The sequence below is a fragment of the Lachnellula hyalina genome (assembly GCF_007821495.1).
Source record: "Lachnellula hyalina strain CBS 185.66 chromosome Unknown contig00143, whole genome shotgun sequence".
Lineage (NCBI taxonomy): Eukaryota > Fungi > Ascomycota > Leotiomycetes > Helotiales > Lachnaceae > Lachnellula > Lachnellula hyalina.
In genome coordinates, this window is record NW_022157257.1 from 3,064 (window position 1) to 72,266 (window position 69,203).

Consider the following 69,203-nt stretch of genomic DNA (forward strand, 5'->3'; position numbering starts at 1 on the left):
CAGATGCATGATCAACCACGGTTGTAGTTCCAACATCCAGGCACTCTAAAGCACCGCCCAGCTCTCCCCAGAAAATATCTTTCGGGCTGTGCACAGAAGCGGCAAAGTTTCCTATAGGCTGGTTAAATTACTGCTCTTCATATCAATAGAGTGTTGCTCACCAGGACCAAAATATTCGACCAACGTGTGATTCGCATGACGTCCCTTGAGCAGGGTCTGCCAAACGTGGTGATGTGTATCTATGAAGCCGGGAGATATAATTTTGTCGGTACAATCGACAACCTGAGTCCCCGGAAAAGGACTTAAGCCGGATTCGATCTTCTTGATAAGATTTCCTTCAATCAGGAGATCTGCTTTGGCGGCATGCACGTGATCGTGTTTATCATGAGTTAAGACTGTGCCGCCTTGAAGGAGGATTGAAGCTACCATATTGAGAGAAGTTGAAATGTATAATAAAAGTGATGTCAGATATCTGGTTGCAGATTCAATTCAACTGGATGGTCTTCTACATATATATAACCCCGCTTCGGGTCCAATGATAATATCAGACACGAGTTAAGACCGAAAGGCCGAAAGAAAAAGACACAACTATTAACTAGCCCATAGAACGAACCATGGTGGTCATGATACCAGGCACAAATGCGAGCCTGTTATGGATGGCCGAACCCCCTATCGTACTTGCAGCTAATAAGCTAAAGGCATGTGAAAAGCCAAGAGAAGGTATTTGAATATAGTAAGGAAACCGGCCGAACAGCACTTGCTTCAACAGTTCTCACCGGCATTTAGAGTTAACTCCTCTCACTGTTATATAGAACTCGGGGGATGACAAGTCGTAATATTGCACCGGTTAAAGCGGGGAAGCTCCACAGGTGGACCTACCAGAATATTTCCGGAGTAAACTCATATTTGATAGTAGTGATACTTCTCAATTGCTTGAAATAGATGGCGTAGAATATGAGTATACTTGACCTTTTCGGAGGTTGCGAATGAAGTGAAGTGAAGGTGAGAGAATGTTTCACAACCCCGGATTTTATTCGGCCAAGTCCCCACGTCATAAACGTTACCTCCCCTCCTCACCACCCACCACAACATTTATTCACCTCCCAAACCCAAGCTTCTCAACGATGGCCTCCTGTTTTCACCCTTTAGTCCCTTGATATTGCATAACAACAATGGCCTCTATAGCTGCAAAAGATAACGAATCACCTACCCAACCTCAATCCAAAACCCACATAAATACGCTTACTCGCCGACCCCTCCTCATCCACCTCAACGCCGACACAACCTGGCTGCTATCACTCCCAATACCTCCTTCTCAACCCAGCATACGTCTCTATAACCACATCCTCATCGATCCCTGGCTGCGCGGCGGACAATCAGATGTTGCGAGGTTCTTCAGCCGGCAATGGCATGCCACGCCCAGCGCATGTCAGTCCATCGACGATATAGAGAGCATCATACAAGCCATTGAAGCAGCAGCTGCAGAGGACCCACCAGGACTTGTTGATGGAGAGTTGCTATCTACAAGGCAGGATTCCCATGCCCTGGACAAGAGTATGGATTCTATCGATGCAGTGATTGTGAGCCATGAGTTCACGGATCATATGCACAAAGACACATTGATGGAGATACCTCCCCAGGTACCCATCTTCGCGAGCACGAAAGCTGCCGATATAATAAGGAGCTGGAAGCGTTTTCATACAGTGTTGGAGATACCCCGTTTCGAGGGAGACTGGCGGAAGTCGTCGGTCAGCCCATTGCCAGAGTGGTTGGGCATTTCAAGAGTCGCGTATGCTGGGGCCGATATGCTATATTACCATTCAGCGGTTATGATTGCATTTTCAAGCGGCGGTCAAGAGGGGGAAGCTGTGATCTATACCCCGCATGGCATATCGCCGGACGATGTGACTCCTGTTGCGGAAGCGAAACCAAAGCTTCGGACGTTGGCGTTGTTGCATGGTTTGCAGGATATCAAGTTGGGAGCACAGCTGAATATGGGAGCGCATAATGGGTTGAAGGTTCAGAGGTTGCTGCGGGCGGGACATTGGATTGGGACGCATGATGAGGTTAAAAATGGGGGTGGGATAGTGAGTTGGTTCTTGAATCGGAAGATGATATCGCTGCAAGAGGCGATCGAGAGAGACAAGATTGAGAGAGAGGCTGACGGAAGAGGTAGTAAAGGGACCAAATTTGTTAGTCTTGCTGACCTAAGGTCTAGGGAGGTGGAGAACGGACAGCTTGTGATATTAGAATAATCACTACCTAGGTTAAGCTATCTTTAGTGGACCTTCTTCTATTTGATACGGTTTTATCTCCGCAGCAGTCTTAGCGCCACCTCGCGGTTGGCCATCGCACTTAGACATCTTTCTGGATGACCTCAAATCCAACATACAACTTCGTCTTCAGTTGCAACCGCGCCACACCAAGCGCGTCTTTCTTCCATTGCCTCGGCCTCCACCTCTGCCAGCAGCGGCGGCGCCGTCTATCGGGGATATGGCGACCCAGCTAGCTCTCCTTACACAACTGGATTTGACGCAATCGAAGATTGGATATAAGAGCATTTCATTCTCTACAATATTAATCCATGGTATCGATGAAGTAGTAACACCCCTATTTCACCTCACTATTATATCTCTGTGTCATGGTGTTCTCCTGCAGCTGCTTCTCGAATTGCATAGTCATCTCACAAACATCCTTCAAATGCTTGTAATTGATTTTCCCATTTCCCTTCTTCTTTCTAGTATCGTTGCGTGCCGAAGCCAATGCTCCCGAGACGATATTCCGGATCTGTCTTCCATTCAAGCCGTACTGGTAGCCGTAGTTGTTGATGAAGTCGTCAATCTTCTCACGGTCATCAATCAAGTGCGGCTCTAGCTGGTCCAAGGAAAATGAGAAGATCTTGCACATCTGTGCCTCTGTTAAATCGGTATACCGAATGGCCAAATGGATACGCGAGATGACGGCCACATCGATGGATTTGATTCGATTGGTTGTGAGGATGATTCCTTTGTAATATTCCAATACTCGAAGCATGACAGAAACAAGGGCGTTCCTCCCAGCGCTCGAAGACGTACCGCGTGTCTCGAGGAACACATCAGCTTCGTCCACCAGCAGGATAGCTTCCCATTTGCTGGCGAGGCTGAACAGCTTCTCCAGGTTCCGTTCTGCGCGAGATGCGTTTAGACCAATCTCTGCCATGCTTACAATAAAGAGTGGGCGTCCGGTAAACGTGGCGATTGTCTCTGCCGTGAGACTCTTGCCAACACCAGGTGGGCCATGAAGGAGGAGGACTAGTCCTTTCCCCTTTCCTACAATATCATTAACTCGCGGCTCTTGCCCGAGCTGGGCACTGGTTTCGTGTGAATCAACCAAGGCCTCTATCATATCCTTGTATTTCGGCTCGAGCTGTAAATCCTCAGTGAGTGGTTTGGGATTTTCCCTTTGGCTTGTTGCGTTTTATCCACGGCAAACTGTCCCCACAGTTTCTCCTTGGTCGCATATCCGAGAATCCTGGGTGGAAATAGTTGATGGGTGTCGTCTTTCAAAGCTTTCAACAAGTCGAACTTTATTGGAGATCCATCTGATTCTCGGTGGTCTTCGTTTATGAAATGTTCCTCCCACTCGCCAAGTACGTGACTTCCACTACCTGTTTAGCTATCAGATGGTGTCTACAGCAACGTTATCTTCGACAACTTACCATATTGTAGGAATGCAGCAGCGTCGCAGATAAAGTTCCCGTCAATCTATTACTGTCAGCCTTTTCCGGACTCCAGTCGAAATACATACTGGGACGACTTTCGGGCTGAATTTGTCTTTGCCCAGTAATTTCTCCTCGTCGGTCCGGTTTGCCCCGGCACCGCCTTCGTTGTCCTGCTTGATACATTAGTATCCAAACACCTAGCCCAATGGTTGCAACCTACTTCATCCTCGTCAGAAGCTATCTTTTTTCTCCGATCGCCGTAATCATCCCCCTTGTAAGTAAACATTTGCGCAGCTCCAGGCTTAGCTAAAAGGGCTCTGACATAGTTCTCACTGCGCTCCTTGACCTTTGCGCATATTTCCTCTTTATTAGGATCAAATTCAAGTGGATAGTACACCAATTCGTTGATGGGCTTGGTCCCTCGAAACCTTTCAAATTTCAATGGATAGTAAACTCGAATCATCTTCTTCCCATTCCAGTCCCAGCACCAAGCCCACATGTCCAAGGTAGATTTGACCGGATTTGAGAACGGAATGGGCGAGTTCAACACTTCCAAAATCTGGGGCGTGTTGAAGCACGGCCTGCTTGTTTATCATTTCCTCGGCCCCCAAGTGACCAGGCTGAATAGGGTAGGTGTTCCGAAAAGAATATTAATAGAGACGAGAAGTTAAATTTTGGTGGCTGCCCAATTTAGGCTATTATAGCTCATGGTGTGCCATTCTGGGCGCACGAGGTAGTAGTATGTCAGCAGTGCTTACATCTTGCACGGTTTCCAATCTTGTCTCATTGCCTACCTCCATTCCAGCACGATGCGTATAACTGGAGCGAAAGCTTTCATAGTTTGCATAGCAAAGTATGCTTGCTTCTTTTTCATAGCCGCAGTTCGTTGTGGACAATCTTGAACTATAACCATCGGAATAAATTGTCTTTGTGATGGATGTGCAGCGACCTGTCTGGTTTAGAGAGAATGAGGCTAAAGGAGTAAAGAGGTAAGTGATAACCGAATGAGATCTGCTTAGGCTACCTTAGCCTACCTACTGTCATGAAACAGGCACTGGAGTGGTAACGAGATGGTTGTTTGGGGGCGATCGCGAGGGATGAGATATCGAGAACGGGTTCTTCGGCGCGGGTTTTGGGTTTTGCTTTGGGTTTGGAGGATTTTCAGTCGAGCTTTGCTATTTCAGGAGTAGAGCCCCATTCCGTTTGAGATGGTGTGGTAGAAGGTAGAGTGAAAGGACGCGACAGTCTTTCGATTGTGTATGATTGTCTGTCTTTTGGATGCTAGCAGGATTTTGTAATCAGGCTCTGTGTCGGAAGAGATGATTTTCAATCTGCTTCGATTTCTTCTGCTGACCAGAGGGGCCCCTTCTTTTGCTTCAATAATGTCTGTGGTTTTCGCCGCATGATCGACCAGAAGTTGCTCATAGCCATTCTCGTGCTATCAAAGTGCTCTAGCTTTGCTTGCTTATTAGTAGGATGATTGTCGAACGTTTTGGTGAAACGAAGAGGTAACTGCGAGGCTGCATGATCCCCCGGTACTCTATATTCCTCCTCCAAGACCCTCTCGATTTGGTGCCGAAAGATACTTGGGCGTCCCAACTTCCTGATTTCTTCTGGTGAGAGAGATTCGAGTCCTTCGAGAAGCTTCGGCGTTGGCCTATGGAGATGCACGAGAGAGTACAGCTCGTGAAGTGCGGCATAGTCACTGTATCGATCGTAAAGCTCTGGGTACGTCGCGCAGCATCCTTGGGTGTGGTGTTTGGTAAGTGATCTTCGAGGAAAGTCCATCTGAAAATCATGTCATAGCTTGGAGCTTTCTTGCAACCGAAGTCTTCTGGTAATATGTGGAGGATGTAGAATAGGGGATCTTGCCGCATAAGGTTTCTACTATACCCTCGATTGACACCTAAAAGCCTGGTAGTTAGCATTTTTGAGAAACGGATTTCCGGATTCGACTACACAAACAGAAGAAACCCCGAAATGAAAGCCTGAGAATAAAACCCCAGCCTACTTGGTCAGGATCCGAATGATCGAATTTGAAATAATCTTTGAAGCCCGGCCGCCATGCCAAAAGTCCGGGTAATGGCCTTGCCCAGTTCCGTAGTTGGAATTCTAGTACAAGCTCAAGCTCCTGAAGGACTTCTTCATACTTTTGTGGCAATTGTTGTCCAGGATAAATGTTGTCTCGGAATCGAGTTTGAATGACTCTTAAGTTCTCGATGGCCTCGACAATCCATGACCAAGACCAATATGATCAAATGTCAGTGTATAAGCGGGACTGGGGTGATAATTGACCACGGCGTCAAGAGCATTGTCTACGTGGTCTTAATAACAAGTACCATAATACAAAATCTTGTGTTGCTTCAACTTGGTTTCCAATATTCAATAACAGGCCGAGGGTAGTTGCTGGAGTTGACCAATGGCATCAAAACAACCGCGTATTAGGTTGGCACTTGTTGTTAGCCGACCACTGATATCCCGAAAACTGTGAGACAACCAACATTTAGCTGGCCGACTAACGAATTCAATAATTTGTTCCGGTCTGGCCATTTAGGTCAGCGATTCGCGTTGGTTGTGTTGATTCTTAATCCAATATCACTATTTGCGGTGCGTTATGCCCGGACAGACAAAACTAGACCGTACAGGTTGCTGTGACTTCAGATGAGTCTTCTATCACGGCACCATTTACGTACTGAGTTTCGGATTGGGTTTTGAGGGGTGTAAGATAAGGACACCCGGCCTAAGGAGAAAGGGAGAGGGAGAAACAGTTGGTATTTTTGGCGCCGAGTTTAAAACTGTTGCTAACGATTTTTGGCTTATAGATACCTGACGAGCATTTTGCATATTGTTTGCGACTCTCTAATCTGTTCAAAATCATTAGGGACTTAAGACTGAGCAGCAAGAATTTGATACTGGTAAAAACTACAGGTTAGGCCAAGTCCATATCAAGTGTAAATAGCAAGTGATCGATGTTGGTTCTACCTGGCCTAGTCAAGCCTCCTTGAGATAACCGCCCAATCCAACAGCTCATTATGGTTTTGAGACAATCTGAATTGTTGGAAGCCCAAACTAAATCCTCTCAAAGCCGCTGACCGTTTAGTCTCGTTTCAGAAGGCAGTCACTCCTCTAGAACCATTAGTTCTAGCCACCTACTACAAGACTCATAACATGCTATGGGTCTTATACACTGGTCCTATGCACCCAGCGACTCGCTCACATCAATAGCAGCGCTTATTTCTTGTTAAACGAGGCCTTGAATTTAGTATAAAGAGAGGTGTCAAGTCCTTCGATTTCAACGCATCTCCAGCAACATCCGACACTTTCTTACTGTCCAGTACACTTCTACTATCCTTCTATTCATTCCATCAAGATTTTCCCAACTTCACCGATACTCAACCTCAACCTTGTCGGGCTTTCCAGTTGTACCCTCCCTGACGCCAAATTCTCCAATACAATATAATAATCCCTGGGCTTCTCTTTCGCTTCGAAATACGCACGAAACGCTACGTCCTGTCTACAACATTCTTATTATCCCAGCTAGACTGCAACGGACGATATTTTGGTTCACCTATCTATTCTATCTGATACTAAGTTACGCTACTACGATATCCACACCACCAAAATGCCTGGAATGCCAGAACACTGCACTGAATGTGGGGAACCCAGATCCAAAGAGCATACAAGCAAGGAGGTTGTGGAATCCTGTTACTGTAGAAGGGTGTGCACCGGATGTGGGGGTAGCGGTGGAAATGTTTATGACCGCAGAGGGGGTTGTCTTTCTTGTGATGGAAGCGGCTGGATCACCACTCGAAATTGCAGGTATTGCCATGGCACAGGTCGTGTGACTAGAACGGTACTTTGTGGTGGTGATCGGTATGGTAATGCTCATTTCTACCGTCTCCGATAGGGGGTTTGTATGTGCATGCTGAAGTACCATTGCGGTTTAAAGCAGAAATGATGGATATTGTTGGTCTCTGGGACGCGGCTGGCCGCAAAGTTTGATTTGTCGTAGCTTCCAATTTGTTTTGTTTGGTTTTAGGAGTTTAATGTTCGTAGCTCTGTAGCGCATTATCATACTACTTACCCTCGTTATTGAGACATATTCCTGCCCTTGGGGCAATTTCCATCTATATGAAAACTTGAACGTACTTTATATGTATCGATTATGCACATTGTTTCTGTCAACGAGGGCTGGTATAGTTAGCAAGCTATTTGTGGTTTGTTGTATGAGTTATATTGTCTTGCCTGTCTAGCTAGGAAAGCTACGTACAGGCCTTGTATGCTGGATGCCTAGTTGCGTGGCGCTAAGCTAGTGTGACTGCCATATGACTTATATATCCAGACAAAATTGCAACATCAAAAAAACAGGGCTGATGAAGAAATCCGAGACCACGGCCATTGGCCGTTTTCTTCTAGGGACTCGTAGGGAGCAACCGAGAATTCAACGCCAACCTCAGCAAATGACTGCAGAAAAGTATCGATGAAGACCTGAATATCTCGTTGATAGTCATCCCCTATCGAAGGATATTCCGTACTTCTACTGAAGAAGCTCGAAAAGTAAGGAGACGTTAGTCTAACGGCTTTAAGCTTGGATAAAACCGTGTAGGATACAAGATGAAGATGCTGCATAACTTTTATCAGAAAGTCGAGCGGACTAGATTCATCAGGAAAGTCGGGATAAAATCTTTCCCATTCAGAAGTACCCCAATAGTCAACTAAATGCAAGCTGATTAGAGAAGGTGGGAGCAGTGACTCGACATCCAGTGGGAAAGGGTTGGTTTGGCCAAACAACCAAAGAGTTTCGGTTGTAAGGTGATTCAACGCTGTCATCTGACCTAGAGTTGGGAATAAGAGAGATGGAAAGTCGGACCGTTCCCATGAACATCCTGGTGTCGTGGTCAGATGTAAAACTTCGAGGGTCCTTTTAAGTTTCGAGAGTCCTGTGCAGATATCCCTGTCCGTTTGCCAAGATCTGTCTGGCGATAGATTATTTGATCCATTACCCCATTCGGCATAAAAACGTCTGAGATTGGGAAATGCAGACCCAATAACGGGCAAGCTCGACTGTGGATAACAGGCGCGACGAAGAATCAACTCCTTTGCATTTCTGTGGACCAACTCCGGTTTCACTTGATCTGATATGTAGCGATCGGCAAGCATTAATCTCCAGTGGTTCATTCCCTTGATTTCGATACGTTCGAGACGCGGGCAGAACTCAAGGACCAGCCGAAGAACCAGCGTAGGAGGATTAATTTGCGTATTTTGCTCCGAATGAGCCTCAAATGTAATCGTTCGAAGTGATTGGAGGGCGCGAACTGATGAGGTTGGAAGATCAATGGTATCAATTGACTCATGTTCCCCATACATCCATTGAGCGGGAGCTAGCAATCTTTCAATGCCGAACAGTTCTGGACATTCAGGATACCACCCACCCGCAAGCACTCCAGGAGAGACACAGCCAAGAATGGTAAAGAGAGATTCAAGCTGCAAAGTCATTCCTAGAATCGCTCCAAATATTTGGAAATGCCGAAAGGTCAGGGGATTGCTAGGATCAAGATTCAAACGACGAATAATAGCTACGTCGTCAGCAAAAGCTGGCGGCCAATCAATTCCACTCCAACACTGTGAGGCTACTCGATCCATCTCTTCGTCCTCAATTGCTTCGCCTAGTTGCGTTTCACTTTGCACAAGAGCTCCCAGGCCAGACAGAACGCCCACCCACACCAAGGAGGACACCAGCGGTCGTAGATGCCGTGCGCTTAATAGGGTGCGGAACAAGCAAAGTAGGTCTTTTCGACTTCTCAAAACAACAACTTTGTAGAGAAAGCTTGTTGCTATAGCGTTGAAATTGCGAGAAACTTGACAGAGGTTGGAAAGGGCAGAGCGCGACTCGAGAAAAGCACGATCCAGTTGCGGTGCGTCGCCCCATGATTCAAGACTCGTGACTCTAACCCCAGCGGTTGGCAATAGAAAGTTCATAATTTTCAGTTGCAGTTCCCGAGGAAGTAGAAGTGGACTTGCTGTAGGACGGCTGGCGCCGTGGATCGAGGTACTGGTCGCCATATTTAATGTGGTTCGAATTCAGGATGTCGACTTGCAAAGAGATCCTCGAGTACCCCTTGGCAGTCTCTGAAAGCGCTCTCTGGAGAAGCAATTCATTCGATACTGCCTAAAGTAATCAAGAACTCAAGGAGTCAAGGAGCCAAAAGCAGTGAAAAGAAAGGTGAGAAAGTGAAAATCAGACGTTGCGAAAAGGCGGGGTTTGTTGGAATTTTAAGCGAGCCAATGGAACAACTACATCTAAAGTTGGCCAAAAGTATCTGATAGTAGCATAAAGGCATCTAGTTTTTTGTCTCTCTTTAATATTAAATAATAAGCAATGAAATTAAAAGCTGCAGCGTATGCTTTAGTAGAATTGCAATCATATAGATGTCTAGCGTCTTAGAATAATACGGCGACTAAAGGCTTAATATCATAGAGTAAATATAAAGTATATATAGAGTAATATTGAGACCCAGGTTGTCCAGTCTCAACAGACCATCGAACAGCTTGAAGCACAGGCAACCAGCTCTAACGAGAAATTGAAAAAGCTCCAGGATCATGCCAAGAGAATGGAAGATACAAATGACTGGCTACGAATGACATTGGAGGACCAGAATAAGAAGTTTGAGAGATACAAAAAAAGACGTCGAGCGTACGTACAGGATCCACCATAATCAATGCTACTTTGTATTAATCAGCTAACTCTTCCACAGCAAGATCACAACAAGAAGATGAGCAACAACTGAAAAGGCTACAAGAAAACCTTTATGTAAGTCTCAGGCTTCCTTTCATCCCCAATCAAATATTCACATACGCTCCAAAAGGTAAGGTTCCCATCCGCAGAAACAAACGTCGAGAAGACCAAACACCATCTCATACAAGTCTTCCCAAACTACCACGCTATACACCCCACCTGCCGGAAACAGCTTATATGCAAATGAGCCGCAACCTTCTCCAAAAAGTTCCATCCTATCAAGACTGGATCTCGTCCACCGAATCAAGCCTGCTCTTTCTCAGCGGTCGGACCGCAATTGAAGGCCGTCACTATCGTGGTTGGCGCTACTGCTGGCTCTCACCTGCCTCCATCTACATCGCTGAAGACCTCGCCTGCTCGCAAGACAATAACCACATCATCGCCTTCTTCTCCTGCCACACCGAACTCGAAAGTAGGACTATATCCACAAACCACATCATCTCGTCCATCGTCCTCCAGATCCTGCAGCGATACCCGCACGTCCTGCGCGAAAAAGCAGTGCAATTTCATAGCGCAGCCCTGAGCGGCGCAATGATGGAGCTGCTTAGCGAGGTTCTCACGTTTGTAAAAGAGCTCGGAACGACATATATCGTGCTCGATAGGCTAGACCAGTGCGAAGGAAAGTTTAATGTGCTGATGTATAAGTTTGTGCGCTTGGTGGGGGACTCGGGCTGTGATGTCAAGATTGCGGTTATTGCGGAGACGTCCATTGGTGGTGGGGAGTGGCATCCAGAGTATCTGCCCGAGGGTGAGTATAGACTGGATAATGTATTTAAGCGCCAAGCTTGGAATCAGGCGAGGTTGACGACTTTGGAGATGAATAGGGGACAGAGCTTTGACGTGGACCAGTGAAAGCTCAACGTTGACACTGATCGAGGAGACGACATAAGGTTAAGAATACTAGGGTATATAAAAGATTTCTCAAAGCTGGAGTCTGAGCTAAGCACCCAGATATACATATTCAAACATCGAAGTATTACATGAGCCAAACTCTTAATACTTGATTCGAACTGCTAGCAGGACCAACACTAGGGTTCGTCTTTACGGCCCCGGATTTCGGGCCCAGTATGCAGTCGCTACCCCTGGCCTACACTTGGCAACACTCCGTAGTAAGGGTGGGTCAAAAACAGGCTACAAAAAATCTAGGAAAGATACACAAGCAATATGGCTGCTAAAATACAAGGATATCTAATCAAAGAGAACAATCTGAAGTAAATCTAGGATTCTCTCAATTTCCGAAGTATCGATCTAAGGAAACCCCCAAGCAATTTTAGGGAATGGACTAGAATTGGAAACAGAAACCTACATAATCATTACCTAGCCGAAGACATACAATCAGATTTTATAAGAATAGCCGCTGTCCGAGACTTTATACAGTACGAATAAAACAGCAAAGTCTAAGTCGTAGTATAGAATAAAGTTGTCTATAGTTACTTGATACGGTAAAACCCCTTGCTACCAGCATCTTAAACTTTTGCAAAAAGGCCAAGATTTGATAAGTATGTAAACTACTTGCAAATTTCCCTCTCAAATAACGTAAATCAAAGGCAAAGGTCCTCGAACACTAACCATGCATTGAGATACGCCACATACTCATCTCCATCTACTCTCCACCAACCCCGCTGCTCGAAAACACATTTTCAAGCCAATCATAAAAAAGATGATTAGCAAACGAGAAAGCCCCTACGTGGCAATGCGGATTCGCAGCATCCTCAGCCGTCAACACAAGATGCGTAGCCCTATCTCCCAATGCCGCGGCCACCAATGCCGGCTGACCTTGGAAGAAGATATCATCTGTCGCCTCGCCCACCAGAACCGGGCACTCGACACGGTCTACCACGCCTTCCAAGGTCATCAGCTTGGTCATCTTGATGAACTCCGTCATACTTCCAGTGGCGAAGCTCCATAGGCCATGCTCAATCGCCCAACGCATTGTTGTTGGGAGCTTGTCGCTCGCGAGAAAATCGTTCATCAAGCTATCGACCTCGCTGCTGTTCCCAGCAGTGTAGGCAGCTCGCACAGCGGGGGGGAGCATGTTAAGGATAGCTGGGGAGAAGTCATAGACTCCGTCAATAGCTAGGGTGGCAGCGAGGCGGTGCTCGAAAGCAGCGGCACGCACGCAGAGATAGCCGCCTAACGACCATCCGATCAGGGCTAGGTGTGTCGAGTCGACATCGGGCCGGGCAACGAGATGATCAACGACAGGTGACACGACTTTCTCCCACGCATGCGTGAAACCTACATTTTGATGTCGGCGTACTGAGCCCTGGCCTGGTCCTTCGTATGTCATGACATTGTAACCGCGCTCGAGAGCCGCGAAGCCAAACGCGTGGAATACCTCTTCCTGGCCGCTGTCGTAACCGGTGCTGACGATGATGGTGGGTCTAGGTTTGGGCGTGGCTTCAGGTGAACCGGCGCGGTAGAAAATCGTGGGAATGTCGAATCCATCGCCCTTGAGAAGGAGGCGCTCTCCGGGAATAGGGAGTAATGCGATAGCTTTGTCAAAGTTGACCAACTGCTCATCCCATATTCCATTAATGCGTGGGTCATTGGGAGAACCGTCGAGGTAGAAGCCTGCGTTACGGAAATAGGCCGCAGCCCGGAAGTAGGCATCGCGAGCCGAGATGGGATTCTTGGTGGCATCAATTGCATTTGCCTGGCTACTGACACGGACGGCAAGCGTGTGGAAGACATCGTAGAAATTCTCCAAGTTTCCTGGCTCAATCAAAGAAGCAGCCCGAAGCACTTCGCCAATATCAGCGCCAGAATAGCGGGTATGTGATAGAGTGCGAAGGATCTCATAGTTGAAGCTTTCATCCGAGCTTAGTTGAATAGTATAGGCCATCTTGAGTCTTTGAGTAGGGTAGATATGTTGACTTTTGTAGAGGTAAAAGACAGTGGCTTGGGAGATCAACATGACTGTAGCTGCGACGTATATTTATACAAAAAGGGCGATGGGTACCAGAATAATATTGCTCGACATACGAAGGGCAGGCGAGTAATGATGCCAAATTCGGACAGTTCCTAAACCTACAACGGCGGCCTGATCCTCTTTCCTCGAGACGCGGGGTGTGGGGCGAGTAATGTTCCCATATTCGATTAGCTCTGAAACCCCTTGATGACATTAACATGGGCTTTACGGCCTTACTGTACAGTAATCTGTTCGCATAGTGCTAATGCTGACAAACGCCAAAATCCCTCCCATACGCGAAAGAAACTTGGCCAATACGCAAGCCGAAGTCGACAGCGTATCATGCTTCCTGAATAAAATAAGAGAAGGAAGATCGGCGATTTCCCCCTCTATTCCCCAACTTCTTGCATCCATTCAGTACTGTGCTTCCGTAACCCTTAATAGGAGAGAATTTGTTACCTGGAACAAACATCATAAACCATCGCGTAACCATGGTCGAAATCCCAGGAGGATCCAAGGGTTGCCACACGTGCTTGGTGCGGCGAAAAGCAGTCAGTCCATCAAGCAATCTCAATCATATTTTTATAGAAGGTTAAACAACGTGTGCTAGTGCGGTCGTCAGCGTCCCGTCTGCGCCCAATGCCAGAGGCTTGGCCACAAATGTGCATGGTACAAACCCCAGAAAACATTCGTCAACACCACAGCCGGCACGGCTCTCGGCGGTAGGCATAAGCAGAATCATTTGCCGTTACAAGTATCTGCCATTCATGAACCGTTTTCTCGCGAGTCCTTCCACCTGTCGACGATTCAGACCCATTGTCTTGATCATTTCTGCGGTCTCTATCTGCCAAGAGGCCACCCCAGTTCGATCGAGATTCCTCTTTGCTCCACGGCAAGTTGGATGACAATAGCCCGCGCTGCGGCAGCAGGCGGTGATCATGATTCCATAAAGCTCGCCGTGTTATCAAACTCACTCTGCATGTTTGGCGTCCAACATGGAGATGCGACCATGCTTGGAGAAGGGCGCAAGCTTTACGGCCGGGCTCTGCTGCAGTTGGTGAAAGGGTTACGGAATATGGGCGAGAAAAGCAGGCCGAGTCTCATTCTGAATGCCAGACTACTCAGCCTCTTTGAGGTATGCGAGACCTTGAGCGTTTCTATTTAACGCTACTCATGCTGACGTGCACTCAGATTTTCTTTGGGCAAAAGGACCTTGAGCAGGGGCAAGCATGGACCGATCATAACAGCGGCGAGCGGACCCTTGTACTTGGTGGAGATCCCAAAATGTATTGCAAAGGCGAAGCCCATCAGGTGTTTAGCGATGGCCGTCTTCATCTTGTAAGACTCACTGATAATATCCATCCACAATAATTCTCACAATATGCCTAGACTGCTCCATATGTCTACACTCGAAAGGCGTCAGTGTTTGCGGAGCCAGAATGGAAAACATTGCCGTGGCTTGAAATATCCAAGACGCCGAAGGACACGTTAGTGGACGTGTACGTCGAGATCCCTGGGCTGTTTGAAACCTCTGATAAGATCCGGGAAGACTTCGAGGAACATAGCAGAGGGAAGTTGATTGACCACTTTGTCTCTAGGTGTTGGCAAATCAGATACGAGCTTGAACGCTGGTATACCACAACAGGATCAGGTATCGAGTCTCTCATTCGAAGAATAATGGGCAAGGGATATAGAACGGCCTCCGTTGAGCATATGGCCAGTGCGCAACTACTCGTGTTATATTGGTGTTGCATCCTCCATTACAGTCAGCTCCGACAGGAAGTCTTCGAATCGGAAAATTTGGACATGCAGGTGCAAATACCGGCAGCAGAAGACGCACAAACCACATGCGGAAACATCTTGAGAGTAATGGTGCTATTCCTCAATCCTTGCTCAGGCTGGTTTGGAATCAACATTGCGGCTCTCCCGATGGTGGCTGTTTTCAATCATATTCAAGGACTTGGGCCTCTTGGTGCCACATGCAAAGAGAAAGATATACTATGCAAACTGCTCCAAACACCAAAAGGGAAGGTCTTATCTGAGTTTGTTCACAGTATGAGGAGGGTCACCTAGCCTGTAAGGATCCCGTTTAGTGGTCTATGATGATATCGTTCATTGGTTTACCCATCAGCCAAGGAGCTTTTCTCGGGGACCTCGTCGCTAACGACTGGTGCGAAGCCTCGAGCAAAAATACACAAGGAACCTTGAAAATATAGGTAGAACGGGGGGGGGGGGTTGAAGAATGAGTTATGAAAGTATAGTGGTAACATGTTTCGGACGCATGGCATGAACTATCAAAACAAACCCCAAAGCTTCAAGTTAGCTACCACGACTGTGCAGGATTCTTAAGATCGAGATTTATCGGAGCTAGAAACTTTCTTTCCCAAAAACAGGATAAAGTAGAAAGACTATATCGAAAGGTAGAGAAAAACAATGAAGATGAGAGGGAAATGGGGACTTCAGTCTTGGCATGGATTCCTGGGGAACTACCCCTCTAAAAGCAAAATCACAAGCTCAGGAGAGACGTGGAGCTCAAGATGCATGATATCCGCATTCAAATCCCATATCCAATCCATACCCTAAATCATCTGCATATGAAATTAGACCTTTCATATCCCCTAAGTGCCCACAGAAGATAATGCCAAAAATACCCCCAACCCCGCTATCCAAAGCTGCAGTAAACCCCGCCTGACACCATAAAACAAAGGCCAAACCTAACGCCACGCTGTGTCAAATACGCCGGATCTGAACCTCCCAGAGGTGCGATCTATATGAAACCCTCCTAGTGTTGCGCCGAATATGAAGTGCCATATGCAGGTCGTAAAAGTGTAGAGGTTTAGGGTGTAAAGGCATATCGTAGGTGAAGAGTATTGAAGGGCTCGACTTTAAGGTGATTTCCTTTCCCGCGGTAGGCGCGTGTAGGCAGATCGAGGGGCTTGGAGGTGAAGTCAATTGCAGGGAATAATTCCCCTCCCTCCTCATCGCTTCATCCGTAAGAGCCGTGTCCGCAACCACATCATAAATTTGGTCCACGCACTGTGTGTCTTATGCTTAGGGCTCTCCTTCTTCTGCCCCCTCGACGGCGGAATACCTGGGCCTTCACCCTCCGCAAAGAATGGCGCGTTCTGACTAGGAACGTTATTGTAGTCCTGCGCAAATAACCCCGCAGTCTTTTCGTTATTCTTCGTAAGATCGGATTTTGATCGTTTTGCTCGCGTGCCAAGCTCACTGGCAGACGATCTACGGTGACTTCTTTCCAGCTGTCGCGCCTCCCTCTGATTCTTCTTCTCCAATTGCTTTATCTCCTCTCGCGCCGCCTTCTCCTCCTTGGCCTGTTCCCTGGCCTCGAACTTCCGGCGAGCCTCTTGTATCGACTCTGATCTGCCGCGGGTCTCAACCTCGCTCCTGCTGCGTATTCGAAACCCCGTGTCCATTGATTGTCGCAGGGATGATGGTGACATAGTATCAACGGGGGAGATGATGTCTGGGTTGGAATCGTGTAGACTGGCGTGGGATGTAGCTAAAGCCAGACGTGAGGTAGAGGGCTTAGTTTGTATCCGCAACGTTGGTAGGGTTGTTGGAGACGCCGATCCTGCTAAATGGGTAGACCGATCTGAGGCTCGGCGGAGTGTGTACTGTCGTGGATCGTCATCCTCATTCAATTGTGGGCTGTGAGGAGGCTCGCCCTCGCGCAGTGAATTCTGATAGGAGGCAGCGAGGGGTGGCGTGTAGGGACGCGGCGTCTGCTGGAAAGGATGCACAAACGATCCGGCACGCTGACCGCTGCCTGTTGTTGCGGTAGAGAATTGCGACGTGCCAGAAGTGGAACGGTTATGATATGCCCTTCGTCCTCCTGCTGTGTGGTTGAAAACAACATCGTGCGATGAGCGGGAGGCCTGCCCATATTCATAGACGCCACCAACTCCAACTCCACCAATGCCCCCTCCATAGCCATAACCATCTTGCTCTGCAGCAGGCCGGTCGAGATCCAAGGAGTCCTTCTCGCTTTGCGTCAGCTTGCGCAGTATGGGCTTGACTTTGGTGCGCGTTTTGGACGTGGTTTGCCCATTGTAGCTGGACATGGTTGTACCACGAACGTAGGTCACCGCTTTTTTATATACTTGGCATACTTCGCGATGCGGGACGAGAGGGAGCTCGGATTAATCGGCCACCGCTGCGACAAGGAGATAGACGGTGTAGCATCAAAGTCGAGAATGGCTGCGACGATGTGCGAGAAAGAGAATTGAATGTCTGGCTCTTGCTTGCGGAAGTGGATGGATGGATGGATGGATTGATTGCTGACGGCTGGCGTGAGGAGGATCCGGTTCGTATCTTGGTTACGGGTTTAATGAGGCAGGTGAGATGTAGTGGATATGGATGTGGAGGTGGAGGTGGAGGTGGATGCGGATGGGACGAAGGATCCAGGTGAGGATTGCGTTGCGTAGAGGAGATAAGAATAACAATCAGCCTTAGTTACTCGTACTGTACTGCACTCAGCTCAGCTCAGCATGCCGCGGGGCGCAGGCGCAGGTGCAGATAGGAACGAGCGGTGCAATAATAATGGAATTCGCAACACCATTGGCACCAATATGATTTGCATTCCAAATGCAAACTTGTAGAGAGAGAGGAATAGAGAGAGTACGAGTAATTCGTATAGAGAAGTATGGAGAAGTACCTACTCATCCTACTCATCGCTCGCTCTAGACTCGCTGATTCAGCTTTCGCCGAAACATCCGGGCCCCCCAAACCCCACCCCTCATCTGGAAACATTATATACGGGGTCGCCGCGGAAACTCGGGAGGGTAGGTAGATAAGGTAAGATAGTCCAGATAAGATAGAATTCCCTATCAGACAGACAGCTACTCAAAGTTGTGTTGTTTCAAATCTACAGAGTAGAAATCAAAATCAAGCCAAGCCAAGCCAAGCCAAGCCAGGTAAAGTAAGGTAAAGTACGTGTCAGGTCGGGGCAAGTTGTGAGGCTCACGGTATGGTCTGGTAGGTAAGTATGTAGGTGGGTGATGAGCGCTTTTGGGGCTTTTGGGCTTTTAGCCTCTTATGCTTTTACGCTTTTAGATTACAAGCCATGGAGGGTGATGGCACGACATGATACCATTCCCCTACCTCTGGTTAAAGACCTCTATGTGGGGTGAAGAGGATGTGATAGAAGCTCATGGCCTGTCCTGTGTGCCATCAAGCTCAAGCTCAAGCTCAAGTATTGGGCTGGTCTAATGCAATCTGGTGGAAAAGGCATCATGATCAGCAAGCATGTGGCGGTCGTATCGCTGAGCATACCGTCATCACTAGATGAAGATGTGACTGCCGGAAAATCATCATTGGTGCAAAAGTATCTACGTAAGTATGTGATGGATGCAATTGTGCCTTTATTCAAAAGTTTTCTGATTATACCCACCCAGATATATATCTGCTTGGCGCAGTGTTGTCTAGGAACAGAATAGAGGTACGGGCACTCGCCAATCCTTCCGTATTGCCTAAGGAGTGCGTCTTTGCTCGGAAGAAACTTCTTCTGGTGACTTTATATGATGAATTTTTGAATGTACTTATTCCCGTGTCGTGAGTAGTAGTGGACGAAGCTGAACAGGCAGGACTTTGGTACTAGAAATGAAAGCACCTCCACCCCGACAGGAGATCTTCCTCCGCCTCCAAACCGGCCCATCCTACGTAAATCCTTACTCTCGGTGCTTTGCCTGAAGCTGTAATAAGTACTGTACTGCAAGGGATGGAAGAATATAGGACCGGCATCATTTCTGGGGAATCTGTTCACTCCTTCCTCTTTTAGCCTGTCTGTCAAGGAAGAGATACTTAACCGTCCCAGCCGTTTGGGTTTCCGGTACGCCGTGAAGCTTGAAACAGAAGTTGGAGCTGGGGATGTACGGAGGTAGTGCTGTAAGTTACGAGATGAAGGAGAGAAGAATAATATTCGGATGATAAACGAAAATATTACCATTTCTCCCGCGGACGTATGCCTCGGAAGTCCCTTCCTTATGCAGTGGTGCCATTGTGTGACCTCTATACCACGTTGTTTTCACGTTCTAGAACCCGGGGTGTTTTCAAGGTTCCCTTTATTTTCACCTGCCCATCAGAGAAATGTGTAATTGATGAAAATGATCAGAGAATTAGCCAATGTTAATCTCCTTGAATATTGATATTCAAAAGCAGAAAAGCCAGAAAACCCCCCAGAAATCGTATGCCAGCCCCATTTTTCATGAAAAGCTCTAGACATTTCCTGGCATGTTTAATCCACGATGGTCTGAATCGATATCGATCACTTGCATACAACCGTGCATCCCGTTCTATTATCGATGCTGCCAAGGAGGCGTTCTTAGTGCACTACAATCCGATAAACTATGCGGACTATCTCCTAACGCTGATCTACCTTGAGGCTATTATGTGAGATGGCCTCATCTGGGTCGTCCCATTCAAGGTTCATAAAGCACTTATGTGAGAGTTTGCGAAAAGGTACTTGGGTACTTGATGCTACTGCACGACTTATACGGTATGGCACCAGACGCACAGAATTTTTGCAAGCTCTGTTATACCGGCATGGGAATTATGAGCATGTTGTTTTAGAATGAGGATGGACCAGGCATTTTACTCCACCTTTGGAAGGTCATGCTACTATGCAGTCATTACTCGTAGCCGTGCAGACATAGCCTGCTTGACTTGCTGAATAAAGCGTGACAGCGATTATAAGTTTCAAAATGGTCCAAGGTCGGCGAGATGCTGCAAAATTGTTATTCGCTTGGGAGCAGAGAGAGCCGCGCTTGCATGTTGCCATGTACACATTCCGTATTTAGAAAGAAGCACGGAGTCCAGGCAAAGGAGACGGCCTGGATATACAATATTAAGATAAGCATACGCCACCAAGTAGCGTTTATAGACTATCGCCGCGAGTTCACATGTGGTTGGCGGTTGTCTCAGTCTTCTCAGCGTTCGATTTGCTTGAGGTCGGCCTGCCTGTCACCTCCGCATACTCCTGGTTCCAACCGGAATGGATAAATGTTTCAGTGTAGCAGTTCATGTACAAGATGCATGGATAGGAATGCGGCCCCAGACGTCTTTAATTAGGGGAAGAGACTCTTGCATCCCCGAACCAAGATTCGGAAGGAACATACAGTAGTACATGCTGGAGACGGATGATCCCGCCTAATCCATATCAATTGTCACAACAGGAGCGCAGGTGGTGGAAGAGGGTTACATCAACGTCCCTACATTGAACCTGGTCATCTTCGGCATGAGCGCCTACTTCGGGTTATAGAAGAGCCGATATCGAAGGTGTTCCTGGTTTTCCCAATTTCCTATACTCAAAGTTTCCTTCCTTCCTGAGCTTTCCGTCTGATTCTCCACAGTTTGATCGGGTTTCCCTAGGTTTCTGACTTACAGGGGAGGAATTGGAGGTTAGTGGTGGTTTGTAGCGCTATAGTCAGATGAGAAACCCCGCCCAGTAGTCGCGCCGTCATGACCAACTGCTGTGGGCCTCTAGTCTGCCGCGGGAAAGGGAAAGGCAAAGGGCAATGCATAGCGTTAGTTTCCCAGGCGGCTGCAGCGTGAGAAGTGCTTCTAAATTTATTAATTACGAGCATCAGAGGATTCAAGCTCTAAGTACCTATTCCTGGTTTAATACTGGACTGGGGCCCCCGCTAGCTAGGGAGTGACATGCTGACTTCAGGGTCAAGTATTACGCAAGGACAAGCTGCACTAAGTCTTCACGAGAAGGTCTCCAAAGCTCCAGAGCATGGCCTGTACTCGGAGTACCTCGCATATCATGTCACAGCGTGTGCATGGCGCCTGCATTTAATCGCGTCACCTTGCTGCTGGAAACCTTGTGGAGAAGCTCCCCTCCCTCCTTCGCTGCTCCTTCTATGTCAGTAATATGGAAACGTACTTCAAAGTAGATCTATGTACAGGAAGAAAATAAGGGTGCTGTATAGCGTCGTAGCGAGCATATTAGTCAAAGGCGATCCATGAGGCGGAGATAATGCGGTGCAGTGCAGTACAGTAGGACGGCTGCAATGCGCAATGCAAAATGCTGGGGAGATCAAGCCCGTGCTTGAACAAATTTTCCTACTGCCGACTGGGAGGTTACAGGCTGAGGAGAAGGTCATTTTGACTGACCATTGACTGGCCATTGATGGTTGAGTAGAGTAAGTTCGGTAATAGTAGTTACTACTCGAGAGTATCTGAATAGTGCCTACTTGTAGCTATCCTCAGCTCAGCTCAGCACCACTCACTCACGATGCCCCCCCTCTTGCGTACTATACCTATCAAGCGCCACAAGAACTGCCCCTCATTGCGACCTACCCTGGCAAGTAGGAAACTCCCCAAGCCACCAACACCGGTCCCCCAATCCTCCTCTCATTGCCCCTCCCTGCGATCCTAGCACGGCCTCTTATTTGGCAGCTGCATGGCATCGTACACTAAAGACGGGCTTTTAGAACTAACAACCGAAGCGCCTCGCCCTTCTGGGGCTTCCAGTAAGAGGTCGCTGCAGAAGGCTCGAAATTCTGGACTATGTCCAAAAGGCGTCCCTAAGATGTACAAATGCGGCCCTGTGCAGGGCCCCATTGACCAACTCGTTAAAATACCCTGGACACACTTTCGCACCATGGCTTTCCCGTCGAGCCTATTCAGGCTGACCTGACGAGCTGTAGCAGAGGTTGCAGAGCAGCAGTACTGTACAGAAACCAAGTGTAGGTATGTAGGTATTTACTGTAAAAGCAAGATATATGCGAACCAGACAGACAACAAGCTCTCTACTGTAGCCGGCCTTGTGATAAATTGCAGGGAGAAAGGGCAGGTAACGGCAACGCAACTTTCTCTGCTGCCCAGCCCCTCTCCCCCCTCTCCTCCTTTCGTAGCCCTCCCCTCCCAGCAGATCCCCATGTTTGGCATGTTCTTGTCCGTGTCCGGCCATGTTGCCTTGGATGTTCGAAACCCGGAAAAAGTGGCGCCGACAAGCGTATTTCAACAACTGACTTCATCTGCTCTGCTCGCGCGCTTTTCTCTCCCCCATCCCAGCGCCTGTTTTCTCCTGTTGATCCACTCCCCATCTCGATCCCTGAACTATCCTCCTACTAACGTCCAGCTACTCTACCTTCTACCATAAAAATATGACTGATCGGGTTCGCGTCCGCTGCTTAGATGCTACTGCTGCTTCTCGATTGTTGGTCCCCGTCTGCGTCTGCATTGTGGCTGATCGTTCCTATATAGTCCTCGACAGACCCTTTGAAGATGCTGCTCTTGTCATGACATCTCGGCGACACTCGTGCTAGGTGTACATGACGGGCACTTCTGGCATTGTATATTTATCAATTGCACCACGAGTACATAGGGATGACGGTCGTTTTGTGATCTTTTGTCTCAGTCCTTCGTTGTTGTTTATTATTATCAGTCTGATTGATACCCGCGGCATCCTCATTATCATTTTTTGTTGCGTTGCACTCGCATCTCCGCCTCAGCATTTCGGTCCAGAGCATAAGCAAGCAAGCAGCGCGTTACATTTCCAAGAATTTTCGCGTTTTCACGGCTGGATCCAGTGAAGACTCCCACTTCCTCTCCAATCTCGCCCAATTCGGATTTTGCTGCAGATACTACCAAGAAAAAGCAGTAGCCGGTACCCCTCCTAACTCGACGGAAACTCTTCCGACCACAGGCAGCGCCGCAACACAATCAGCTTGTTTCTCGAGTCAGGTGGTCCTGAAAATTGCCCCTTTGCCAATCACCTCGAAACTGTGAATGCCTAAAACAAAAGTCATTCTGCCTCGGTGACACTGGAACCTGTCGAACGGTTGGTTTATCACATGATCAGGGACTACCTACACAAACAAGCATTGCCAACTTTGAGCTTCAAGCAACACGTTGAAAATTCTTCTTTGATATTCACTGCGAGGAAGAATTTTTACTGGTTTCGACACGAAGAGGCCACATTTGCAAACCAGTCGACTTAAATTCATTTTTAAGACCTGATTTTTTTGGAAAAAGAACATCGAGTATCACAGCCTCAAAATCCTTTGACATTCTCCCCACTCAGTCAGCATGTCTGTCTTGGAACTTTTGGACGTTTGGCAATGGACCTGGTTGGTTCTCTGGTAAGTCAACTTTGACCACTCACCATCAAATTTCTCTAGAATGGAGACATTTTGGGCATCTTCGTGCAACGAAATGTGTTGGTACCTATACAAGAGCTAATTCCCACGCAATAGGCTTCATCGCTACTTCCGCTTCATTGTCAACACCTGGAGTCACTGGACCTATCAAACGGTTCCAATCCCCGTAAAGCCATCCTACACCTCAAAAGATATCACTGTCATCATCCCGACCATCCACAACAATTTTGAGGAATTGAGGGAATCGCTTCAGAGCATCCTTGCCTGCCAACCGTACGAGCTTCTATTGGTCACGACCTCGGACAAATACCAGAGACTTCGGGCATTCGTCAAGACTTTGGAGGTTTCGAATATTCGAGTGTCTCACGTGCCCATTGCCAACAAGCGGATTCAAGTATGCGAGGCCATTCCAATGGTGAAGACCGCCTTTATTCTCATGGCGGATGACGATGTCACGTGGCCTCGTACAATCCTCCCATGGCTGCTGGCTCCCTTTGAGGATTCCAAGATTGGTGGTGTGGGGCCATGTCAGCGGGTCAAGCGGATTCGGTCTGGCCACCCTCTTATGGAACGTGTTTACAACTGGCTGGGCGCTGCTTATATTGAAAGACGCAACTTTGAGATATCAGCCACTCATGGTCTGGATGGTGGCACCTCGTGCATGTCTGGGCGCACCTGTGTCTTCCGTTCTGAGATACTCCAGAGCCCGCTCTTCCTAGATGGCTTCAAGACTGAACGTTGGGGCAAATTTCAGCTGAATGCTGACGATGACAACTTTGTCACTCGGTGGCTTGTGTCCAACCAGTGGAAGACTTGGATTCAGTACAACAAGGAGTGTGAGATTGAGACTACCCTCGAGAATGATGTCAAATTTCTCTACCAGTGCTCCCGCTGGGCCCGTAGCAATTGGAGAAGCAACTATACTAGCCTTATCACGGAGAGACACGTCTGGACGTAAGTAATGAACATTGACTAAACAGCCACTTTCGCTAACAACCAGAAAGACAACAGCCTTGGTCAACTTATGCCTTGCACATTGCTACCTTTACCTCTCTGTCCTTCGCCTTCGATCCTCTCATCATCTTCCTGACTTTTAAAGCCACAGCACATTGGTCTTCTGAGCTCCAGTTATATGCTGTCTTTGCTCAGCTTGTATGGATGTTTATTACTAAATGGGTCAAACTGATCGGCTTGTTCATGCGAGAGCCATCGGATATGATCTTCTTGCCTGTATCTGTTGTATTCGGATACTTGCATGGCATCATTAAGTTATATGCGCTGGTTACGCTCAGACATGTGAGCTGCCTTGTAGTCTTCTTCCATTTATGCACTGCTGACATCTATCTAGACCTCCTGGGGTAGCCGAGCCGACGGTGATGCCAACGATAGCCACCGTATGAGTCCCCGAGCTCGGCGTAGTGAGAGTATCACTATGCCACCGGGCAACCACCCAGGTCTTATCCGATATAATGACGATAAAGCCTACCCCTCACCTGAAAAGCGCGATCCCTCCGAAAAGGCAGTGGACGACAACGATAGCGCATCCGAGAGCGACTTAGACGCTGCTACTGATAATTCTTACGATGCCAACGATATAAATGATGATTCCAATAATCAGTGATTCGAATATTAGTTCGATAAGGGTGGTGGCCCCTGGACGCTAGTGCAGCATAACTCCAGTTGGACCCCTCCATGCATTTGTCGGTTGTTACCATATTTTCCAATTCCATTCTTTGGCGCCGACGATTTTACGACTTGACGAACGAACGAATTTTGGGACTTTGCAATGCGGTGTTAAATACCGAGATCCTCATGCCGGATTTTGCTGGCAGCATGTGTTGGTGCTTAAGGGCGAAGCGATAGCTGCTATCAACAGCAGATAAATTTTGGCTTTCGTTCTACCGTGTCCTTTTCGGGAGTTTGCTTCATTCTCACTTTGTATTTCCTTGTTCTTTTTGGGATAAGAGAACATAGGGGCCGACGGTACCGTGCACTTAAAATGTCTTCTCTTTGGTTTCTAGGAGCTACAAAAGTTATTTTCTCTTTACTCTCGCTGGGTGGCAGACCTCATTTTCCAAAATTTCTGGTGGTGGCTTAATTGGATGGTAGATGGAAAGTAAAGCATACCCCTAAAAGTATATTACATTCTCTTCTTGGATACTGGGCGGTTGAAACTACTACTCTGTTGCTTGGTTAGAAGAGAGAAATCTGGCATAGAACATCATCAATAGATGAGAGCGGTAATTAAGGACATATATTTGCCAGAGCGCCTTTCAAGTTCATACTTGATCATTGTTCTAATCGTCCCAATTGATTCAGATCTAAATCATCTATCATCAATGCCTTTTTATCTTCACAGCCTCCGTCAAAGTTGACATTCTCCATCATCTCGAAACCCCTTTTCTAGCCAGAGCTCCGTCCGTTCTTCAACTACCCACCCATGACGGAACTCCCAAATCCCTGTCCCTGTAACCCTCCCCATACCGCTAATGCATGCCATTGCATACGCATCATGCACTTGCGTGCAGGGAAGGTTACTCAACCTTTCTGTTGTGTATCTCGCTCGCAGTGGCTTCCAAGCACGTGCTCACACAACAGCCTCCGTACAGTACCCCTCCTCTCCCCTCGCTCACACCATCCTTTCCTTTCCTACCTTCCAGTCCCTCCCCTTCCTTTTCTCGGACCATTATACTATACACATACACGTGTTTATAAAAAACATGTGAATATGATACGTCTCCTTTGGCAAGCCTAACTTCTCGTTTTGATTCGAGAGTAATATTAGAAATCCATAGCCTGAAAGCGGTTAAATCGAACCTGCCTCACGTTGCACGACATTATTCGGCCACGGCCGGAATGGAAAGCAAGCAAGCAAGGCAAGGACTGGGAAGAGAGAAGAAAGTTTCTGCCTGTCTGTCTTGTCCCCTGACTACTTGACTACGGTACATACGGAGTACGTATGTATACGAGGCCTTCTTCGGGGGTGGACGAAAATAGATGTATATATTAAACGAAACTCTCTCCACATCATATCCTTCAAGGTGTCTGTCTGACAAGGAAATACAGTTCAAATCACATCATGCTTCACAGCCTGGTATTTATGAGTTTACAATTTCAATTGCCGCGCAACACGCCATACATAATCCGGGCCTTGCCGGACCGAACAGACTTCTCGTACACGCACGTCTAGACTACTCCACTTAGACTAGACTAGATAGCAAAGAGCAGATGAGAATGAGAATATTACTAATAAAGGAATAAAGAATGAATGATTGATTAACCTAGCTAAGGGATTTAGCTACGGAACTTCGCTTTTGTATTATTTAAATACCTTCCCGCATATCAACCAGGAATCCCACCTTCGACCCCACCCCTCAACGTCAAGTCCAGCCCCACTCATGCACGGCGCTGAGATCAGAGGGACCTGCATACTGAATGCTGGCCGGCCGCCGATGACGATTGCGCATAACTACAGGAGGCATGATGGATGAGATGGGATGGGATGGGATGGGAGGCTTGGATGCGCATACATATATAGGACGATTGTCATGGTACGTTGTGCGGTACTTGTAATGCTACATTATGCCGTACCGAGTACGGGCAGACAGGCATATTTACTAATACAATGTAACTGTGGTGTATGATTTTGTGGGATCTGATTGTGTGTATCGTATCTACGGTACTGTACAGTACTGTACAGGACCATATCTGTGTGGGTGTGATTGAGATGTGATTTGGAGGAAGTGGAGTGGCATGGGCTGATGTGATGGAATTTGGTTCGGTAGCATGGGAGGGGGAGGGATGAAATGTGCTGTGATGTGATGCGACTGCGACCTCGACTCAAGCCGTGCGTGATTGCGGGGTTCACCTCGCCCAAGTAGTTCGTTCTAACACAGCCACAGACAGACACAGCTCAGATTATGCTTACTGCTTACTCGCGTTAAGATATTTAGGGATATATTCTTTATTTACGAGATAGCCGTCGAAAAGTCATTAGAGCTGCGACAAAGGAAGGGCAAATTAAAGATAATGCTTAGATAGATAAGTAACCCCAGCCCAGCCTATACATAGATTTGTAAATGTATAGCTTCACCCATCCCATCCTTGAGCGTTAGGTAAGAAAGGGACGGTCTTAATAAGCAAGCAAACAACCAACCAAAGAGGTACCATATTTTAGCGGGTTGCGAATCTCTCCTACCATAGACCTTCGGACCTTCGGGAGTAGGGAGGGCTTCATACTCGCACAAGTAGGTATTTACAAGTAATATAACATACTAGTATGTACTTTATTCGTACCAGTCCAGTCCAGACAGACAGAATCACCCACTACAAGTACGGCCCGCTCGCTATTCCCATTATTTATCGCCAAGGGAGGGGGCAAGGCAGGGTGGGGCGTGCCGAGTCGCGCTTTAGTTCCTACATTACTCGCCTCTACCATACCATACCTACTTGTACAACAATACTATATGCCATAGCATTACTCCAGAACCCAAATCCAAACAGCTACATACATACATACATACAGTCTGTAATTAACATAACATATTATACTTACATCAGGAATGGTAATTAATTATCAATCACGGTATGGGGCATCGCATCAATTAATCATTGGCGCGTGTAACAACCATTCCTTGTATTGTGCATAATGGTAGTGTCAAAAGTGGGGGAAGTAGGCAATGGCAATGGTAGTGTCCACTTCAAGCTAAACTCGCAGCATTTAGTGTGCTAGATCTAGATGCCGTGCATGGAGGCGTACATTATGATGTTGCCGAATGAAAGAATCCACCGAATGACTTTTTCAAGAGATGATGCTAGATGCCGGATGGATGGATGGATCTGGTGGGTATGTTTGGTATTGCATGGTACAGTAATGCGGTGTTGGGTAGATGTGGGCTGAGATGAGACTGCGGTTTGGGTCTGAGATCGATGGATGGTAGGCAGGATGGATGTGGGAGATGCATAATATCTGACTGAGAATCTGAGATGCATCCGAGTACGGCAGTGTAGAGTTTTCACGGCGCAGCTATGTAGTCCTGGCACCACTTGACATTGCCGTGATGCAATGGTACTAAAACGGACGTTGTGAATCTTTGTCTCTGCCCTAAATCTTGACAACACTTCTTTGCTTGTTAAGTGCAGGTCAAACTTCATCCAGCCGTAACTCATAACGCATCATGCAAATGCAAACTTTACTTTCTCAATCAGCATTCCCAGCTAGGAATAGAATATCCTCCTTCATAGCCGGTGTCATCTCCCCCTTCCCGGTATAAATATACGAGACGACATCTCTCCACGCCTCAGGTCTGGGGACCGGGAGATCGATGGAATCTCCCTTCCTCACATGACCAGAGAGCATCAATGCTCCTAGAACTGGGAGATAGTGAAGTGCATATTCGATATCTGAAACAGTCAGAAGAAATCACGAACATTATTACGATTAGAGTACTTACGAACAGGAACAACCCCTTTCCCTAGCGAGCCGGGGTCATTTCCGGCCCGGCCCTCCTTGTATCCCCGTTTGCTCTCGCTTGACAGCGGCTGCGCCGACAGCCGTCGTTGTCGTACGGAGCGTCTAAGGCGTGGGGGACTAGCACCTGCTGATCGGTTTCCAGATACCGGGATGCTCGTACGTAGATCTTCAATGTCAAATTGTCTCTGGATCAAGAACGGCTTCCGTTCCTTCGCCCTGGGAGCTACTCTCGCGCGGATAGTGACTAGATTTGATGATCCGGGTTGTAAAGCATGACCTCCTTCTGTGGTGAGGGCTAGACTGGGTCGACGAAGGCTGACAGCATTGACAAACGCATCTGCGGTTTCTGAATTACCAAGGTAAACACTGCCCCAGTCCCGGAGTCGATCATGGATATATAGAAACGGGACATCTGAAGCAGCGACGAGTACATCATCCGATCTCTCTCTTGATGCAATCTTCCCGATCTTGACCAAGTCATTCTCTTTCATCCCAGTCATCTGCACATCAGCCGCTTCATCAATCTGGATCTCGGGCACATCTGGAGTTTCTGCAACTGTCTGTAGCTGGCTCTTTGGAGAAGAAAAGGTGAAGTTTCCAAGTTGCGCCGCAAGATCTCCTTCTGGAGGGAAGCTAGAGTGACGACGAGGGAACTGATGTACTTCGAATAAGCTTTTACGCCGCTGCTGTGCGTCGGCTTTTGGTCCGATTGGTATTTCGTGGTCGAGTTGGTAGGCACGTGCTGCCACAATACTTGGGCTTGGAAGAGAGTTCCTGGACGAAGATGATGATTGACTCGAGGACCGACGTTTCATCAAATCTTGTGAGGCATTACTGATTGCCAGTTGTTGCAGATCGGTATGGTGTTTTCGTGCAACGGTTGATGTTTCGCTCATGTTGACGGTTTTGATGTGATATTGGATGACTTCTTAGCTCAATTGAGTATTTCGAAAAACGAGCCAACGGTCTTGTGGTATTCTCTTCTCTCCACCACGGTAGTTGACGCGTCTCACGCAAGCTGTCCACCAAACTCAATACGTTCCTGCTCGTTGGGAAAGGGGGGGAGCTTAAAGACACGAAAGTAAATTCTGGCAACTCTGATGACGAAAATGAGTGTTTTGTAGGACGACATGCAGAACAGCAGATAGAGGTCGCGAGCTGGTATATAAGAAAAAGAAAATGGGGGTTGAGGGGTACATTCCTTGAGGTGGGAGCTTATGATTAGGTTTGGGATTCTTAAGCGTCAACACAAAGAAAAGTGATGGCCTTCAGAATGTTTGACACGTCCCTTACATACATACGAACGTGTTTACTATGGACAAAGAGACTGCTTGAACGTTGACAGCAAGCCGCACCCCTCCCGCAACATGAATTAAGTCTGCAACGATACTTATTGGGCCATTTGGGCTCTCGGGTGAAGGTTGTGGATGTAGATCATCAACTTTGAGAGGCACGTGTCATTCTTCCGCAAGCAGCTTGCTTTTGATAGAAAAGCTATTTAATCAAGGAGAGTGATGCGAATTAATGGCAACTTGCCTCAGGCCGCCCGTTATCTTCTCATGATTCGAAACGCCAACGCATAGTCTTTGAAGAGGACATTCCTCAAGTCCTCAATAGGTGAGACTCCTAATGCCTAGTCAGGAGCTATCCTTTTGCAGCAAAAGTCTTCAGAAAGGACACCATGGCCAAAAAAAACTTCAACAGCATATGAGTGATCTGTCAATATGACACATATTGAAGCGGTGACTACATCTGTTGGAAAAGAGATGTATGTCGGAGTGAAGTGGGTGGATGCGGATTTTTGAGTTCGCTTGAGATGTGACCACGCGACTCACTTCTCTACGACGCGACTTCTGGCATCTTCAAAGTCCAACTATATAACTCTCGAGGGATGGACATCGTTCCACCACAACAATTGCAACAATGTCGAGGGCAGCAGAAGCAGCTATAGCTGCCAGTTACAAAGCTCTGAAAGAAGACTTTGTATCCAATCTTACTGGCGGAGAAATTGGGGAGATCAACTATGTTACTGCAGTTGCGCCCGTAAGTCTTTTTCTCCAGCAGAGATATATATATATACTAAGCATCCCAAGGTAGCATTGGTCCTCTGGTCTGCTCTGCAAACACGGCAATCCTTTTTCAAACCATATACCCCCCTATCCTTCGCCGTCGACTTCCTCCTCAATGTCTGCGCCATCCTCCTCGCAACCACCCTCTATTCCTCCACACCCATCGTCCTCAACATCCTCCTCCTCGCTCCCGTAGCAATCATCTACGCCCTCCCACGCCCCCCGCTCTCGAAAAAACCCAAAGTTCCCCCACCGAAAACAAAAGATGCTGATGCGGAGAACCCGCTTCCCAAGAAACCCTTCTTGACCATATACAGAGGCGCAATGCTGGTTGTAACATGTCTAGCCATCTTGGCAGTCGATTTCCGCATCTTCCCTCGCAGATTCGCAAAGGTCGAGAACTGGGGCACATCGCTGATGGACGTGGGTGTCGGATCCTTCGTCTTCTCCGCAGGCGTCGTGGCCGCACGACCAATTCTCAAAGAGCAGTTAGCGGGCAAGAGCACAGCACTCAGCACACGATTATACAAATCCATACGGCATTCTCTGCCACTTCTCGTATTGGGGTTTATAAGGCTATACAGCGTCAAGGGATTGGATTACGCAGAACATGTCACTGAGTATGGGGTGCATTGGAACTTCTTCTTCACACTGGGCTTTCTACCGCCGTTCCTGGCATTGTTCCAGACGGCTTTCGCATACATCCCTTCGTACGCTGGTCTTGCTATCTTGCTAGGCTCTGTTTACCAGGTAGCGCTGGAATTCACGACCCTGAAAGCATATATCCTCACCGCGCCCCGCACCAACCTCTTCTCCCAGAACCGCGAGGGCATCTTCAGTTTCTTCGGATACCTAGCGATCTTCCTCGCTGGCCAGAGCACAGGTATGTTTGTGCTGCCGCGGAAACTGTCATCTACAGCCACGACTGGGACGGAGCAGCGGAAACGCCTCGTCTTGACGCTGGGGGCTTGGTCCGGGTTCTGGATAGCGTTGTTTATGCTGACGACGAATTACAAATACGGGCTCGCGCTGAGCGTGTCCCGACGCCTAGCAAACCTGCCCTACGTACTCTGGATTAGCGCCTTCAACAGCACGCAAATCCTCTGCTTCTGCCTGGTCGAAACATTCTTCTTCCCGGGCGTGTACAAAGCCACGACTGCGAAGGAGGAGAAGGAGGCGTATGAGTTGGCGACGAGCAGGGTGCTGGAGGCGTATAATCGGAACGGGTTATTTGTGTTTCTGGTGGCGAATCTGGGCACAGGGATTGTGAACATGACGGTCAAGACGTTGGATGTTGGGAGTAGGGGGGCTATGGGGATATTGGGTGTTTATGGGGGGCTGATTACTGCTTTGGCGGTGGGGTTGGATTTGTATGGGATTTCTATCAAGATGTAAACGTAGATTTAACGGCTGACGAGTATAAATTACATTTGAGGCTCTAATTTGCCTTGTAAAATTATTTTATATTAATCAATTTAGCTCGAGATGCGGAGATCGGACTTCCCCGTCCCAGTATTATCCATGGACGGGTAGGGTATCACCGTAATGGCCCATGGCCATGGCAACGGCTGATTACCTTTCTAGAAGGTAGGCGAGGGCGACGTAAGGAAATGATGGCGTTGGTCCGTGGCGGATTGCCCGTTCTGTTTATCCGCTCGAGTAGCTTCTAGCGATTGGGATGTAGATGTAGATGTAGATGGGGAGGTGTTTAGAGAGGAGGAGAGATAGCAGTTGATTATATAGAGAATGGGAGAATGAGGGGAGAGGTTCTAAAAAGCAAGGACTTGGTCGGGAATAGGTAGGTACTGTAGGTATGGAGGTGGTTTGTTTCTTTGCTAAAGATAGATAGATATCTGTATGTACAGTAGGGTATTCCTTCTTGATAGGAATGGAATAGATGGTTGATATGGTTAAATTACGGAGAATTTTAAAAAGCTCTCCGTGTTATTATATCTTTCTCAAGGTAAAATACTATAGTATAGTTCTTGAACGGAATCTTATTCCTCCAAGTTACTGTAAGTTGAAAAGAAAGGTCGTAGATAAGGTAGTCGGGACTCGGCTCGGGTTCGGGAGAAAGATGGATGGCTGGCTGCAAGTACCCGCTAGGTCCGTTTCGTCGCTTGAAACTAAAATCAGACGGTACGGGTACGGGGTAGGTATGGAGTGGAGTGTCCATAGATCTGTGTTTCAGGTGATGAAAAGAGGCTTTTTGAACGAGGTGAGGTTTGTGTAATTGGTAATTGATCACCCAATCAATTAATCGAGAAGCCAAGAGATTGATTTCTAGAAAAGGTAGCAATTAATATACTTGCCATATACAGGAATAAATGATCAACAAACATATGGGATGTATGTCCGGAAACAGATATAAGTTTCGTCAAAGATTATTATGACTAATCAATCTAGGAAGTCAAGTAAACAAAGCATGAAGAGTGGGAAATGATTTGTTTATGGAAATGGCTTGCTTGGACTTTTGAAGATTGCGATGATCTCACCTGCGAGGATGTTTCATGGTGATCCTTGTAGCGGGTCATCTAGTACGGGAATGTTTAATGTGCCACGTCAATGCGGCTTAGATGGGGGATTGGTGGGAGAAGAGAAGAGAAGAGAACGAGAGGGAGGAGTGGATGGGATGGGGATGGGGATGGAGCTGGAGATGGAGATGGAGGAAACATTGTTTATGCCTTTGATGTTGTTGTTTTACGCGCAGGACTGCCGGTACGAGTTGCTGCTTGGGGTTTGAGGTGAGAAAGAGGACGCGATGATTGATGATGGGATGAAACTGTGGTTATATGTGCTTGGAGTTGTATGGAGAGAAGCATAACATGGAAAGATTTGGTGGTTGTGAGGAGGGACGGAATTGATATAGAAAGAACAACGATGGGAAAGATTAATTGATTTTATATAATACAGATGTTCAGCTGGTCTTCAAGGGAGAAGAGAAGCAAATATCAATATAACCAGCCTTCTTCTCCCCGTCTTTCTGCAGAGACCGGAGACTCCGTCATATTAATTCATGGATATATATCAAAATTATATTAACATCTCGACTCGGGATGCCATCTTATCCAACGAGTCTCCTTGTAGACATTCATTTTAGTATCACAGTCCTTTCCAGCCAGAATTGGTGTCACAGTAGGTAGTCCGCTTGGCCTCGCTAGGTCGTGAAAAGGAAATTGCAGCCCCAAGCAAAAGGCAGGTGGTTGATCTTGTATCTGCCGTCTGTCAGTCAGTCTGTCTGTCTGTCTGTCTGTTTCTGCTCCGAAACCAAAAAACCCTCCTCCTCCAATCCAACTCCACCATACCAGTCTTCTCCCTCCCTTCCTTCCTTCCGACCTCACCCTCACCCTCATCCTCACCGACAGACATCAACATCATACCACTCGCCTACTGTTCAGTTCAGTTCAGTCCAATTCCCACTCGTTGCTCGTCTTGTTCTCGTCGTCGCGCGCCATCAATCGACACCGTCCCATTTCAACCTGAAGATACCCCCATTATCCCCGCGTATTTGTTCCAGAAATCACCCGTCAGACCGCGACAATCACCCTATCGCAGCTGAACAGTGACAGCCGTGGAAAAGTCCTGGCACGATTGCTGCGCCAACATCCTGCTGCACCATGCTAGCTAGTTCGTCCTATTGGTGATCCAGGCGACCTTCGCAATCACAAGCAACAGGGCAGGCTTGATATTGATCTCTGCGGACCTCATCTGCCAGCAACAGCCTCATCAGCCGGGCCAGAATAGACACGACATCGATAACCTCACACTCCACCTTCTGTACGTGCGCATTGCACACAGCGATGTCTTCGGCCGCACTCCAAGCAGCGCCTCATCAACCCACATCCGTGTCTTCACATTCTCCCGTGGCAGCAACAGCTTCTAACAGGCCTTACACCGCTGGGTCATCGCAGTCTCGGGAACAGCAATATTACAATCAGAATCTTCCAAACGCGTCGCCTTCGTCAACCCGGCGACCCAACAGACGACCCAGCGGCAATGGCGCAAACTCGAATAATCTTAATTCCTCCCAGCAACAACAAACACAATATTATTCACCGTCAGGCAATACTTCCTCCCCTTCCGCGCCGGTAAACTCGCGTAGCCAACCTTCAAGTCACCCATCATCGCCCATTGTTTCCACTTTACCTCCTACTGGTTATCCTACAATGGCACCCGGTGATGCCCAGATAGGTCGTGCTCCAGTTGTCTCACCTCGAACATCCTCGAACCGGAACCCTGCACATGCCGCAGCCTCTGCAGCAGAGCGAAACTCAAGACGGGCAGCATACAATGAGCCTAAAAACTCTCCACGCGCGATACAAGGCGATGGATCACAAGATAGGGTGGAAAGACAGCGCAGCAATGGCAATACCCAAGTCAATGGAGCTGATAAAGGAGATGATGCTGTAGCCGCGGCTAATGCAGCTGCTCGATCAAGGCGAAGACAGCAACCATCCAGTGAAGCTGTTCTCCCACATAGACCAAGTGGGAGCCGTGATTCTAGAGCCCCTCCGCAGTCTTCCTCTGCTAGGGCTGCTGCTAGCACCCGGTCACCAGAGACACTTTCTAGAGAGAACAGCCACATCCTGAATGTTATCAAAGTCAGCGACCCCGAGCAAGATCTCGTCCGTTTAGAGGAGCGCAAGGCAGAGGCTATTCCTTCTTCACCCACTACACATGCGCCTATGGGGGTTATATCCAACGAAGGCGCTCCAGATGTCCCTAGAAGCGGAGGTCGAAGTAGGCATGATCATACAGCAAGCAAGCGCGAGAAGAGCAGCAAATTCGGGGACTACTTCCTGGGAGCTACATTAGGTGAAGGAGAGTTTGGGAAGGTCAAGATGGGATGGAAACAGGAGGGTGGTGTACAGGCAAGTTATCACATTTTACTTGATTTCCTCCTACTAACATTATTCAGGTGGCTGTCAAGCTCATTCGCCGCGATAGTGTCGGCACAAACCCTACGAGACTTGCCAAGATCTACCGTGAAGTCGCGATCCTCCGCGAAATAGCCCATCCCAACATCGTTCGATTACACGAGATGATTGAGACCGATCGACAGATTGGTATCATCCTCGAATACGCATCTGGTGGAGAACTATTCGACTACATCCTGAACCACAGATACTTGAAGGACAACGCTGCTCGCCGACTCTTTGCACAATTGGTGTCTGGAGTTGGCTATCTGCACAAGAAGGGGATTGTTCACCGAGATTTGAAGCTCGAAAATCTACTGCTTGATCATAACCGAAACATCATCATCACTGATTTTGGATTCGCCAATACCTTCAACCCCGGAGACGAATTAGGTGAGGATGTTGAATACAATCTTTCTAGTAGGGAATATGTGAAGAAGATGGAGCTTGACAAGATCATGTCAAACGGCATGAGAAGGGGTGATTTGATGCAGACGAGTTGTGGTAGTCCATGTTATGCAGCTCCAGAACTTGTCGTCAGCGAGTCACTTTACACTGGCCGCAAAGTAGATGTCTGGAGTTGTGGTGTTATTTTAGTAAGTCACTGTTCGCCTATCCCCAGATATTTGCTAATCGTATCTTTAGTATGCCATGCTTGCTGGCTACCTACCTTTCGATGACGACCCAGCCAACCCCGAAGGTGATAATATCAATCTCTTGTACAAGTACATTGTATCCACTCCTCTCACCTTTCCAGAATATATTACTCCGCATGCCCGAGACCTACTTCGCCGAATCCTCGTCCCAGACCCCCGAAAGCGGGCAGATCTTTTTGAAGTTGCCAGGCATAGCTGGTTGAGCGAATTCGAGCATGTTGTAGGCTTCATTACAAGCACCGCTTCCACGGCAGATGTTGCAAAGAAAACAGCCAACTCGGAGGAGCATCAGGAAACACCCCTGCTTGCGAGAAGTGCATCAGTCAGAGAACCAACGAAGACGCAGAAACCACCTACGGCTGTTGGCGATCTTAGCAGAAAGCACGGAAACTTGGACCAGACGGAGACTGAGGCACATACTAAATCTCACAAGGACAACAAGCGCAGAACCGTGCAGGTGGAGTATGTTGCACCTCGAACACAAACCCAGCGTGGCGAGCCCTCTACCGCTGCTGCCCCATCCGGATCGTCAAGAACACGCGCACGTGCAGGAAGTGGAGGACCAGTTGAGGTACAACAACCGAATAGAGCTGTTTCTACAGAGAAGCCATTACCACAGGATCCTCCCATTTCTCGGGATGCCAAGTATTCGGGTGGGAATCCCAATTCTCAGCGTCAACAAGGCATGCCTCCACCAGCACGCCCAGGCCGAGGCCCTCCTAGATCTGTGTCGGAAAGCACTCAAATGGCACACGTGGCAGGCCCCCCAGTTTCCATGGCGAGACCGACTACTGGAGGTTCTATGACTTCGACTGGGAGCAGATCAGGAGCACTCCCAACACGCGGTTCGTACAGCCAGCCCGTGGCTCCTACTGTCGCAGGCACCAACGCGACAGGTCGGATGTCACAGCCCAAGAATGGGAAGACCTATAATATTTCTGCTCCAATGATGCAGAATGAAGAGGAGATTGGACTTCCAAGTTCCCAGGTTCCGGCTAAATTTGCGAGAGTGTCAGGTTTTAACGACCCACAACAGCCACAACATGAAGCAAAGGGCCACAAGAGATCAAACACCGTTGGTGGCTTTTTCAGATCGAACTCCCTTTTTGGAGGCAAATCAAAGAAGGACTCGAACACCGACCAAGATTCAAGAGGTCCACCCGAGAAACCAAAGAAATCATATCCACCTGTGAGCATGAGCGGTGCAGTTGGTCAGGGCCCAACCGATACCCCACGACAATCGATGGATTCCCGTCGATCAATATCATTTGGATTTGGCAAGAAGAGAAGTGGAAGCATCAGCGGGTCACAATCTACCCTGCAAGACAAGCCGAGAAGATTTTCCTTCCTCCCAGCTTCGATATCTCTCAAGTCAATTGGAATTGGCAAGGACGCTGCCAATGAGCCATACGATCGGCCCGACAGCCGCAACTACCTCGAAAATCCTGCAATGGCCCGCATTGATGCATCTCGGAATGTCAGCGGTGCTCTACCACTCACCGCAGATGGCTCATACGATCGAGTTCGAGATAGCCCACTGCTAGACCGCCGTGGTACATCAACTGGCAGCCCAGCCCAACATCAACGTTACCCCTCGCACGGGCAAACCGTAGACCCACGCTCCGGTGCCCCACCACAGTTTCTACCCCCTATGACCTTCCGCCAAGGCGAATCAACTTTAACCACCGAGTCCGAGTCCTCGCTCAATGATATTCAGAATCGCCGAGGCCCAAGCGCCGCCTATCCTCCCGGCTTTAACGACTACGAAGTCGATCGTCGACCTGCGAATAATAGTAGGGGTGGGAATGGAAGAGGTGTTTTGCAGAAGAACAACAGAAAATTCACCGACGCGTATGAGCAAGAAAATAATGGGTATGGACAGTCGCATGTCGATAATGCGGGCAGTAGTGGCGCAGCGAGAAAGGTGATGGATTTCTTCAGGAGGAGAGGACGAGATCGTGGGGGTGATAGATGAACACGCCTTCCCCGAAACCACACATCCTATTATTCCTCGCTAAATACCGAATTATATCATTGTTGGATTGTAAAGGGTGGCTTGCTTTGTTGATAAGAGAAGAGAGTATGAAGAGAGGGGTGGCTGGAGAACCTGACATATTTGCATAATTGCATTGCTTGTTGTGCGCGCATTGTTGGATTTTGGAGTTCAGAGGATGGATGGGAGGGCGTGATGGAGTTGAGCTCTTCTGTGTGGATGGTATGTGTATCTTATGTGTATTGCGTAGTAATCAACTGCAGATGTGAGAAGCTGCGAGAGGGGGAATGGAAAGGAAGAGAGTGCGAGAGCGAGCTAAATAGCGTAGTAAGGACGGACTATACCGTATCTTATATTATATGTCCTTTTGTAATCAATCATCACGCTGATGAATTAAACATATCTCTTATATCTGCTCTGCATTGGTGAGACGGTGTATTAGTATTGTCTTGCGGTATCTATATAGGTCTAACTTCGATCCCGGTTTCTGTCGACGTTAACAGGAAGATGACTTCGTATCCTTTGTAAAACAAAAGCTCTTAAGAATACTAGGATTTGAAATTTATAGCTTTATAGGACATTCGCCTATTATTCCGAGTGAGATTTATTTGAGGAGAGGAGGGGATCTCATATAAAACAACGGGTTAGTAACATTCTTAGCTGGAAGAATAATTAAAATCAAACTTAAATGTCCACCTATAACAAGCGTTGCGTAACTTTAAAGTATACACAGGTCACGCTTCCCTCTTTGGTACTTTCTTGGCCGCATGCTTTACAGTCTTATGCTCTTCCGTTTCATGTTCTTCACTCTCGTGCTCAGTCTCATCGTGTTTTGCCTTCGAAGCCACCTTCTTATTTGCGAGTGGCGTCTTGGAGGCTTCGCCATGTTCGCCATGAGCAGGCGCTGCTTTCTTCTTGACGATAGGTTTCTTGGGCGCTTCACCATCCTTGTGCGCTGGAGCTTTCTTGGCAGGGCCCTTCGAACCTTCTTCTTCCGGAGCCTTTCTGACAACCAGCTTCTTGAGTGGTGCTTTGGCGAGCCCAGGGCCCAATTTGAGGGGTGTTGCTTTGCCCTCTTCACCGGATTTAGCTGGTGCCTTTTTCTTGACGATAGGTTTGACTGGAGCTTTATAATCCTCCTCTCGTTCCGGGGACTTCTTGGTTGGCTTCTTTCCTGCTGCAGCTTCACCTTCTTTCTTTTCCAACGGCGTCTTGCCCAGTGGTGAAGTCTTTGCTTTGGAACCTTCCTTTGGTCTCATTGGCATGTACCCATCTTCTTTGTCCTTCTTGGCTCCAGGCTTGCCGTCCTTTGCACCGGCTGTTTTTCCTTTCTCGCTGTCGACAAAATTAGATTTATAGGGAGAGACAATAGAGCGTTGCTTACCCAGGTTTCTTGTGCTCCTCCTCGGCATCACTCTCAGGTTCATCTTCTTCCTGTTGTGAACAGTTATCTAAGTGTCAAGGGTGTGGCAGGTAGCAGAAGATGTACCTCGGCATCGCTCTCGACTTCCTCATATTCGGCTTCGGAATGCTCTTCACCATCCTCATGTTCCCATTCCTCGGTGCCATCGACATGATCAACTTCCTCGCCATCCTCCTATGGTAAAGCGTTAGCCAATCCTCTGATATAAAGCAATCCCTGGCATAGCCACTGTGCTATTTTCCGTTCTCAAATAAAAGCTTGATCCTGGAATTCTTTTCGGATTTGTCTGACATTGAGGGTAGATTGATGTTAGAGAATAGGAACACTTACTTCCTCCTCTCCCTCTTCTTCTTCTCCTGAAGCCTCTACGTCCTCTTCTTCATTTTCGCTACCCTCAACTTCCTCCTCCTATTTTGAGAACGTGGTTAGTTATTTGGCAGATATTAGGCAATTCCAAAAACAGTGCATTGATACTGCTTCATGTTTCTATACCTGATGCTTGATTATTCAGGTCCAAAGAGCGCCCGAATTCAAGATCAACAGGCCCACATATACGCTCAGAAAACGTCCGAGGCAAGTATTGCCCCTGACTCATGGCTGCAAAAGACAAAGTGAACTGAAAGTCTTGTTAAAACATACCTCTTCTTCTTCACCCCCTTCCTCCTATTTGGTTGTTAGATTGTTTCAGGAGAAGGCTAATTGATGGATTTACTTACCTCTTCACCTTCAGACGCTTCTACTTCCTTTTAAGCAAGTCAGCAGCTTCATTCCTTTGATATGCTTTTGAAGCTTTGAATGCAATCAAATACTGTCTTGAAATCCAGTACGTACTTCTTCTGAGCCCTCAGCTTCCTAGTAAACTGTAAGTATTTTGATCTTTTGCCATTGAGCTCGAGCTCAAGATTCAGGAAACAAACCTCTTCCTTGCCGCTTTCTTCTACTTCCTCCTTTAAAACAGATAGCTTCATTATCTCAGATTACTAGCAACGGTTACGACGCACCTCTTCATCTTCCTCCTTTCAAACGTTAGCACGGTTTTATTGTTATGATAGCCGTTAAGACTTACCTCTCCCTCTTCCTCGGGTTCTGAAGCCTCTTCATGCGTCGCAGGCTTAGGATGCCCAGCCTTCTTTAGGACTGCTTTCTTTGGGACTGCTTTGGGTGCCATATTGCCTTGTGATTACTGAACTTCTTTGAGAGATTCGAAAGTGAAAATAAAGCTTTAAATCACAAGTTAGGAAATGAAGTTAGTGATGAAGTTATTGCTGGCTAAATTAATGAGTGCTTGGCAACTTATATGTACTTATGCCAGAAGACTCAATATGTGGTCTTTCCTATTACGATCCAGTCCGTCAGCTTCGCCCGCTCGGGGGCAATATTTTCAGATGTGTCAGCGACTAGTAGTTTGAGCTGAAAGGTGACTTCAATTTTTAAGACCAGGAAAGTAAGCCTCGGCCTTCCTGATACTATTCATACCATGCATTACACCATCCTTTGATATCTGACTCTGATATTAGCTATGAATTGCCACGCATATAGGCCGGGACGGGGAGGGCATTTGAGTTTCATGCATCTCAAATGCCACTTTCAATTCTGAGCAATGCTGACTGCATACGCCATGAGCTAACTAATCACGCCGACCAATGACTTACGCCTCAGAACCTACCAGAGATAAACGTAATCAATGTCAGCTTGTCTTACCTGTCCTACATTCTTATATAAGCGCTACAATAGCCCTATACGGCGATTAACAACCTCGCGGTGGCAAGGGAACGAATAAACACCATTTACCCCTAGCATATCTTCAGCATTTGGTCCGCCTGATATCCACCGCTACCGGTTGAGAAAAGGACTACTGCAGCATTTAGCCTTTGGGACTCATCCCGAAAGAAGAACCTCTTATTTGACCCAGGCGTCCAAAATTAGACAGGGAAGGACTGCTGTGCTTATACGATGTAATTTCCAGCCATGCAGTTGAGGGGCAAACTGGGGTAGTCAGTGATAAGACGTAGATTCCCTTTAATCAACCCATTTCTCTCAAGCTATTCATTTTCAAGTTCTTAATTTGTATGCATCCACTGATTAAGTACTTAATAAACATATTACTATCACTCTCTGGAATCACAGTATCACAAGTATGAGCAACTATCCTCCACCTACCCAAACGATGCAGCCCATCGTGGGACCACCTCCTCAGCCATACAATGCCCAATATTCAGCCGTTCCACAGAAGCTCGAGCAACCCCAGCAACTCGAAACAGAGAAGATGGTACTTCATGGGCAGCTTGAGAGCTTGAAGACGAAAGTCAAAACGCTTCGAATGTTCTCTCGAGCGATCTCCACTGCCCTCAACATGGTCCTGTTTGCATTCATGGCCTTCGTAATCGCGACATTCTACGCAACTCGAAACGATACAGCCCTCGGCCGAACCATCTGGCCCGAAGTCAATCCCAAAGTCTGGCCGACAATCATGCTGCTAGCATCGTCTCTCATCACCTTCCTCATGTCACTGTCCGTCCTGTGCTTCTACTGCTTTTGCTTCAAACGAGCAAGCGAGAGCTGGAAGCTCGTCGTCGCTACATATGTGATCCACATTGGTGTTTGGCTTGTTGTGACGATACTTTATAGACAGCAGAAGGCGCTTAATGATATCTGGGGGTGGTCTTGTACGCAGATCGCGACAAAATTGCAAGATGAAGGACACTCAAGAGTCAACTTCCAGCAGTTGTGTAAAATTCAGGTAGGTTTGTCTGCTAGGCTTATGGGCTCGATCTTGTGTTAATAGTTAATAGAGCGTATCGTGGGTTCTATCCATCATTGAAACGAGTCTGAAGATAGTGTTTGGAATAGGATACTTTTTCTTCTACCGCAAGGTTAGAGAAGTGAGTGCGAAGAGGACTCTGGCAAACACCATGGGAGAAGGAGCGGAGGGGCTTCTGAATGCAATTTTCTGAAGAGGACTCCATTGATGAAGTTTATCATAACTACTATAAATGTGCTGGGAATAATAAAATGACTGTATGGAATAAAAGGAGTTGGGCATATTAGTCGTGGGCGATGAGGAACTTAGTAATAATGAAAAGGCATTATCTCACATTTGAATATCTTGATTCTTTCTCTATTCAGCTATGATACTATCCTTCATGGCATGCAGCGTCTAGAGCCATCTTTAGATCTTCAGCGTACAAACTGCTAAACGGAAGACTTTACAAGCTGATTCAAGGAGTAATATGATTTCGTCATTTTAATATCAATGAATTACGCATTAAACTAGGTAACGACTGTGAGAATTATTCTAGCACCTTGAGTTCTGTACAAACCGTTAACTTTTGGATCATCTTGATAAGGCCGAGTGCGGCTTTGCCCCTCATGCTCCTAACACTTGACGGAGGGCCCATTCTTCAATCCGTCTCACTGGAGCAAGACCTCACTGCTAGACATCCTCTCCAACCACCTAAACGGTCAAACCGTCTACCGAGTTGAGTTATCACACGACAAGAAATTCAAATTAAGAAGCTGTGGCATTGAAAGCCATGAGAAGTAGATTTAAGCTCATATTAGTGTGTGAGAGGTACATAAGCGTCGGGGTTTAGCGTCGGGTACATGGATCTTGGTAGCTTATACCCCAGCCATCTGAACTCCTCTAATCTGACAATGATTTCCACATCCAGGTCAAGAACTCTTTGCACAGCCGCAATAGCATGGTGATATTCGGCGGCAAACGTGATAATTCAGCCATGCTGAATGGCCGACACGGCTCAAGAGCGCAATGTCGGCCGCCACCATGCCGACTTTGATATTGTACCTAGGGTAAGCTGGCCAATGCACAAAGCGTGCATCAGGACACTGTGAGAAAGAACATCGGTAATACCGTGAATAGGCTATCACTAGATATATTCATCGGTGGCAGGTGATGAATAATCTAGGGATAGTACAGTCAGATTCGTTGGACAAGGAGGGTTGCTGAAGCTTTCTCAGCCCCTCACTACGAGGAATTCCAGACCGTTTTGGCCTCCGAGGAATTTAAATTTAGCATTAAGATAGAGAGGTGACCGGGACTCATATTTATCTCATCTTTCGCTCCGAAAAACTAATTTCAACAAAAACATACAACCTCTCTCATATTCCAAAATCTCAAAGTAAAGACAAAATGGAAGACGGCACTAGATCTGCACCAGCCACTGGCTTTCAGAAGTTCTTACTTGATCCCAAGTCGTCTGTCAAGACTTATCTCTCTGAGATTCAAGAGAAAGACAAGCACAACTGGCAGCAAAATGGTGGCATGCCAAATCAGCAAGGCAACTGGCAACAGCAACAGCATCAACAACAACAATATGGAAATAATGGACAACAGGGTTACCCAGGCCAAGGTGGTAACTTGAACCTTCCTGGCAGCGGATACCCTGATAGACCAGCCTCCGCTGCGGCAAACCACCCATTCCAGCCTCAACAGCCTCCATCGCACACACCAGCTCCCCAACAGTTCGGAGGCCCTCCTCGGAGTAACAGCTTCCCCATCTCTCCACCAGTCTCGCACGCCAACTTCGCACCCCCACCACACGTGCCTACTCCAGTCCATCCTGAACAACAACTCTCGTCACAGTTCGCGCAACACCCACAGCAAATCCCACAACATCCCCTGCAAGCACCAGCACCGCAACATGACCAGCCATACGGAGCACCTCAATCAGCATACTACACTCCCGAGCCGACCCACGCTCAGAACCAATCCGTCAGCAGCGTACTTATAACCTCAGGCTCAACCGAAGTCACATCAGAATCAGCCAGCCGATCCGGCCTCGCGCCCCCAGGCCATGAGCACCACGACGCTATCGTCCCGGCCCCAAAACAATACCATCGAATGATCGTCGAGTTCGAGACCATCAAAGCCGTTTACTTCGCTGCCAAGATCCGTAAGTCTTTTCTTTTCTCTTTTTTCCTTTCCTTCATTCTTTCACCGAGGCGGAAACATACATAACAGCGGATTCTAAGTGCTAATTAAACGCAACGTAGAACCCACGCACGGCGACCTAATCCCCATCGCCTCCAAGCTCAAGACGCTCGCCCACGAGATCTGGAATCTGCGCTACACAAAATCATCCGTTTTCACGTTCCCCGACGCAGCGCACGAGCAGATCATCACGAACTGGAAAGCTGCATTTGATCTCTGGACGCACGTGCTCGAAGACCTATACGACCCCGTCTATCTGAAGAGCGTGGAGACTGCGGAAGGCCAAGAAGACTGGGGCAAGCTTGCAGGCTTGACGAATGCTGCGGCGCCTGTGAAAACGCACGCGAAGAAGGTGGCTACTAAGGCCAAGGCGGTTGCTGCAGCAGTGGAGGAGGAAGAAGCAGCTGTTGTTACGCCTGTGAAGAAGAAGGTTGTTAGGAAGGTCGCTGCTGCTGTTGAGGGAGAGACGGAGGGTGCAGCGAAGAAGACTGTGGTTAAGAGGAAGGTTGTCAAGAAGGTCGTCGCAGCTGAAGAGTAGAGATGAAATGAAATGAAATGAAATGAAATGGCGGGTATGCAATAGAAAGAGTTCGGTGTATTTTGTATGTTGGTGTACTGTCTGTCATTGCTATATAATTTAGGCCGGAATTAAATTCATTGCATGAATTAGAGTACGCACAGCTAGATGTCTCAGCGCAACCCAACTGGGACATTATTCTCGCTTTGAAAGTATGTTGGTGCAAGAATCGCATATCATAAGTCCTCGCAGCTAGATTTGCCCCCGCAACACATTGTGTTTGTAAGTCTTTTTTGTAAAGATCGGAAACATCGTAAATGACGGAAACAATCAAGATATACCAGAAAGAAAAGGACGAAATACTATTATTCCTACTTAGGAACTGCTCCCTTGGCTAAAAAATATAACGGTGGAATTAGCTTGGTTCTAGTTGAGAATGTTTCAGGTGAAGCGCAATTGTGAATTTCCGATTAAAAATGTTGCTAACGAGCTAATATTGTAATACCAGAAACGCCCCGGTCCACTCGTTCGCCAATGTTGAGCAAAACGTGCCCCAACATTTAAAATATGATCAAGCATTCTTCCACGCAGCAACCAGCTGGACTGAGAAGACCGGCTTAACCCCACTGATTGCTGCCAAATACGCCTCCAACTCGTCGTCTTGATCGATCGGCAACGTCATCTCCTGGCCGTTTGGTTGTTTGATAACCCCTTCAATTCTTAACGCTAGCGTACCAGGCGTCCTGACAGTAGCCAACTGCCTCAACTCATCCACAGAAACCGAGCTGAGCGTGCTGACCCAGAGGCGAGAATTGGATTGGATCTCAGATGCGGGATGCAGGCGGAAATAGACGGCGATGGATGATTGTGATGGGGCAAATGCAGCCTGGGCCGCTTGAGCGACGTATTGCTGATCGGCATATTGTTGGGCTGGATACTGGTTCTGCATGCTACGGTTCAGTAGAGAAGGATCGTTTGCGGCGGCTAATAGGAGGGAAGGGTCGATTTGCATGTCGTTGTGGTCTACCATGACCTGGTTATGTGTTTGAGGTTGAGGTTGTCGCGCCTGGGCTTGAGCATGGTTCAATCCAGTCTGCGCGCGACTTGGAGCTCGAGTTTGTGCTTGAACTGGAGTCTGGGCTTGTGCTTGAGATGCTACCTGGGCAAGAGCATCATGGGAACTGGTTTGGAACCCGCTTGTCTCTGGTGCGTCGTCAAATTGCAGTGCGTCTGGCGCAGTGTAGTTCGAGTCAAACTTCTTTTTTCGGGTCGGATCACGCTTGGTCTGGTCATCTCGAAGACGCTTCATGACGTCTCTGCAGAGAACCTCCATAGCCTTGACTTTCTCATTGTGCTGAGGATCCGCTTCCCCAGGTGCGAGTATGTTTTGCAATAGGTCAGAACCGTTGATCCATTGTTGCTTCAGCTCTTTCCAGTGCTCCTCTCCCGCCTCAAGCTTGCTCGTGAAGTGGTCGCCCTTCAAAACTTGATAAAACGCATTTCGTAGTTGTCGAGACTCCTCGGGGTTGATACCAAGAGCGTTCTTAGCTTCTGCAATTGTCATGCGGCGTTCCAGAGTTCGCATCCTCTTTGTGACATCACTGCAGACCACATCTAATGCCAGTTTCTTTGCCTCCTGATTGTCCTCGTTGCCCCAGAAAACGGTTTGTAGATGTGAACTTTCTTGTACAAGTCTGTCCTTCGCAGCCTCCCATCTCTCTGGACCCGCCAGTGTCTTCTTTATGATGCCTGCCTCCTCGCAAATTCGTTGGAATCGTGAGCGGATATCCCGATACAGGCGATTGTCAAGACTCAGGAATGCTTTGCTTTCATCAATCGTCGTCTCGGAGGGGAATCGAGGAGGCCCAGGAGGATCTGCTGGAAGTCCTGCCCAGCCACGAGTTCTACGGCGACGCTTTCGAGTAGCCCATCGCTCGGCTGATTCAGCCTGAAGTTTTGCAAGTCGTTCTTGTCTCTTAGCCATGACCTCTGGGCTCAGAGGGGGCGAGGTTCCTCTCGTACGCTTTGGAGCTGCGGGCATATCTATCTCCTCCATCTCTTCATCCTCGCCCTCTGCATCCACCATCTGTGCTTCGCCATATAGAGCTGCCTGGAGCTGACTGACAACATCCTGGTCCGAATCACGCTTCTTGCTCTTCATGCCATTTGGAACCCTCAACAGCCATCGATTCTTAGCCCGGACCCGCATCAGCTCCCGCTCTTTGATGTCAAATCCCTCCTCGTTGAGCATGCGTAGCATCTCTCGCTGGGATGTATTGCAATCCCATAGTTCCTTGACGCGCTGGACGAGGGCGGCATTTTTATGGGCGGGATTCTGCTTGGAAGGGAAATCCCAGCGCTTGAATTGGGTTTGGAAGGCACGTTTGCTAGGGGTAGAGAGTAGTGTTAGTACGGACGACGTTAGGTATAGATGCATTGCATCCAGTACGGTGAAGTACGTCTACGTCTGGCGGTTGACATACCTTGGGGCGAACTTGTGCTCATCTTTCATATATTCCATGATGTCCTCCAACGACTTTTTCTCCTCGATATACATGCGATAGCATATCTCCTCCTTGTTCTCCCAATCGTAGACCATCGTGTCGGATGGCGCAAATGCGACTTTCTCAATCGGTCCACGCGGCGAGAAGAATGTCCTCACTGTACTCGATATGGGACAATGTGGTGCGTTGAGGTTGCCAGAGTCTTTGCGCCGACGACATTTGCCGGCTGCCGTTGAATTTGAGGTTGGGGTGGGGCTGAGGCCGATACACGTGACGTTAGCACGTGATATATATTATGGGATCAATTCATTATGGAACAGGAAAGATGTGATAGCTGTATAGTATGCCTTTCTACAGTAAAGGCTACGCCTTTTAGATGTTTGGTATAGTGACATTTATTTGTGGGTGTTCTGGGTCATTTAGGTGGACTAGGTAAGGTATAGGTAGTGTCCGTATGTCTCTTGGAAAGTCCTACGACTGAATACGCGACCTGTTTTCAGGCATTCTCAAAGCTGTGAACGTAGTATTCACAGTTGGACTATATCACCATACCTAGTTTATATCTAGAATGCCAAGCGTGGAGTCAAAGTTGACCTCTACTTATTCTCTAGTAGTAGCTCTAATTCTGGCAAGAGAAGCTTGTTATAAGCTGCCCCGAAGTACGACTTGAAACATGCGGATAGACTAGGAAGAACCCTAAAAAACGGATAGCAGATATTCTTTGGGTAGGTACTTACAGCTCTGAATGCTTTGACTTGTGGGTGATTCAGAGGTTTGCGTGAGGGGAAGGGTCCTCAGGGGTCTCTGGAGCTCGGCTCGGCCCCTGAGCTTAAAATCGACTAGTCTCTTGGCATTGACTCCCGTTGATCCACTTCGAGCAACAGCATAGCATGGCTTCCTCACATTCTTCACCAAGCTCGTCGCAATTCAGTACTTATACCCCGGATCCTCCCCCTGCTCTTCCTCCTCAGCCGGGTCGAATTGAGAGTGTTCCACTTCCTGTAGAGCATCAACCAGATTCTGGCTTCAGCCACTTCCTACACCGCAAAAGACCAACCCATATCTCTCTCCAAGACTGGGAGCACCATGTTACCCCGCCATACCACGACTACATCCACCAGCTCGTGGCAGCAGGATGGACAAATCTACAAGATTTAGACAATTACATGACTACGAACGCTACTCGGAAAGGTCTAGTAGTGTCGGTCCTAGATTTATTTGATTCCAAGCGGAAAGAATGGCCGGATATCTACAGCGAGCTGGATCTGAAGAACTTCATGAGCCATACCAGCCGAAAGGATGCGAAAGTGCGGTTTTATATGGCTGAGTACCAGGGTATTCCTTCTCCAGCCTTGATTGAAACTCTGGGGAGCTCTTTGAACCTGGATCCGCGATTCTTCCAATGGATTATCCATAGCAGAGGGCACATCTTCACGCCTTCGCAGAGGCATAATGCCCCATATCAAGCTCTTGGGTTTGGGGTCTTGAGGGAGACTACGCCGTCCATGACAGATGCCGAGAAGTTCAAGGTCATGGCATATATTCAGGTACGTGATTTGAGAATGTCGCATACTTTTAGCCACATTTAACCATCACCCGTTACTAATTTATAACCTGACAGCCTGATGAAACCGGCATAGGATGGACAGGAATCGTCCTTTTCAGCTCTTGCACCAAACACAACATATCAAGCCGAGTCCTCCAACCTCCCCCATCCTTCCAATCTCCGCGCCCCGCGTCTACAACACTCAAACCAAAATCGATCCGCCAATTGTACCTAGAATCTTTCGAATACCTCGATCTCGCACAAGCAGCCGCCTCCCCTTTTTACGCCACATCTAATCTCTTCCGCATCAACTGTTTCTGCTGGAACCAAATAATAACTGCTATCCGCGAGCAGGACCGGCTGATCAATGGCATATCAGACACGTCAATTGGGCATGTAGAGGAGATTAAGAGATCTTTGGCTATTGTGCAGAGAGGTGGGAGTTTTATTTGGGCTGGGAAAGACGAGAAAGCTACAAAGGAGAGCAAAGAGGCTTTGCAAGAGGATTTTCAACATCTAGTTGAACAAACCGATCTACTTTGGCAGACAAGAAGTAAACTTGCTAAGATGCGGCAGAGCAGGTCGGAGGCTCGATGGACTGCTTTGACGAATGCGTTTACCTATCTGTACGTTGCTCATGTATTTGCTTCCTTGGTACACAAGCTGATAAGCCCAGATTTGCACCCATTACAATAATTTCCGGGATCTACGGTATGAATGTATCTGAGATATCCGGCTCAGATACGAATCCGAATATTTGGCAATTCTTCGTTGCTGTGTTCGTGTTCAACCTTTTGATGGTAGCGGCGTTGTCTATCTATAACTTCATACAGATTCATATGAAGCATGGGAGGGTTGCTGGAGTGAAGGAGGTTCTGTCTTTCGCAGTTGGGAGGACGAATCTAAATCGCCCCAAAGCTGAGAAATAACCTCATGATACCTTATTTCTCCAACTCCAAAGACTAATGTCACGCAAAGAAGATTGGCCATTATTACCATAATAAGTCAAATGTGAATCAACAGGATCTTGGAAAAAGCCTGGATTGAGATTAATAATAGGTCGAAACACCTTGAAATCAAATTATTTATTGGGCAAGCACCTTCTCATAAACCCTCATAGTATGCTCCCAAACCTTCCTCTGCGTTCCGTCTTCTGTATACGTTGACAAGACTGACGGAGCGCCAGCATCTTCGGCATTCGCCATTGTGGATTCACAGGAAGCTACTTAGGTAGGTATTCCGTGAAAGGCAGCTGGTGTATTGCATGTATGTATCGTGTGTATGGTAATTCGAGTCTGCTCACGTGATACCTAGAAATGACTGCAAGAACTATATTGAAAACAATGAATCCAAATGCACCAGAACATTGTTTTACCCGTTTTTGCATTGCTGATAGACATGAGAAGATACCTTTTGGTCCCGTGAAGTTGTCAATCCTGCGCCACACCAACCCCTGAGTAAGGTATCACTCACTCGCTAAATGCCCCCTTTCCCCTTTCCCTCCCCATCAACTACTCGTAAGGACCTGGTAGATTTCAACACCCCAAACCAATTAGTAAAGTTTTGTATCACCCTTCAAGTACAAAAATCTCATTGCTCTTCTGAACGATCCAAGGTTGTGATATACTGGATAAGCTGATAGAATTTGGTGGGAGCCTGCTCTGCCGCCAAGAGGGAGAGGGGTTATCCGAGGCTTCCATGTAGTCCGTCACGTGCACCTTAAATGACGACGCACCTCAATAACGACGACCTCCCCTGCCTCCCTTTCTGCATATCTGGAACGCAAAGATTTGCCTTTTTCTTTGCCGGCTATACAATAATCCAACCTCCCCCCACCTTCCATCGAGATGTCGTTAAAAACAGCATACCTCGAGGCTCGGATGACCCAGAAGCCACCTTTTTCCGTTGAGGTGGCTGGTTATTCGCAGGTGCCTGGTGAAACTATCCCACGTCGCAATATCCGTTCTCCAGACAAACTTGTGTCGGAACCCGAAGAAGGCATCTCTACCGTTTTTGAAGTGGTGAAATGCAGCGCTGAAAGATTTGGATCTCTCAAAGCTGTGGCTTCACGGAAGCTGATCAAGAAGCACCATGAAGTGAAAAAGGTCAAGAAACTCATCGATGGCAGGGTGCAGGAAGTCGATAAGCAGTGGCTCTATTTTGAGATGAGTGGGTATAGCTATATGAGCTTCAAGGAGTATGAGACTTTGACGTTGCAGCTTGGGGCTGGGCTGCGAAAGCTGGGGCTCAAGACGCAGGATCGAGTGCATTTATATGCGGCAACTAGGTAAGTCAAACAATTCAGGCGTGATACTATACCCAGCTTTCTGATTCCAAGTCCAACAGTGCGCACTGGCTGTCTCTTGCCCATGGTGCCATGTCACAGTCAATGGCCATCGTGACAGCTTACGATACCCTTGGTGAAGAAGGCCTTCGAACCTCGCTCGTAGCAACTAGAGCTAAGGCCATCTTCTTGGAGCCACACCTGCTCAAAATCTTCATCAATACCTTAAACGACGCCAAAGAGATTGATTACATAATCTACAATACAGATGCCGAACATGAGATTGACCCCGCAGATTTGGAAACACTGAAAAAGTCCTTCGGTCACCTGACTATTCTGAGCTGGGACGATTTGAGAGAATTGGGAGAAACCAATTTGGTGGATCCTGTGCCCCCGAAGAAAGATGATCTGGCCTGCATCATGTATACTTCCGGTTCAGGTGGGCCTCCAAAGGGTGTGGAGTTGACTCACAAGAATGTCGTGGCTGCTGGTATTTACCCCACTCAGTCGAAAGCTTATGAAAAACTGACAACCTCGCAGTCGCGGGAGCAACCAGCTCAGTCGGTGACTATCTAGGCCCAGGTGATTCTCTACTAGCCTACCTACCGCTGGCACACATCTTTGAATTCGTTTTCGAGAATTCCTGTCTCTACTGGGGCGGAACAATGGGCTACGGCTCACCCCGCACACTCTCAGAAGCCAATATGCGGAACTGTAAAGGCGACATCCAGGAATTCAAACCTACGCTTTTGGTGGGTATCCCGGCTGTATACGAGACGGTGAAAAAGGGAGTTATTGCCAATATTGAAAAAGGAGGGCCAGTTCTGAAGACATTATTCTGGAGCGCGTATTATGCCAAGCAGTACGTTTCATGCTCTTCCAGCGCAATTACCTGCTAATCCGTATAGATTTCTCATGCAAAATAACCTCCCTGGCTCAGGGATTTTGGATGCCGTAGTATTCAACAAAGTGAAAGCCGCCACAGGGGGACGCCTACGTTTCTGTATGAGCGGTGCTGCGGTAAGATAACTGTGTCTCATTCACTCTTACGTAGCATGATCCAAGAACAAGTCCACAGCCGTTCTAGGATCTTCGATTCATCTTCCCCGAAGTAAACGCTAATCCGTTCTGTGTAGCCTATCGCGCGAGGCACGCAAGAGTTTATCTCCTTGGCCATTGCACCCATGATCAATGGATACGGTATGACAGAGACATCAGCGTGAGTCAATACCCCTCGATTGCATTTGGAACAAGATATTCCCATAACCAGTCTCCCATATCACTATCTCTGACACGCATACAGGATGGGTGCTCTATGCAATCCCGGTCACTGGACCCTCGACGCCCACGGCGACATAGAAACTTGCATCGAAGTAAAGCTCGTCGATTACCCCAACGCAGGCTACTATTCCACCAATACCCCCAAACCACAAGGCGAGATCTGGGTGCGCGGCGAGAGTATCACGAAGGGGTATTACGAGAATCCCAAGTTAACAGCAGAAACCATCACTCCCGATGGCTGGTTCCAGACGGGGGATATAGGAGAATGGGATGCGAATGGCCATCTGAAGGTTATCGACCGGAAGAAGAATTTGGTCAAGACGTTGAACGGGGAGTATATTGCTTTAGAGAAGGTTCGTCCTCGACCCCTCCTACGGCACAAGCTAATCACCTGCCTATGAAGCTGGAATCAATATACCGCTCCGCCACCACAGTAGCAAACATCTGCATCTACGCTTCCACTGGGGAAACCCACCCCATCGCCATCATCGTCCCCGCGGAACCCGCGCTCAAAGCCCTCGCCACCTCGATCGGTGTCTCTGGCCACGGCATCGGCGACCTAGTCCACGACCCGAAAATACAAGCAGAAGTACTGAAACAGTTGCAAACTGTAGGCCGCAAAGCGGGCTTAGCTAGTATCGAAATAATTGCCGGCGTCGTGTTGGCGGACGAGGAGTGGACCCCGCATAATGGACTTGTTACTGCGACGAGTAAGTTGAATCGGAAGTTGTTGGTTGACACGTATAAGCAGGGGATTGAGGAGGCGTATAAGAAGGCGAAGAAATGATGGAGGGTGGGGGATGAGAGAGGGATGTTTGTACGGTATGGTATTGTGCCGTTGGTTCTAGGGCAGGCATCAAGTATCGTCGAGCTAGCGGTGATCGAACGGTACCACTCTTGCTAGGATTCCACCTAGGACGTTATGCTCTATCTTTAAAGCATCTACATTAACTATCACTTCTGTGGCATATAATCTGTTTGTAAAGTAATAATCATGGCATTTATTCATTATCTTGCCATCTTCCAGATTTTCCGCTCTCCATACAGTATCATAATCACCTAGCTCTTTACCAAGTCTGGCCCACAGCAGCATCAGGCCTGACTTTGCAATATAGCTTTTGTCCCTCTTGTCAATCTAACCGTACCTCGGATGCTTCCTGCTCTCGTCCACATCAACATCCTCAACTTGGACTTTATGCTTAGAGCCTGCATCCGCGAAATCCTGCTGAGTCTGAGTCCGTTCTTCGTCGCTAAGCCACCGAGCCTTGCGTCTAACAAAACGAATATCGCTCATTTCATACGTGTCAACAATATAACTGTTTATGACCACCTGAAACTTCTCCAGCGACCCATGGTACAGTATCTGCTCGATGAAATCGACATGTGTGATATCGATGCCCCAGCCTAGACATTGCTCACACGTCACCTCACTACCCCAATCGTCCTCAAACTCCCAGTCTTCCCACAGATACCTGCTAACGGCCATCCACCTCAGTTTCTCGCGAACATTCGTCTGCAGGGGAAAGATAGGCGGGAGGACATCCGCGCCGTTACAACGATAGCTGTTCGTATCCAGGAAGATGGAGTCCGTGTCAAAGTTGAACAAGCAGGCCTGTGTAATATCGTGCGCGAGTCGAATAAGTGTATATGTGCCAATGGCCCTTTGCGTCTCCGCCCGAGCCTCCTGACACACATGCAGGTTCGCAAGCGTCGTGATGCCGTTTTCGATCTTCCATTTTCCCCTAGCTAGAAAGTCGTTGGCGTAACAGTAAATAGGGCGATAGGATATCTGTAGGTCTGAAACATCGTAGTTGATATGCAATACTTGGGGATCGGGGATGGCGAAGTGCCAGATCTTGTAGCGAAGCTCGGTTGGGAGTTCTGGAAACTTGGTGAAGGTAGTGGATTTGTTGGCCATCGTTGGCTGTGGTGGAGTTTTGGAGGCGGCTGTTGGTGCTGCGATGATGCTGAATGGGGCTTGAGATTTTGGACACTCAAATGTGATTTCATCTAAAGCCAAACGTGCCATTTGAGTTTGGAGATTGAAAATCTCTTCATTAATTGAAGTGTGTGCTTCTGTCGAGCTGAAGGACGGTTTGGAATCGAAGTTTATAACATCTGATTCTGAGGAAGGGGACATATTTCCTGATAATCCTGTGCTTTTCAAATTTGGCTGAAGGCTGAAGTGGGCTATGAGAACGTGTTGGTATCCGGACTAGGTTTCAGCCGCTACCAGTGCCCTACGAATCGTAGCAAGATTGTGACGAGGCTAGTGTTGTAAAAAGGAAGAGCTGAACTTGTAATTACGGTCAGTATGCAATGTGGTTTTGGAAAATAATAGTAATATAGCAATCTACTTACTGAATCAAAACTGCAATCAACCTGGCCAAGTTGACGATTGCGGATCAAGTTTCCTATCCAAAGCTGTGATTATGCGAAATATAAATGATAATTTGTAGACGTTAATATATGAAAAAGTGCGCAGTAGAATAGATAGAGAAAGAACCCTGAAACCAACAGAATGCAATGATGTAAGTGTATAGAAAGTGCGAAACGCTAAGAGGATTGGCCTGACCACCTACGATTCCGGCAAGGAACGGATCCATTCGCACGCTTGGTTTTCTCCTCTGCTTCAATACAAATGAAATATAATTCGTGACCCACTAGCCATTTCAGATTACCAGCAGCGTCTGAAAGACAAAATTGGTGCAGCATTAGCGAACAATCCAGGCGCCGATGAATCGATTCATCATCACCTTTATACGAAGAGTTAGAGCAATCATAAAACAACTGAATTTAAAATGTTATGGCAATGTTTGAAAGGAGAAAATTACTTTCTTTTGCACTATACTGGGAATTTGACCAAAAAATTCGATTATGCTCGCAAAACTATTGATAAACCTTGAAAATTCGGATACGCCTTGTCTAGAGCTTAGGGTATTGCCGTGGACAGAACACCAGCATTGAAATATAATGTTCTAGGCGGAGAGGGACATTGAAGTGAATGAAAAAAAGTGCGACTTTTCTGTCTACGGCGAAGGGGGGAGCCTGACGATTAGCCTACGTCCGCGCTTTCGCCCTAGGAGTGACAGTCCAGTCTTTAGGCTCGAATTCTAGCAGTCTATCCTTCCTCGCTATTTCAGGGTCAACATAGACTTTAACACCGACGCTGCCCGATTCAAGGCCATATACACGGAAAAGCACATAGAGTTGCTTTTTTGGACTGAGATCTTGCGGACTGCCCGCCGACAAGTCTTGCATCTGTACGGAGTATCATTGTTAGCATGTAAACTGTAGTGAGCAGAGTAATAGACGGGAATTCTGACTCGTTTATACTGCTCTTTACTTAGATGGAACGGGGTCTCTAGATTATATGATGTGGTGGTTTTAACTTCCATGAAGTAATCCGGCTTCTCCCCGATCCAGGTTTCATCTAGATATCCCTTTTTGATGAGCATCGTTGTGAAAATCCCAGATTCATCACTGTAGAAAATGTCTGTCTCTGGGCCTTCCCAACTCGTCAAAAGCGAGTAATCTGGATGGACTTTCACGTAGCGCCTGACGCAACTCTGCCAGTTCGTGTAGTCGAAATTAGGTAGGCTTGGTTGCATGCGAGACAGAACCTCGAACATCTATAGGACGATGAGTTGGAGTAGAATAATCATCAGTGCACAGGACTCACAAAGAGTTCTCCAGCGGCGCCAACCATTCGTCGCCACTCGGCATTATCGCCATGGTAGAATCTGAATGACGTTTGACTCCCCGGTCTCGGTTGGATTGTCTGAAGTATTGCGGGCATATCAAAAATTGTGACTTGGTCTGGGAAGGACGTGCTTCGTGCTACCTTGACCACTTGAATGAGCAGTGCTCGATATTGTTCATTCCGAGCAGGCTGGAAATGCGAAGGCGGAGACCCAAGCTGGTTTCCAAAGCCATATGGTGAAGCTCCCCTGTTTGCACGTCGCTCGGGAGATGGGTTTAGTGATATAGAGTTACTGCGTTCGATCCTCGGCTTCGAGCCTTGGAACATGAGTTCATCATCATTTTCATTACCTCTATCGTTTCCGTGTGTCGAAAACTTCAGCTGGGTGATCCCGTTTGATTCGAGAATTCGGCGTGTGCTACTCGGCTTTGCATGGATGACGCTTGCCACGATGCTGACTACTTCGGGATTGACGATTGAAGATTTGCATTTCAACAGGTAAGCAGCCAATTCACGAGGCAATTTCGATGAAATACAAAAGTCTTGAGCATCTTCATCGGCAGGAACGTAGATCTCAAGCCCAGCGTTATCTGTCTGAATATGAAGCTCGCTGCTGCCAATGGGCATGATCGTCGTTTCGCCGTCTTGGGTAATTATTAAAGTCGATGTGATAGCTTTTGTAGTGAACACCTTGGTCTTTTGAAGGGTGGAATACAAAGTCTCTGTCCCACCGAGAATCAAAGGACTCTCAAAGTGTGTTGCAATACTATCATATTGTGTCAGTGCATCTAAAGCCCGTTAGGATTAAAAGTTTTACCTCACGAACACGCCAGCTTTACGAGTAAGGTTTCGTATTAGATGGGTATTCTCTATACAAAGCTCGTCATCGACAACTGTTTGTTCAAGTACTGATCGAGACAAGTACCTGTCTGTGAGACCAGCCCACTCAATCAGCGGCTTCAGTTGTCGGACTTCGTCGAGGGTAAAGTCTAGGAGTTTTATTTTACTTCCAAGTGCTTCTGCATAATGCTGGCGATCAATGATCCCGAAGTCATCTAGTGCACTTAGAAGCTTTGTATGTCCGTCCGGCATCTTTACGGGGAAAATAGGACTGGAAGCGATCTTATCCGCAAAGGCAGGCCTTTCCCCGGATTCGAGCGGCAGGACGGCCTTGAACGACCATAGTAAGCTCTTAACACCATCGATTGTCGCGTTGCTACTGTCAATTTGGATAAGCTCCTGGTAAATCAAAGCGAAACTTAGCTTTGGTACTCCGAGATTGTCCACGAATAGTGCAGTGAGGTCCGGATACAAAGGTTCAAGGCAAGCCTTGCCTGCTATGTCTTTCTCGCTGGACCAAACACATTCAGAGACTTTGAACCATCGTTTGGGTTGATCTGACGGCGCGTAAATCAATTGAGCCTCTGCAAAGACCGCTCTGAGTAGATATTAGGAGGGTACTATGACTGAGTGGGACACTATGAGTGTCTTAGCGGAGCGATAAACCTACTTGATAGACCCCAAGCCTAGCTCTTCTGCTCTTTTCATTAGTCTATCTAACCTTTGATATAACTCGCGGATAAAGACCAAATCCGGAGAGCCAGCCGAACTTTCTTCGTAACGTTCTGATAGAGCACCAAGCTCCGCCAATATGTCGTCATGAGCAACATCACGGATTAGCAAAGTATGATGGAAGAACTGTGCTAGAGATTCCTGGTCCTGAGAATCCAAGGTATTCAAAACTGGCTCCCAGATATGTTTGAGCGGTTTCGACAAGGACATAGCAGCTGGCGCATCCCAGAGGCATTTACTTGGGGATGCCCAGTCTGCATCTTTGGGATTATTAGCATCTGGGTTGTTGGGATGTATAGGCGGACACAAAATGCCTCTGTTGGACACGAAAAACTTCCTGAGAAATGTAAGCAGAGAGACTGAATCCAGGCCAAAATACAAGAGCCACAGCTATGAGACTTACCTGACCTTTTCCTGTGCGTCCTTTCTATCTTCGGATGCAAGGCATTGTGCATGAATACGCAGATAGAGCTCAAGAACGGTCTGGGTGACTGAATCCTTAGTCTTCGATTTATTGTAGATGATCGTCCGCAGCACAGCAAGGGAAAACTTTAGATCGTCTGACACGCCGATGCCAAAGTTCTTCCCAAAGTTCACCACCCAGTCGTCCATTTCAAACTCTTCAATTTGGGATGCAAGCTCAAGGAAAGGAACCGCGTTGGGATTAGATATTGACTTTCCACAGAGGGCCAGTAGCTGGGGCATGGGAAGGAATGTGTTCTGCAGTGGAAGTCTTGTACCATCGACGCATAGAACATCGAGCTCGCTTACCAGTTTGGTACCAATCTTATCAGGTAGCCACTTGCTCTTCGTGTCTGGCCATTTCCGAAGCAAACGAGTCACCATCTGAGTTGGCCAGTGCTTAACAATATAAAGCCATTCTTTCGTCAGTTCTTTAGGCTCATCAGTAATGTGATCCCTCTTACTGAAGAGCTGGATATTTGTCTCGAGATAGATTGTTCCATACAGCCAACCCTTCCAATCTTGATCAGAGCCCCCCGGTGTCGGTGGAGGGTCTAGGAGGTACACCGGATGAATGAAAGGCACATCAATCTCTTGCGAATCCAGGTTAGGAAACCTCTGCAGCAACCTAGTAGGTGCATCTTCTTCTTCTTGGGGGATGTAGACGTACTCTTCCTGTGGATGTCTAGCTCGGCCTTTGTGGTCAAAGACAACAATCGCGGGCAGTCGGAGGCTAGTTAGTTTAAGTTTGGGGGAAGATTGGTAAAAGTATCGAAGATGGCTGTTGGATGCTGTGAAATCAAGCCCTCTCTCTTTCCAAGAGCGATGCTTCTCTATGATCAATGTGTGGACTTTATTGTGTTCTGCTGCTGTAACTCCAAGGGTCATATACAGCTTCCGACAATCCGCATTGGCTGCCGCAGCTGGTAGAATCATAGGAATGTCGATATCTCGTGGAATTGAGATTCCACCAATATCTGGCAAGAAAACTTTCACATCTTCGACAGTAGAGGACTGCAAAACACCCGAATTTAGCGGCAAGAGTGGCATCCGTCTGAGTGTGTTGACCCACTGGCCTGACTTAGCTTTCCATGCATCTAATATTAAGCATGCTACTCGTGAATGCCACCTTTCGTCGCGGGCCTGGTAGAGCTTGCTCTTCCAGGCAGGTTGTCTGACAAAGGATTCTATTCTTGGCAGAACATCCTCCATTTCAAGATATTGCAATCCATACTCGGCAAGAGTATCAAGGTCCTTGAGTTCATATGCAGCAGATATATAGATTTCTACAGGCAAATCCGGGAAAAGAGGGTTCCCATCCTGGTCGATTTCTCTCCCTTTGAATCGTCTAAGTTCAGTGATTTTGCAGAGCTTACCGGGTACACCACTTCGAGGGTGGAGGATAGGTTCTTTGCAAAGCGTGGCACTGAGGTAAGGGACCAGGTCTTTCCAAAAAGAGTCTAGTGGGAGTGACCTTTTCCGTGGGAGATAATGGATCCACTTGTATTGGAGGCTAGGATGTGTGCAAAGCTGCAGTACGCTTTTCACAAAGGCATCCCCAATTGATTTTCGTAGTCCGATGTTTCTCTCCGACGTAGTGACAATATCCTGTCGGTTTGCCTGTGTGACAAAATCTGCCTGGATCAAAAACTGGCTCTAAAGTAAGCAAATGTCTCCTTAATGATGGTGCAGGATAACTTACGTTGAAGCCAATTTTCCGGACAGGCATAAACGCAAACAGTTCTTGTGCTTCGATTATGGGATTGTTCTCATGATCTAACGGGAATGCAAGGACTACCTCAGCCGTTGAATATGCTTTGGTGTCTTCCTCCGCCTTAGTATAGGTCCGATTCTCATTCTTTGCCAACCCTTCTGCTAGGTGCGATGTGACATGGAACTTTTGACTGTTTACTATAGTGATAGTGTCCACATACTCGGCACTATTTAGCTGAACCCACCCGCTGGGGGTATCTTTCACCATGGTTATTTTTCTCGACCGTGTCAAATTACCATCCTGGTTGAACTCGGTGATGTTGATGTTTCGAAGGTTCTTCAAAAACAATAAAATCGTTCCCTGTAAACCCCAAAGCTGTCGGGTGATATTGTTCCGTTCACGCCTTTGGGTTTCCACTTCCTCATTGTCGTAAAAATAGAGAGTAATTCTGGTCATAGAGCTGGGTAAATCTTCTTCAGGCTCAAACCAAAAAGGGGTGATCATGCCCATTCCAGAATCGCCTTGACGGTGCTGGAAGTAAAATGAGAATGGCCCAGACTGGATCTGAACTTTCGAAGCCGCCATGAAGGTTGATTTGAACCCAATACCTTTCTCGCCGATATACCCTTGCGCGCCGCTCTTAGAACTCTTTCCAATGTCACACAGAGCCTTGATATTCTCCTCGGTGAAGCCGTCTTCGTTGCACTCCATAACCAGCTTGTCATGATGAACATTGAATGAAACATAAGGCTCGTCACCCGCAGCTCGAGCTTGGGAATAGTGATTGTCATCCGCATTCTGGAGCAGCTCGTAGATAAAACGAGCATTGCTCGTGTACAAATTACGAGCGAGGCTGAAGTGGTAGTCAGAACACAAAAGTCTAAGGATTTGAAGGGTGCCCTACGTTAGAACAGCGGAGGCGATCCTGTCATCTTTGTTGCGTAGTGCTTCCACGACCAGGCGCCGTACGCTTGGTTCGATCGTTGCAAGTGTTTCTGGTGGAATATAACCATGACCTCGGGCGATGTTTCCCACCAGCTCGCGCGCTTCGTTGCGATCAAAAGGGGTTCCGTTAGCCATGGTCACGGATGCCATGGTCAACGTTGGTCAACGTCGATGGATCTTGAGGAGCCATGTTGTTTTTGTTTTTAAACTCTTATCGATGCTGTTGCTGTACGTGCCCAATGCGACAACGACACGGGAAGAGTTTTGCTATTTCTGGCGTTGGCGTCGCGGGCCGTGTCACGCGTTTCTACGTTGTAGCGCTGTGGCGTTACGACGTGACCTGTATGGATTACTCGGGATGGCCAATATTATTATATCCGCCTAAAAATACATTTACCAGTACAGTCCGTATGGCTGCATGAAATTGATATGCGAAACCCTCCCCACGTTGTCTTTAAGTATGAAGGAGCCAGTGTTTAAAGTTTGACGTGGGGGTGGCCTTACCCATTCCCGTTTCCTATATTCAGGGGTACCCGGACGCTTTTTCCGTTTATGTACCTACTCCGTTCCATATAATACCTGTGAACCAATGGTTCTGCGTGGGATCATCCTACATATCGAATCAGGAGAAATCAAGCGAAATCTGGGGATTTTCAAAAACGGCATAGATTGTAACGGCTTAGTGTGTGACTGCATTTGTCGTTCGACTTTCAAAACTCAACTCAAAAAGAACAAGGATAGAGTAAAGCGTGAAAGATCCTTCGGCATTTTGCTTGCACCGAAGAACGCTACTCTACCCAATGAGAAATGAGCGATGAGACTATGCAAAGCTAGGTTTGCACAAAACTAGATCAAATAAATCATTAATCATTGTTTAACGCGACTAATAAACTCTTCAGATAAAAATTCTACGGTACTTGCTTCTAGAGAAATCGGAGATTCCTTCGCATCTTTTGCCGCTGTTGTTTATTAAAGGTTGTCATTGTCGGTGACAAGCTGTCACTAATACGAAGCATGGTCGATGGCAGATTATGGACAGCTTTCTATATTCCTCCTACTAGGCTGCCGAAAAGGAAATAAATGCTTTATAACATCTCTAACCATATGTTGCTAAATTAATCCGGTAGCTAGCACTGGCTATCAGAGCAGTCCAGAACGTAATGATAGTTTTGAAAGAAGTCAAGGCTAAACTTAGATAGCAAAGGTAATCACTGAACTGTGAAGATCGCCAGACAGCAGAAGACCTTGTCTTCCAATTTGTTGCTATATACAATGTTATAGAACCAGCTATCTTCACGAACTGTGGATTGCTACCTAGTCAAAGTATTTGAGAACATCGGCATCTGTGCTAAAACCAATTAGGAAAATTTTAGTGCGGGAGGAAGGAAGAGAGAGCGACGTTTAGTGGAAATGTCAAGCAGAAGCTACGATTTTGGTTCAGAACTACCTTATCTAGCAGGCAACAAATATTCCACCGCGAATTGTAAACTTGAATATCTTTAAGAACCCAAAATTCCCACAATGCAACGATCCGTCCACCCACGCAACATGGGTAACTCCTCTTTCAAACCAGGCAAGGGCAGTGAGAAAACAGCTCCGCGACCAGCATACGAATATACGTCCGAGGCGATAAGAACCAACGCAACGGATATCCTTCAATGGTGGTGGAGCAATAGTGAATACCGGGAATGGATCATAGCAGTTCTCGTTGAAAAGGGGTGCATGGACAGGAGTACGGCCGAGACACAAGCACGAAATTTCGAGGGCTGCGGGCCCACGCTATACGTAACACGACTTGAGACATGGATATCATGGTACGGAAGCAACTGGCATTCTATTTCTCACTCTTGTATGGGGTTCAGAGCTCTGCCTTGAGGCAGAGCCGCTGTCTTTGAGATAGAGGGTATTGCGGGCTTTCTTGCGCAAGTAGGAAGATATTGATCATATGCAATTGAAGGGGGAGGAGCATAAGACGTCAAGCGGGGAATTCGGGGGGAGTAGAGGAGCAGCCGTAAAGTCGCGCTTTCAGGAGAGGAGTAAAGCCGACTGGCATAAATACAATACGGCTATCCTTATAGAAAACCACCAGGTGACCAGATTTACTTTGCTTGAAGCCAAACCAAATAGATGTGCAGAGTCAATCCACTCGCAGTTGAACCTCACAAACATCTCATAGCAATGCAATGCCAAACCATAAACATCACACCCAAAGAAAAGCTTGATGAAGAAACAAACACTTACAATTCCAAGTTCCCCAGCCCTAAAATGGAAAGGGAAATAGGGGTCCAGCCTAGTCATGAAATGGCCGCACAGTCAGGTCCAAAATTGCACATCGAAACTCTTTGAGTGTGAACAGAATAAAATATCAAACGGAGGCAGAAACGAATAACCCCAAAATCGAAGACGAATTTCTACCAAAAGAACAACATAGGGAACTTGATCTCTAGCTGCAACCTGTGGCGTTCATCCGCATCCGCATCCGCATCCGCATCCCCATGGCTATGCGCACCAAGAATTCCATCCCCATCCCTATCCCTATCCCTATCCCTACCACCACCGCCACCACAACCCAAACCACACTCCCACCCGCGCCCAGTGTGCGCCTCCAGCATCCCGCAGCCGAAACGGAGCAACGGCGACTGCCGCACCTGGTTGGAAGACACACTACACTCATCAAATGCAGGCTCAGCGAGACGTATGCGCGACGAGTAACAAGCGGGTGGCAGGGATGGGGCGCGAGTCTATGTGCGGCGAGTGGATTGGAGATTTTGGATATGGAGATGGGACGGCGATCTGGGAATTGCTGGGGGTAGGATGGCTGGATGTATGTATGATTGAAGCAAGCGGTGGTGGCTGAGAAAGATCATGAGGGTTGAGATGGATGTTGAATGGATAGGATGACTTGGACATAGATTGGGTAAGAGCAAGGTTGGAGAATAGACGCTTGACTTTGGGAAGAGAGACGAATTTTCAATAATTGATATAAGTGGAAGGAAAAGGAGGGGCTGAGAATATGGAATAGCGCGAGAGTCGCAAATTCGGAATGGGCAGCTTCTAAGAAATTCGGCTTGAATTGTATATTAACATGGCATGAAGTATGTTTATTACTCACAGTCCATCGGTCCAACGGCACCGTATATCATACACATATCTATCAAACAATTACCTCATCTTTAAAATCTACCATTGAGCAACCTCTCCTGGCTCTGGCTTCTGCACCCGGACGATCTTGTCCGGGTTTAATAAGCACAGTGGATCGAATGCCAATTTCAGCTGCATATAGTTAGAATGGGATCGAAAGAAGAGGCCGCAGAACATACCTTTCTCATCGCATCTACGGTGGTCTCTCCCAGCTCGTGGTTCAAGTAATCTCTCTTCACCAGCCCAACTCCATGCTCTCCTGTGACTGTTCCTTCCATCTTCACTGCCCTCTTCACCATTCGGTGTACTACTTCTTCGGCTTGCTTCCGTTGGCTATCTTTGTAGAGAAGAATTGCTTGGAAAGTTAGTACAGCTCCAATCTTTGAAGACAGAATACATACTGTGGAAATTTCCATCTCCAACGTGACCAACAATTGCTGTGAACAGGCCACTCTTGTTTATATCTTCCTTTGTCTCTTCGATGATGTCCGGTAATCTACTGATCGGAACCGCAACATCCCCAGTCCACACATGATCAGTTTCGTCCTCTTTCATTGCTATCACCGACCACAATGCAAGTTTCCGGGCACTCCACAATTCAGTCTGCTCAGCCTCATTCTTCGCAAACTCGAACGTCTTGCTACCAGTGCTCTTCGCAAGCTGTTTCACTATTCCAATTTGCTCCTTGACAGCACTTGGTGTGCCTGCAAATTTGAAGAAGAGAGTTGGCGCTTCATTCCAAGATCTGTCGGTCTCTCCAGCTGCATTTATGCATTTCATTTGAACTTCATCCAGAATCTCGATGGCTGCAATGGGGACACCCTCACCCACAACTTTGGCGACACAATTAGCGGCTTGCTTCACAGTTCCAAAACTACACACCGCGACGCTGGTGCTATTTGGCTTCGTCGTGAGTTTCAGCGTAGCTTCTGTGACGAGTCCCAGGGTTCCCTCGCTCCCTATGAACATCTTGGTCAAATCATACCCCGCGCTGCTTTTCCTCGGCCGCTGTCTCGTTTTGATAATTGTCCCATCTGCCAACACAACGGTCAAGCTTAGAACCCATTCTCTCATCGTCCCATATCGGTATGCATTTGTCCCACTGCAGCCCGTGCCTACCATACCTCCAATCATAGCACCTGGCCCTGGATCGGGAGGGAAGAACAGGTTGTCTTTCTCCAACTCTTCATTGAGCACCTGCCAGCCCACAGCAGGTTGTACTACCACATCCATATCCTCCTTATGCAGCTTTAAGATCTTGCCCATCTTCCCAAAATCAATGCATATGCCACCCCTCGTAGGCGCAAACTGGCCCTCTAAACTCGTGCCTCCGCTATAGCCCGTCACTGGGATCAACCTCTTGTGGCAAATCTTCATAACAGCGCTGACTTCCTCTGTACTCGAGGGGTAAATGACCAAAAATGAGCGTTCGGATTCTTTGTGTATATGGGTGCTCCACTCGCTGCCAGCATGATGCGTAATGTCTGTCTCGAGCGTCGAAACATTTTCTTTCCCTACAATTTCCACAAAGTCCGCCCACGCAGCTTCCATGTTCGAGCCGGATATGTTGTATTTCGGGGGTACGGTAGAGGCAAGGGGGAGTGTAGATGCTGTCGAAGGAGCAGGCGTCGAAAGGGTCCCGGCATAGTATGCTCCTAGAGCTGTGGCAATAACAACTATTTACAATTAGCTGTGCCATATCTGCCATCAAAAGAGGGATTCTTACCAAAGCTCAAAGCCGAATTCCTCCCCCCAGAACTCTCATTCCGCGCCTGTGTAAACCGCTCGCGGTCCGCCTTCTCCCGCTGCAATCGCATCGCCGTGCTGTTGTACAGCTGCCCCCTGAATGATTTTCCATCTTGAGGCGGCTTCTTTTGCTCCGTAGACTCGCAGCGCCGTTGCCGTACAGAGGCTATGCGGAGACATGAAGTTTGGACTGTTGACCTGCCTTGACTGGCAAGGAGCGCTCTCGAGGGCGCGCGGCAGGTGAGAGACATGGCTACCTTGAATTTGATTATTTGGCAGATTCTTGGATGCGGCTGCAATCAGTCCATCGATTGGGAGGTTGGCGGATGTGGAAAGGGAAGGGAGTTGGACGGAGTTGGCGGGGGTGAAAAAGCTTAGGTAGTGTTGTGTTTATACGTAGTAAGCTTTTCGCTTTCTGCAACAATTCTCTGCAACAACGTAGTATGTAACAATCCACTTTTGACACCGGCACGCCATCCATAACAGATATTCGTCAACATGTATACATTAAGGTAAAAATCATTGGTGTTTCATTATTGCATTACTATTATTGTTGTTATTCCATTATTGTGCTGCACGAGTCAAAGACTATGTAACACATCTGGGTCCTTTCTGCCGCAGCCAGATACCTACTCGAGTAATCCTCAGACCGTATCTCCTCTACTATATAACTTCTCCCACAGCAGCATAGAGCCCTACAGATACCCAAATTGGTGTTTCTATACCATGCCGCTTAATGAGAGTGTATATCAGTGTTTGATGATTTTCCCATTTGTTTGGATCGTTCTTTGCTGATGCTTCGTCGTCAACGCGGCTAGATTTCGCGAAAGTTCTTTGTCTCATCCCATCTCTGTAGTCAGAGAAAGATGCTGTCCTCCTTTTCATGGCAAGGGATCAAGTACTGGGAGGACTGTTGCATATTGCAGCCCTTCTCCTGGTGCCTCTAGCGTCTACCTCCCGCCATGATATAGCTAGCACTCGGAACCCTTCTACAAGTCAATGGAGAGGTCATACTGCATCGCAAGAAGAGCAGGGGGGGTATCAAGCTCCATCCCCGTCAGTGCATATTATCTATCTCTTGCTGTCTACTCCGTACCAGGCTTGCCCGAAAACAGTTGTTCGATAGGGCAGTTTGATTCTACACGCTATTATTAATCGTTTCCAATGTACATACATGTGAGATCCCACTCTCAAGTCGCCCAGAGGATTGCAGCAATTGTCCCTGGTGCGGCAACTGAAGTTGTTGTTGTCCAAGATGTCACACTGATAAAGTCCGCCGATCAGCTTATCAAGTGCAATCTGATACCAAAAATGGGGTATCTGGGCTGGGATATTTCCTATAGCTGGTCTGGATATTAAACCAGGTCTGGAACTCGAACTTCTGTATTTTGAAATTGTCAATATAAACTATAAGCCTACCAATATCATTTTCTCCAAGTTGAAATTTCCCCTCGCACTACCAGCAGAGCTCTCAAGATGGAAGATGCGGTGCACCGTCAAGGACACCTCGATGAGGCCGCAATTCCTGGCACCCTCCATCTCGTCGACCTCGAGGGAATGATACGCGCCAAGCATGCGTCTGGAACGCAACTCAAAGATGTTGTTCTTGTGCCAGCTCCGAGTGCCGACCCAGATGATCCTTTGAACTGGTCTCCCAGGCGAAAGTTGCTATCAATTACTTCTCTCAGCATGTATACTTTGATGGTGGGCATCGCGTCCGCTGCTATCTATAGTGTTTTGGAGCCGATATCTGAAGATACAGGTCTCACTCTTGCGGACTTGAATGCTGGGACTGGTTATATGTTCTTGTTCTTTGTACGTGCTATGCCTGAATCCTATATAAAAGCAACTTTCATTCTCAACTCATCACTATCTTTCAATACCCCTCTGCCTAATACATCTAGACTGATGCCACTTTTCTGCCTACTGCAAGCGATCATACCTGAATCTAATATAATCTAGGGGTGGGGCTGTCTTTTCTGGCAAGCGATAGCTCTGCAGTATGGAAAAAGACCGGTTTACCTCTTCTCGATGTTAGCGACTTTAGTAAGTAGAATCTTAGGCGTCGTCGAACATTTCTAACAGAATAGGGGATTATGATTTGGGTCCCTCATGCTACTTCTAACGGGGCATGGATTGGTACGAACCTCAAAATGGATCCAGTTTCACACTCACTGACTGCGCGTAGGAAGTAAGATTCTCCAAGGTTTCGTCGGGGCACCAATCGAGTCTCTGTGCGAGATTTCAATCACAGATATATACTTCACCCATGAAAGAGGGACTTATATGGGACTGTATGCTTTCATGTTAGCAGGGAGCAATTTCCTAGCTCCAGTATTCGCAGGCTTTATTAACGATGGACAAGGTTTGCATTCTTTCTTTTACAGAGACTCGGAAGTTATTGCTAATTCTGAAACAGGCTGGAAATGGGTCATGTATTGGTGTGCTATCTTCCTAGCCATTGGATTCGTCTTCTGTTTTTTCTTCATGGAGGAAACAAATTACGATCGAGCCCCGTTGGAAATGGTTGCCACACCAGATGAAATACCCTCCACAGCAACACCAAATAAAGGCGAACTCTCAATATCAGCAGATCCAGAGAAATCAGCAGCCATCATCCCCCCAAGCAACGATGACCCAACACCAGGCGTGATAGCCTACAAGCCAAAAACATACATCCAAAAGCTCTCTCTCCTCGACAAAAAGCGACCCTTCCACCTCTTCCGCAGCATGCTCCGGCCCCTCCTATTCTTCTCCCTCCCCTCCGTCGTCTACG

General features: G+C 47.5%; 15 protein-coding genes across 15 annotated transcripts in view; 8 read left to right on the forward strand and 7 right to left on the reverse strand.

Moving 5' to 3' along the window:
- Positions 1-429, reverse strand: part of mtaD (5-methylthioadenosine/S-adenosylhomocysteine deaminase) — a gene marked incomplete at both ends in the record, with an annotated part of 1,651 nt that extends 1,222 nt beyond the window's left edge. The window contains 2 exons of the mRNA XM_031152622.1: positions 1-111; positions 132-429. The exon at positions 1-111 is cut by the window's left edge and continues 21 nt beyond it. Of these exons, the coding sequence (XP_031002947.1) occupies positions 1-111; positions 132-429 (409 nt within the window). The remainder of the gene's footprint in view (positions 112-131) is intronic.
- Positions 430-1,172: 743 nt separating this feature from the next.
- LHYA1_G007695 (uncharacterized protein) lies at positions 1,173-2,255 on the forward strand (the record flags this gene model as incomplete). The annotated part of the gene is made up of 1 exon (XM_031152623.1): positions 1,173-2,255. The coding sequence occupies one exon, from the start codon at positions 1,173-1,175 to the stop codon at positions 2,253-2,255; it is 1,083 nt and encodes a 360-aa protein (XP_031002948.1).
- A 355-nt stretch (positions 2,256-2,610) lies between these two features.
- Positions 2,611-4,283, reverse strand: AFG2 (ATPase family protein; the record flags this gene model as incomplete). Its single annotated transcript, XM_031152624.1, has 5 exons — positions 2,611-3,405; positions 3,465-3,646; positions 3,698-3,743; positions 3,787-3,870; positions 3,921-4,283. Coding segments are annotated over 5 exons (1,470 nt in total), but the record flags the coding sequence as incomplete, so codon positions are not given.
- Positions 4,284-12,099: 7,816 nt separating this feature from the next.
- Positions 12,100-13,665, reverse strand: FUS2_0 (20-hydroxy-prefusarin hydrolase; the record flags this gene model as incomplete). The annotated part of the gene is made up of 3 exons (XM_031152625.1): positions 12,100-13,421; positions 13,482-13,599; positions 13,645-13,665. The coding sequence occupies 3 exons, from the start codon at positions 13,663-13,665 to the stop codon at positions 12,100-12,102; spliced, it is 1,461 nt and encodes a 486-aa protein (XP_031002950.1).
- A 2,720-nt stretch (positions 13,666-16,385) lies between these two features.
- Positions 16,386-17,535, reverse strand: LHYA1_G007698 (uncharacterized protein; the record flags this gene model as incomplete). The annotated part of the gene is given in 2 exon segments (XM_031152626.1): positions 16,386-17,515; positions 17,529-17,535. 2 exon segments carry the CDS (start codon positions 17,533-17,535, stop codon positions 16,386-16,388), a joined length of 1,137 nt encoding a protein of 378 aa, XP_031002945.1.
- A 5,925-nt stretch (positions 17,536-23,460) lies between these two features.
- hasA (Hyaluronan synthase) lies at positions 23,461-25,152 on the forward strand (the record flags this gene model as incomplete). Its single annotated transcript, XM_031152627.1, has 4 exons — positions 23,461-23,513; positions 23,628-24,485; positions 24,536-24,827; positions 24,880-25,152. The coding sequence occupies 4 exons, from the start codon at positions 23,461-23,463 to the stop codon at positions 25,150-25,152; spliced, it is 1,476 nt and encodes a 491-aa protein (XP_031002946.1).
- A 3,579-nt stretch (positions 25,153-28,731) lies between these two features.
- LHYA1_G007700 (uncharacterized protein) lies at positions 28,732-29,900 on the reverse strand (the record flags this gene model as incomplete). The annotated part of the gene is made up of 2 exons (XM_031152628.1): positions 28,732-28,934; positions 28,985-29,900. 2 exons carry the CDS (start codon positions 29,898-29,900, stop codon positions 28,732-28,734), a joined length of 1,119 nt encoding a protein of 372 aa, XP_031002942.1.
- A 1,027-nt stretch (positions 29,901-30,927) lies between these two features.
- Positions 30,928-32,468, forward strand: gwt1 (GPI-anchored wall transfer protein; the record flags this gene model as incomplete). Its single annotated transcript, XM_031152629.1, has 2 exons — positions 30,928-31,047; positions 31,098-32,468. The coding sequence occupies 2 exons, from the start codon at positions 30,928-30,930 to the stop codon at positions 32,466-32,468; spliced, it is 1,491 nt and encodes a 496-aa protein (XP_031002936.1).
- Positions 32,469-34,873: 2,405 nt separating this feature from the next.
- Positions 34,874-38,620, forward strand: KIN4 (Serine/threonine-protein kinase; the record flags this gene model as incomplete). The annotated part of the gene is made up of 3 exons (XM_031152630.1): positions 34,874-35,938; positions 35,992-36,585; positions 36,635-38,620. 3 exons carry the CDS (start codon positions 34,874-34,876, stop codon positions 38,618-38,620), a joined length of 3,645 nt encoding a protein of 1,214 aa, XP_031002940.1.
- Positions 38,621-42,228: 3,608 nt separating this feature from the next.
- LHYA1_G007703 (uncharacterized protein) lies at positions 42,229-43,015 on the forward strand (the record flags this gene model as incomplete). The annotated part of the gene is made up of 2 exons (XM_031152631.1): positions 42,229-42,801; positions 42,854-43,015. 2 exons carry the CDS (start codon positions 42,229-42,231, stop codon positions 43,013-43,015), a joined length of 735 nt encoding a protein of 244 aa, XP_031002941.1.
- A 3,085-nt stretch (positions 43,016-46,100) lies between these two features.
- LHYA1_G007704 (uncharacterized protein) lies at positions 46,101-48,128 on the reverse strand (the record flags this gene model as incomplete). The annotated part of the gene is made up of 2 exons (XM_031152632.1): positions 46,101-47,916; positions 48,013-48,128. 2 exons carry the CDS (start codon positions 48,126-48,128, stop codon positions 46,101-46,103), a joined length of 1,932 nt encoding a protein of 643 aa, XP_031002935.1.
- A 795-nt stretch (positions 48,129-48,923) lies between these two features.
- LHYA1_G007705 (uncharacterized protein) lies at positions 48,924-50,508 on the forward strand (the record flags this gene model as incomplete). Its single annotated transcript, XM_031152633.1, has 3 exons — positions 48,924-49,580; positions 49,655-50,205; positions 50,256-50,508. 3 exons carry the CDS (start codon positions 48,924-48,926, stop codon positions 50,506-50,508), a joined length of 1,461 nt encoding a protein of 486 aa, XP_031002937.1.
- Positions 50,509-51,426: 918 nt separating this feature from the next.
- On the forward strand, positions 51,427-53,931 carry FUM16 (Acyl-CoA synthetase; the record flags this gene model as incomplete). Its single annotated transcript, XM_031152634.1, has 7 exons — positions 51,427-51,866; positions 51,926-52,353; positions 52,404-52,725; positions 52,772-52,883; positions 53,000-53,082; positions 53,167-53,497; positions 53,548-53,931. 7 exons carry the CDS (start codon positions 51,427-51,429, stop codon positions 53,929-53,931), a joined length of 2,100 nt encoding a protein of 699 aa, XP_031002943.1.
- Positions 53,932-64,720: 10,789 nt separating this feature from the next.
- On the reverse strand, positions 64,721-66,678 carry DLD1_2 (D-lactate dehydrogenase [cytochrome], mitochondrial; the record flags this gene model as incomplete). The annotated part of the gene is made up of 4 exons (XM_031152635.1): positions 64,721-64,813; positions 64,861-65,036; positions 65,083-66,357; positions 66,408-66,678. 4 exons carry the CDS (start codon positions 66,676-66,678, stop codon positions 64,721-64,723), a joined length of 1,815 nt encoding a protein of 604 aa, XP_031002944.1.
- Positions 66,679-67,903: 1,225 nt separating this feature from the next.
- LHYA1_G007708 (putative MFS-type transporter protein) overlaps positions 67,904-69,203 on the forward strand; it is a gene marked incomplete at both ends in the record, with an annotated part of 1,959 nt that continues 659 nt past the window's right edge. Inside the window, 5 exons of the mRNA XM_031152636.1 lie at positions 67,904-68,242; positions 68,390-68,473; positions 68,518-68,566; positions 68,616-68,792; positions 68,847-69,203. The exon at positions 68,847-69,203 is cut by the window's right edge and continues 659 nt beyond it. Coding sequence (XP_031002938.1) covers positions 67,904-68,242; positions 68,390-68,473; positions 68,518-68,566; positions 68,616-68,792; positions 68,847-69,203 — 1,006 coding nt within the window. The remainder of the gene's footprint in view (positions 68,243-68,389; positions 68,474-68,517; positions 68,567-68,615; positions 68,793-68,846) is intronic.